The following is a 60,948-nucleotide window of genomic DNA, read 5'->3' as shown; positions in this document are numbered from 1 at the left end:
ATAAAAAAAAAAATTGTAAGACAAACAAATTAAAACGGATGAAATATGAATATGATAAAATTGCCGCATGTTTTTGATTATGCATAGATTAACATGTTGTAGTGTTAGGTGAACACTCCATCAACCATTTCACGGGATACCTATTACCTCTCCATCAGCCAAATAAGAAGAAAACCCACAAATACAGTGGGGAACAGCATGCAGCTTAACACTAGCAGTTGACTGCACCTTCACTTTAGTCTACTCTATATAACTCATTTAGTAATATTCTCTACCTAAAGGGTTGCATGCAAATTTTAATGCCAACTAATTCAGGACTATTAACCACAAAACAACCAAAACTATGAAGAAATGAGCTTAAATAAATCACTGATTTATGACATTTCCTCCCACAAAGAAATTAGGGAACTGGGAGCATATGACAGCGCAAGAGAGAACAAAAATCTGGGAATAACATCCGCGGGATTTTCAATCATTTGACCAAATAAAGTGTCCACAAAATTTAACCCACAAGTATCTTTTATTAATCACTTCTTAAGAATGTGCATAGTACAAAATTTTCCATGCGGCAACTAAGTTGATTGGAGGGATTGCAAGTCTGTAGCACAGGCTTCAACAACGAAAAAGCAAGATAAAATCGCAATGGATCAACAGCTTATATCCTTGCTACTTGAGTTTTTCAAATAGCTTTGGGGCAACCTGTGTAACAATTCCACAAAAAGATCAGAAAACAAGAAACAGACAAAGGTTACACCCCCACCCAAAAAAATGAAGAAAATGCTTAACAGAGCAACAAGGGAGAGAAGAGAAATAGAGCTTACACATTTGTCAATGCATTGCCAATAATCAAAATACTGTCCAGTGCAATGCTTGCTCCCTGATTCATCACCTTCTATCCTTCTAGTACATGCCTGTAGGATGCAAAATTCCCAAATAAGAGCCACAAAGTGAGAAAACCACTACAAATTTTGAATACATTTGCAAAAATTCAGAACAAATGAACAAGACATAAATGTTCAGGAAGTGCACAGAACAGTTAAATGCAATTGTTCTGAAGATCAAACGAATGCTACTGTACAGTTATCTAAGGTGGCAGTTGTCACAAATCAATTAGATATCATCCTTCAAGCATAACACACAAGAAACCCAGATTCCCCATGTCCGAAGCACATCCTTTACACAAACAATTAAGTTGATTACAAAGATTTAGGCAGAGGAAGTAGATGAACAACAAGAAGTTGAAAGCAAAAAACTAACTCGGAAAAGGTTTAACGGGATCGAAATTAGAACTCAGAGTCTTTGATAATGAAAATCTTACAGCACAGTGTTCTTCATTAAAAATTGTTACAGCAAATTGTTGGCAATACAAAGAACAATAGACCCGATAGACAGCTATGATACAGAAAAATGAGCAGAGGAAACAAAAAGGAGCATACAAATACTAGCATTCTACTGACCAGTTGAATCTGGAGAGCCAATATGAGAGGAGGTCGGGGGGTGTACTTGGAGGCCCATAAACACGCCTTTTTGGCTACTTAGAAAGACCAAACAGTTACAGATTAAGTCCCTTAGTCACATGTTGGTTCATCCCATTAGAGTAACATACCAAGAAAATTCTCCTGACTTACTAATTATTGATTTGGTAATTAGAGTAGCTGAAAGTTTAAGTGATACATACTATGTTAGGCCATATGTCGGCCATACTATTTGATGTTTTCCGAATTTACAATTTTCAGGTCTAACATGACATCGCCCAAGACATTTTTGTGTCACTCTGAGTTCTTGTGGAGACAGTACATGATAATGCTAACAATAATAAAAACTAACCTTCCACCACAGTAAACAATCAAGTCCAGGTTACAGCTCACCCAATAATAATTACTCCCTCCATCCCATTTTATGTGGCACTTTTCGGAGTTCGAGATTCAAATACGTCTAACTTTGACCGTAAATTTTTCGTACATCTTTTAAATATTCTGAATTATCAATTGTTGTGACTTATAGTACTTTTTACGTAGTTTACGAATATATAAATTTCATTTCAAAAAAATTGAAGATTTCATGCGCAAATTCCCGGTCAAACTTAAACTGTTTGACTCTCGAAAAACGAAAAGTGCCACATAAATTGGGACAGAGGGAGTATATAAGAAAAAGAAAATCCCTTTGATATAACTGAAAGGCTGTTTTATTATGGTGGGAATCACCTGATAGTCCTTTAGTTGCCTTACACACTTAGGCTTGCAAGATACTTCCATTGTCGCCTTTGGGTCAACAACTTCCTCGTCCGACCTGAACAACAGAAACCATCAGCAATTTATCTTCAAAGATATGGCAATATTAGCATAAGCTCACACTTTATTTTGGGGGAGGTCACTGAGTGTCACTTGTCATTAATTACAACAGTCTAACTCTGTCTTTGTAACATGAGCTCAATATTTGTAAGTCATTGAGATGATTATCGTCTAAGAATATTATCATATGCTTCTGACATAATAGTTACTAGGGAAAATAGCATGAAAATGTCTCTCCGTCTATTCGTCTGCAAGGAATACAAGCTTACGAAGAGGGCCAACACTATTCACAAACATCTCATTGCAGTGCTCCTTCATTAAACTTAATGCTAAGCAAAATTGGACAAGAGTGTTTTTCACCAACTAGTTACATCCACAAACACACTGAGAAGAATAGGGTATATAAAAAGCAAATACTTGTGCATAAGACGAATTTTAAAAAAAAAGAAGCAATCAAAGAAGTTGGGCCCTTTGACAAAGCACTTATGGAAGGTTTCAACACGGAATGTACACTCGAAAACTTTGCTTCACACTAAAGACACTATAATACTATCCACTACGGACTAATAAATGCATAGAATTGTAAACCAATCAAATAGGGTAGAATATGTAGTTGCGTACAAGTTACTATTAGAATTGACACATGAAAGTATTCTTTAATATATGAAGTTGCACCAATGAACGAATAAGGTTAAATAATTAGTTGTTGCATCAGAGGAAGGATAAGGATTGTGTCAAAGGCTCAACGCACTTCTGATTTACACATGAAATCAGGTAGAATTTGTTGAAGTTCGGTAAGTGTGCATTTTCTCAGCATAGCGCCATATACATGCTAATCACTTGATATCCGCATACATACACATATAGATGTGTTGGAATCTGCAGCACACTTGAAGTCTGTGCATATTATTAAGGAACTTCTAAGTATTTTTCATTTTTAAAGATAAATGTCGAAGATCTAGAGAATTGAAATTTTAAAATGTTTTATGCAACAAAAGAAATAGAAGATAACAAGCTAACATGATTGAAGACTTCAGTATGTTGAAAGTTTAGTAACCAAATCCAAATATAACAGGATAGATTTGGTTCTAGGATAATCACACCCACTCTTCAATCAAACCCCACGAAGGTATTTCAATAAATGACGTAGTGCTTCTCGGAGAGATACATAATCCATCCATCTACTTGGGAATATTAGCTCGTCAATGTGTTTTAAACAGACATACTAAAAATGGTAATTCTTTGCACATTAGAAAGCAAACAACATTTTGAGTATAATCAAACTATTTCTTCCTCTCTTTTTTGTAGCTGCAAGCATAATTGAACTACTATTTGTCTACATTATATAAACAATGGGAAAAATCACAACAATAACAAAAAAAATTACGATAGGATTACCAGGCACCAGCAACTTCATTTCTCTCAACATAGAGGTCCAATCAACAACCAACCTCAAGGTGGTTTAGTCTAACACTTTGCTCTTTGACAAAATAAAGATGAAGATTTTTTTTAAAATTTTTTTTTTTACTGTTCCAGATCAAAATTCTATATAAATTTTTTCTTTTTTTTGATAAATTATTTAGGGAATCTCAATTTCTACAGTGTATAACTGAAAAACTATTTAAAAATCACACTCACATATATGGTAAGGAGAACACCATCACCCATAGTAAAATTCAATAAGTTACTCATAAACAGTGAAATCCTATTAGAGTAAATAGATTGTACAAACGAAATGAGACACATAAATCACATCAAAATTAAATTACTTTGATAAAGAGAGAATAGTTTCATTATAATAGATCAACAGTACTCACATGGCAAAAAGATATTGGAGACGAAGACTTTGATTCTACAAATTCACCTGCAAATGCAATTTTTACACTTATCAATACAAAATTAACCAGAGAAAAACATCCATAATTCTCCATGACAAAATAAGCAGATCGGAAGAAATCAGAAGCAGATCAAATGCGTAGAAGAGGAGCAACCTGACTTTTCTTAGAATGAGGTGCGAATGGTGAAGAGGAGACAGAAGAGAAAAGACTTAAATTAAAAAGGCTTTTTCTATTGGGCTTTTTGAATTGGTCTTCTAGCTTTACCCATGAAATGAGGCATAGTGTATCAAAAAGTGTCCAATTTTGTGTTTTTGTTAAATTCTTAAAAATATAACTTTAAGTTCAAAAAAAATTGCAAGGAAGAATTTTTGTTGCCTATAAAGTCAAATTTATGGTCAATTGAGCATGTTCACTATTTTGAAATAAAAGGAAAGGTTATGGTCAATTGAGCACGTTCACTATCTTGAATTAAAAGGAAAAGTTAGAACTTTTGATGGACAACAAAAGTTTTATCTAGGTTGTCTATCAGACATAAGTTTTAACTTATACCTGTAAGACACAACTTGTGATCAATTTAAGTTTATTGTCCTGAAATATAATAAATTTACTAATTTATGTCCGATGAGCAACCGAAACATTGCCTAACAAATTTTCTAAAGCAAGAAGCTAGTTCTTGAACTTCTTATTATATGGGGTTAAAAAATCAAGAATACGTTACGAAGATCATTTGTGAACTTAATCCTTTACTGGGTATTAGAGGACTAGACTGGTGACTATTGTTGTTGTTGTCTGCAAGGTATGTGATAACCCACAAATTGATTAGTATTGAGCGGTTCAAGTAGAAGCGAATAGATAAGAAGTAGAAAGCCCGTCGGTTCAAGTAGAAGCAAATAGATAAGAAGTAGAAAGCCCGTCCATCTCCATGGGAGACAATAGTGCATTCAAATCATGGCACAATTAGGATTGTTAAAATGTACGCTTACTTGTTCTTTTTAGGTATCTAAACGGAGATCATTTGCGTTGTACTAACGATGTTAAATTACATCAATAGTCTTGTCTAAAGATTTAAATTATTTTATCAATTAGAGACGAGACAATTTTATTTATTGATTTGCCACAATTGCATTTCAAAACCTATCATGTGAGGTAAAGTGGTGATGTCCACTGCAATATGGTACTTCTTAGGCGTTTATATGTATTTCCTATCAATTTGCACTTTTCAACCATTACTTCAACATTTTCCTTTCCAACATCAGTGAAGTTAGTACGTAGGCAAAAAAAATTCTTTTTACCTGGCCATATTTTTAGCCATTTTTGAGACAAGACTGAACTGATTCATTTTGGATAAGATGTCTCCTCTCTCTTCATAAACTCTAATGGCTATACCCCTCCCCAGCATAGTGAGTGAACATAATCACATAATCATTTCGCTCGATATTTGTTACCTCTCCATCGACCAAATAAGAAGGAACATACAGTACGAGTAAAGTCCAAACGAAAACCCACAAATACAGTGGATAGAACAAGCAGCTGACTGCATTTGCACTTCTGTCTACTCAAAATAACTCATTCATCAATATATGCGCAGGATTCAGTGAGCACCAGACAAGACGTTTTCCCCCATGAAGCCATCAGGGAATAACATCCGAGAGATCCTCAATAATTCGAACAAATAAAGGGTTCAAAAAATTTAACCCACGAGTATAATTTATTAATCATTTTTTTTAAGATGTGCATAGTTCAAAATTTTCCATGCAGCAACCAAGTTGATTGAAAGGGTTGCAAGTCAGCAGCACAGTGAGGAATAATATGGTAATGACTTGTTCAACAACAAAAAAAACAGATAAATTGCAAGGGATCAACAACTTATATCCTTGTCACTTGAGGTGGTCAAATAACTTCGCAGCAACCTGTACAATCCCACGAAAGATTAGAAAACAAAACATAAAAAATAGAAAGAAACAAGAGGCAGCACACCCTAGCCCCACCCCAAAAAAACCCCAACACAAAAATGTTAAACAGATGGATAAGGGAGCTTACACATTTGTCAATGCAGTGCCAATAATCAAAATACTGTCCAGTGCAATGTTTGTGCCCTGATTCATCACCTTCTATCCTTTTAGTACATGCCTGTAGGAGGCAGAATGAGAGCCATAAAGTAAGAAAACCACTATAAATTTTGAAGCAACAAAAGCTTGCCTTCTTCAGCATTCATTAACCCCCCCCTCCCCCCCAAAAAACAAAAGACAAAGAAAAAAGGGGAAGAAAGGGGGTTGTAACAAACAGAAAGATGAAAATAATCAAATATTGCAAGTCAAAAATTTATTGTGACTGCAACTAATGACAAACTGCAAATAATCTTGTCCCATTTAATAAACATTAATGTGACATTCGCCCAAAAAAAGAATTGTCAGATCAGATAAATAAAGCAGATCAACAGTTAACCATCATAGAGCAGTGGGAACGATGTGCACCCGGGAAATAACAAACTCTAACTAGACAGTCTCCAACACTTAATGTGTTTCTCAAGATAGAAAATGATACACCAAGTGGACTAAATATGCATCGTTCTTAATCCACAAATAAAGTCCCCTCTGCCTGACAAACAAAAATGCAAAATATACATGTATGTCTTGATGAAAGAACTATATACATCCCAGGGAGGTTAGTGAAGTAATATCACCTTCATTCTAAGGTGCAATACTTCCACATCCATTAGTTAAAATCTAAAAAACAGATCAAACGCAATTGTTCTGAAGATCAAATGTGTTACTGTATTGTTATCTTAGGTTGCACAGTTGGCACAACTGAATGAGACATCATTATTCTGGAATCCTTCCAAAAAGAGAACTTTTTCACTTTTTACAGAAAGAGAGACCAAAATCCTTCCAAAAGTTAGAAACTCAGACTCCCCATCCGAAGCACATTCTTTGCACAAATAATTAAGTTGGTTACAAAGGTTGGCAGAGGTAGTAGATGAAGAACAGTAAGTAGAAAACTAAAATGGGCCTGGAAAATGTTTAATGGCATCAAAATTAGAAATCAGAGTCTTGGAGAAAGAAAATCTTGAAGCAACACTCTTCTTCATCAAAAACTCTTACAGCAAACTGTTGGCAATACAAACAACAAAAGGACCCCATAGAAAGCAATCAAACAGAAAAATAGGCAAGGTTGAAGTAAAAATCTGATTGAAGTTTCGCAGTTCCTCTTGGATCTAAGAACATGCTACACACAAAACAAAGAAACAAAAAAACATACAAATACTAGCAACCTGCTGACCAGCTGAAATCTAGACTGCCAAGGTGAAGTAGAGAGGGAGAAGTATTTGGAGGNATAAGCAAGAAGCTGTCGGGCATGTTAGAATGGCTATCCTTCTTTTGCTCACCTCGTGCTATAGAGCGGTGTCTTAAGGGTTGAGGTTTCTGGCTTATAATTGATACTTGTATGCAGATAGAGATGACTTGCACTAGACAGACTACAACTAGCCAGGGGTTAGAAACAAATGCAAGTGAGGGTACCGACAAAGTACCACAGGTGGAGGTGGCCCATTGTGAGACCCAGGGGGAGACATCTTCTCAGCCCCCTATAGTTTCTCCACAGCTTCAGGAGCCTCCGAGGGCTACAGGACTTCCGGCTCTACCAACAATACCACATCTAGTTCCTCCTATTCCATCTGATCAGGATTTCAAGAGTGCAGTATATATGTTAGCACAGTTAGTAGTTGCACAGTGCCAACCAGTTGCACCAGATATTGCCGGACCTTCTGAAGGGCCCGAAAGTTTGAGAGTTCGTGAATTTCTTGCCTTGAATCCTCCACAGTTTACAGGGACAGATCGCGAGAAGACCCTCAGCACTTTGTTGATCAGCTTCATAGGATCTTCAAAGTCATGCATGCATCAATGACTGAGTTAGTTGAGTTAGCAGCATTTCGATTGCGTGATGTTGCAGTATTGTGGTATGAAAGTTGGGAGAGATCAAAGGGAAAAGATACATCTCTACCCATTTGGGATAGCTTTACAGAAGCTTCCATAGATCATTATTTGCCTCGAGAGATTAGGGATGGCCGGGTGGACCAGTTTCTGAACCTCCGACAAAATGGCATGAGTGTCCGAGAGTACGGGCTGAGATTTGATTCATTGGCTAGATATGCACCAGTATTTGTTGATATGATGCATGACAGGGTACGTATATTTGTGGGAGGGACTATATCGAGGCTTGTTCTACCGCTGCGCTAAATGATAATATGGATATCTCGCGGATTCAGCCTTTGCACAGGGCATAGAGGATCGCCGACATCTACAGTATACGAGTGAGAGGGTCTCGAGAGAGACAGAAGAGGGCTAGGCCCGTTGGTTCGCAGGGAGATTTTCAGGGTGGTCCCAGACCCCGATATTTTATTAGGACACCTAGACCTCCACCACAGCAGTTCCAGGGTAGTAGATTTGATCATCAGGAACAGTCAGGCTCAGGTGAGGGTTCACGAGCATCAGGCTTGCAGCAGCAGAGGGGTTTAGGCCAGGCTAGGACATCCCCGCCGCGTTGCATTACTTGCGGCAGGATGTATTTTGGGAGGTGCAGACATGGTTCCACAAGTTGTTCATTCTTGTGGACATGAGGGGCATAGGTGGAGAAACTTCCCTACCATAGGTCAGGGTGGTACAGGTCAGTCGACCAGGTCAGCAGTAGGTTCCTCCTCATCAGCACAGTCCACAGGGCGTGGACCCCATACTTCAGCACGTAGGGGTAGAGGCAGAGACAGAGAGGGAGCATCTAGTTCTGGTAGTGGACAGAATCGTACATATTCATTAACCGGCCGACAAGACTCAGAGTCATCACCAGATGTTGTGACAGGTACATTGATTGTTTGCTCTCATTGTGTTTATGTTTTGATAGATCCTGGATCTACTTTGTCTTATGTTACTCCACTTATTGCGGGGAGGTTATGTATAGTAGCAGAGTCATTAGATAAACCCTTTATTATATCTACACCAGTTGTTGAGTCTACTATTGCCAGGAGAGTCTATCGAGGTTGCACGGTAGAAATTATCGACCGTCAGACCTCTGTAGACCTGGTAGAATTAGAGATGGTTGATTTTGACGTCATTATGGGTATGGATTGGTTAGCATCTTATTATGCTAATGTTGAGTGCCAGACAAAGATTGTTAGATTCCACTTTCCAGGAGAGGCAGTTCGGGAATGAAAAGGCGATACAGCAACACCAAAAAGTAGGTTTATTTCCTATCTTAAGGCAAGAAGGATGATTACCAAGGGTTGTATTTATCATCTTGTTCACGTTCATGATATAGATGCAAACCACCGACTTTTTAGTCTGTTCTGGTAGTTAATGAGTTTCTAGATGTATTTCCAGACGAACTCCCCGGTATCCCTCCAGAACGGGAAATTGATTTTGCTATCGATATGCTACCAAGTACACAACCCATATCTATCCCTCCTTATAGAATGGCTCCTGCTAAGCTAAAGAAGTTGAAGAATAAGCTGAAAGACTTGCTGGATAAAGGTTTTATTAGGCCTAGTGCTTCACCATGGGGTGCACCAATGTTGTTCGTAAGGAAGAATGATGGCTCACTAAGAATATGTATCGATTACCGATAACTGATTAAGGCAGCTATAAAGAATAAATATCCCCTTCGAGGATAGATGACTTGTTTGATCAGTTACAAGCTGCTAAGTGTTTCTCAAAGATTGATTTAAGATCAGGGTACCACCAGATACGAGTTCGGGAGAAAGACGTTCCAAAGACAGCTTTTAGAACTAGATATGGACACTTTGAGTCTTGGTAATGTCTTTTGGATTAACTAATGCCCCAGCAGTGTTCATAGACCTGATGAATAGTATATTTAGGCCATATCTAGACTTGTTTGTGATTGTATTTATTGATGATATTTTGGTGTATTCACGTTCAAAAGATGAGCATGCAAATCATCTGCGAGCAGTACTTCAGGTTCTTCGAAACCGAGAACTTTATGCAAAGTTTTCTAAGTGTGAGTTCTGGTTAGACTCTGTAGCTTTCTTAGGCCACATTGTATCAGATGCAGGCATTACGGTTAATACACAAAAGATTGAGGTTGTAAAGACTTGGCCCAGACCCATGACTTCGACTAAGGTTCGTAGTTTCTTAGGGTTAGCTGGGTACTACAGAAGGTTTGTAGAGGGATTTTCTTCAATTTCAAGCCCATTAACGAAGCTGACTCAAAAAGCAGCTAAGTTCCAGTGGACTGAGGCTTGCGAGCACAATTTCCAGGAGCTGAAGGACAGGTTGACATCAGCACCAGTTCTTGCATTACCAAATGGTTCAGAAGGCTATGTGGTGTATTGTGATGCTTCTGGTGTTGGGTTGGGATGTGTTCTAATGCAACATGGTAAGGTTATCGCATATGCTTCAAGGCAGTTGAGGAAGCATGAGAAGAACTATCTGACCCACATTTAGAGTTGGCTGCAGTTGTGCATGCGTTAAAGATCTGGAGACAATATTTGTATGGCGTTCATGTTGACATCTTCACAGATCATAAGAGCCTTCAATATATATTAAGACAGAATGAGTTAAATTTGCGACAACGTCGATGGCTTGAGTTACTGAAAAACTACGACGTGGATATTTTATATCATCCAGGAAAGGTAAATGTGGTAGCCGATGCCCTCAGTCGAAAATCTATGGGTAGTTTATCCCACTTAGGTGTTGAGAAGCGGGAGCTAGCGCGAGAGTTTCATCAGTTAGATAGCTTAGGAGTCAGATTGTTAGAGGCAGACGATAGTGGGGTCACAGTTCAGGATACAGCCGTATCATCTCTAGTTGTAGAAGTAAAATCACGGCAACAAGAGGATCCTAGCTTAGAGAAGCTTTGATCCAAGGCTCAGGATCCACAATCTTTAGCATTTGATATAGCAGAAGATGAAGTCCTCAGATATAGCGGTCGATTGTGTGTTCCAAATGTTGCAAGGCTTCGACATCGAATTATGGAAGAGGCACATCATTCCCGTTATTCTATTCACCCTGGTTCGACGAAGATGTACCATGATATTAAAGAGATCTATTGGTGGCACGGGATGAAGAAGGACGAATGTTTCTAAGGGGGGAAGGATGTAACACCCCGACTTTTAAAAACGTCTAAATTAACTCATATCTTCGTGGAAAGACAAAGAGGGTGAGTAATAAATTAAAAATGATGTGTTATGTGATATTTTAAGTGTTCAAGTATGGTCTCTCAAGTTTTGAAGTTAGGTAAGTAACAAAATAAAAGTTGGCAAAAGTTACCGTAAATTCATTTTTAAAGATTTGTCTGAAATTTGAGTCAAATATCTCGGACATTTTCTCCCAATCTATTAAGATTTATGGTCCCCACAAGCTATGAAATCTAAGGTCTACGAGTCTAGTTTCCAATGCATCAAACTGTTCGTTCATACAACTTCAAAATAGAGAGATATTGACATTTTTGGGGGACTGCGCAAGCAGGCACGTAAGGTGGGGCCCTAAATCGGTGGAGTGTTACATATATCTTCTCATTTGACCTTTTTCACCATTTTAAGCTAAAAAAACAGAGAAATTAGAGAAACCCATTTCTAGGATTAAGTGAAACATAGATTTTCTTGACTTAAGTCCTTGACGAAAGTTGTTCTACGCATTGGGCTCATCATCATGGTATAATTTGTTTTATCGATTGCGTAGCATATCACACTTTAGTGTTGGGACAGCAAGGGTTTGGATATATTTGAAGGTTTTGAAGCGTACTACGACCTTAAGATCGAGGTAAGACCCTTATTTCATCGACTCTAGCTTTTATAAGCAGCAAATAGCAATTTGCGACAGAAATACATAGATTTTATCGTATTGTCATGGTATCTTTTATTTTTGTGTGTTGATTATGGTCCTATCTTGTTGTAGTATCGAGGGAGTATTGAGTAAAAGTCATTAGGCCACGTGAATTTAGCGAAAAAGGTATGTTAAGGCTATTCCCTACTTACGACATGTTTCCTTAAAGCTAAGAAACAATGTATTTGGGTTGTTATCCTTGATATACTTATAGCCGTGATTGTTGATTGTTGGCTGCTCGAGTTGATATAATCCTCCCTTGTCGGGATTCTTATTCAATTAGTAGCGTCTCTATGTTGGACACGACTTAGAGGCTATTTGTATATGTTGCTTATAACTAAATTGCTCGCTTTTAGCGGTTGGATTGTTATTATTGTCGTTGGGGCTATTGTGGTTAGCTGCATGAATGTGATCTATGCCTAGAAGGGCTATGTTCTGCCTACAGGGCTATATGGATGCCTAACAGGGCAATGAGTTGCCTACATGACTATATTGACGCCTAAGATGGCTATGTGCTTCCTACAGGGCCATGTTGTTGCCTAAGAGGGCTATAAGTTGTCTATAAGCTACGTTGATGCCTAAGAGAGCTATGTGCTACCTACGGGGCTATATTAATGCCTAAGAGGGCTATGTGACTGCCTACGGGGCTAGGGGACTACTGATAGGGGTATATAGGATAATTGGCATCTTCCGGGCTTATGGGGGCCTGAGTATGTGGTCTTGTGTGCTGTTTGTACCTGCCGAGCTTATGGGGGCTTGGTTAAGTTGTTGTTTTATTATTTTTGATAAGTTTAGATTTAGGAGCAGGCCAGTACACTTATCTTAGCCTTGATTTATTTATTGGATTATTCCAGTATATTAGGATACCTCATCATAGTCTATTGCCTTTCATACTTTGTACATTATTTTGTACTGACGCCCAATGGCCTTGGGGGCGCTGCATTCATACATGCAGGTCCTGACAGACGACTGAGTAGACCTCCTCAACAACAGAATTGACTTTTATCCGGTTGGTTAGCCCCTTTCCTCCGGAGCTGCCAGAGTTGGGAGGTTTGTTACCTTTTGTTGTATATATCTTTATGGGTAGGTTGGGGCTCTGTCCCGCCAATCTTTACTACTCTTAGAGGCTTGCAAACTAGTGTGTGGGGTTTATAGCTACGTTATGGTCATGCTGGCCTATGTTGTTGGTTTGCGGAAGCTTATGAGCTGTTTGATGTATTGTATTGATATATACCTGCTTTTAGTTTTTGTATAGATATCATGGTGGCATCGACGGCCCAATCAAGACTTCTGCGCTAGTTGACTATTTATTTATATGATCTCCTGGGAGTAGTTGTTTCTTTTATAGATCAGTTGACAGGGGCCTTGCCGGCCGATGGCATAGTTTTAAGCCGAGATATACTTGTTTGATTTCTTGATTGCGTGTGGCTGCCATGCGCTAGTAGCAAATGGTTCAGCAAGGTCGGCTCGAGCTTGAGTTTTGGCATTAGGAGCCAGTTGCGCCCCTCGAGTTTGCGGCTTGACAATTTTATCAATTAGAGCCGAGACTATTTTATTTATTGATTTGCCACAATTGCATTTCAAAACCTATCATGTGAGGTAAAGTGGTGATGTCCGTTGAAACTTGGTACTTCTTAGGCGTTTATATGTATTTCCTATCAATTTGCACTTTTCAACCATTACTTCAACATTTTCCTTTCCAACATCAGTGAAGTTAGTACGTAGGCAAAAAAAATTCTTTTTACCTGGCCATATTTTTAGCCATTTTTGAGACAAGACTGAACTGATTCATTTTGGATAAGATGTCTCCTCTCTCTTCATAAACTCTAATGGCTATACCCCTCCCCAGCATAGTGAGTGAACATAATCACATAATCATTTCGCTCGATATTTGTTACCTCTCCATCGACCAAATAAGAAGGAACATACAGTACGAGTAAAGTCCAAACGAAAACCCACAAATACAGTGGATAGAACAAGCAGCTGACTGCATTTGCACTTCTGTCTACTCAAAATAACTCATTCATCAATATATGCGCAGGATTCAGTGAGCACCAGACAAGACGTTTTCCCCCATGAAGCCATCAGGGAATAACATCCGAGAGATCCTCAATAATTCGAACAAATAAAGGGTTCAAAAAATTTAACCCACGAGTATAATTTATTAATCATTTTTTTTAAGATGTGCATAGTTCAAAATTTTCCATGCAGCAACCAAGTTGATTGAAAGGGTTGCAAGTCAGCAGCACAGTGAGGAATAATATGGTAATGACTTGTTCAACAACAAAAAAAACAGATAAATTGCAAGGGATCAACAACTTATATCCTTGTCACTTGAGGTGGTCAAATAACTTCGCAGCAACCTGTACAATCCCACGAAAGATTAGAAAACAAAACATAAAAAATAGAAAGAAACAAGAGGCAGCACACCCTAGCCCCACCCCAAAAAAACCCCAACACAAAAATGTTAAACAGATGGATAAGGGAGCTTACACATTTGTCAATGCAGTGCCAATAATCAAAATACTGTCCAGTGCAATGTTTGTGCCCTGATTCATCACCTTCTATCCTTTTAGTACATGCCTGTAGGAGGCAGAATGAGAGCCATAAAGTAAGAAAACCACTATAAATTTTGAAGCAACAAAAGCTTGCCTTCTTCAGCATTCATTAACCCCCCCCTCCCCCCCAAAAAACAAAAGACAAAGAAAAAAGGGGAAGAAAGGGGGTTGTAACAAACAGAAAGATGAAAATAATCAAATATTGCAAGTCAAAAATTTATTGTGACTGCAACTAATGACAAACTGCAAATAATCTTGTCCCATTTAATAAACATTAATGTGACATTCGCCCAAAAAAAGAATTGTCAGATCAGATAAATAAAGCAGATCAACAGTTAACCATCATAGAGCAGTGGGAACGATGTGCACCCGGGAAATAACAAACTCTAACTAGACAGTCTCCAACACTTAATGTGTTTCTCAAGATAGAAAATGATACACCAAGTGGACTAAATATGCATCGTTCTTAATCCACAAATAAAGTCCCCTCTGCCTGACAAACAAAAATGCAAAATATACATGTATGTCTTGATGAAAGAACTATATACATCCCAGGGAGGTTAGTGAAGTAATATCACCTTCATTCTAAGGTGCAATACTTCCACATCCATTAGTTAAAATCTAAAAAACAGATCAAACGCAATTGTTCTGAAGATCAAATGTGTTACTGTATTGTTATCTTAGGTTGCACAGTTGGCACAACTGAATGAGACATCATTATTCTGGAATCCTTCCAAAAAGAGAACTTTTTCACTTTTTACAGAAAGAGAGACCAAAATCCTTCCAAAAGTTAGAAACTCAGACTCCCCATCCGAAGCACATTCTTTGCACAAATAATTAAGTTGGTTACAAAGGTTGGCAGAGGTAGTAGATGAAGAACAGTAAGTAGAAAACTAAAATGGGCCTGGAAAATGTTTAATGGCATCAAAATTAGAAATCAGAGTCTTGGAGAAAGAAAATCTTGAAGCAACACTCTTCTTCATCAAAAACTCTTACAGCAAACTGTTGGCAATACAAACAACAAAAGGACCCCATAGAAAGCAATCAAACAGAAAAATAGGCAAGGTTGAAGTAAAAATCTGATTGAAGTTTCGCAGTTCCTCTTGGATCTAAGAACATGCTACACACAAAACAAAGAAACAAAAAAACATACAAATACTAGCAACCTGCTGACCAGCTGAAATCTAGACTGCCAAGGTGAAGTAGAGAGGGAGAAGTATTTGGAGGCAAGAAACATGTTTTTTTTTTTGGCTTCTTAGAGAGACCAAATCACAGATTAAGGCCCTATGTTGGTTCATTCCATCAGAGTAACATGCAAAGAAAATTCTCTTGACATGCTATTTTAATTGATTTGGTATTTGGAGTAGTCGATCCTGGAATCAGTACATATTATGTTAGGTTAGGTCGGTGAAAATAAATGATATTTTCCAAATATAAAATTTTCAGGTCTAACATAACATAATCCAAGACATTTTTTGTGCCACTCCGAGTTCTTGTGGAGATCATAGACCTTACAGTATAGAAGAAATAAAAAATGGAACTACACTAGATTCATGAAAAATAGAAATGGTATTAGCTTTCTTAATTACAGATTGGTGTTTTTGTTAGAAAACACTTTGTTTTCTTTGTTTTGGAGAGGATTGTTTTAGGTCTGATTTTTGGAAATAATGGGTTTGGGATTCTTATTTAAAAAAAAATTATGTGTGTTTGGATTAGTTCAGAAGAAATGGTTTTAAGGGAAAAGTGAACAAAAGAACTAATTTACAAAAATTGAGGCAGAAAAGAAATTTAATAAGTTTGTTGTCTTCCATTTAAAAAAACTAGAGGGTAGTTGACATAAACAGGCCCACTTACGACAGCGAGCCCAGAGCTCAAGGACTGCAAATCCTTTTCTCCCTGTTCAAATCTGAGTGTCGCATGATCAACGAAAATTTGTCCACAAGCAGTCCATGTGATATCCATAACTGCTCAGCTATGTTGCTCGGACTCTTCAAAAATGCCAACGGGTGCGTGTCGGATTCACCAAAAGTAGTGTATTTTTGAAGAATCCGAGACGGGTGCGGCATCAAAAGTGAAGAGTCCGCGCAACTAAGCTGCTCAGTAACAGTCGGACAAATGGGGAATGTTGGAATGATCGGAATGGAAACAAAGGATTGGGTCGAACTCTTCTTTGATGTCAAGGTAATAGATATGAATAATCAGACTTCTGGGGAAGAGCAGAACAATGAGACCTATTATGGGACATACAATGCACTACAGACATATGATCATTACGCTTCAACAGAGTTGTTCTATTAGGATCTTTTAAAGATATGAGTCAATTTATAGATCTAAGATGTGAACAAAATTTTGGGAAAAGAAAGGAATTTATACCATAACATCTATGTCAGCTTTTGGCCTGAATAAACTTTAAACGAATAGCTTTGTAGATGATCCTTCTAGAAGAAGGGGATTCTTACAACCTTTCTAGTTATTTTGTTCTATGTTTCTATTTAATAGGATCCTGAGGAAAAAGATTTCATTTCCACCAAGCTAAACATTATGTTGATGTCTCTAATAAACAATGGTTTAAGGCTAGACCAACTATACCAAGAGCACTCATCCATAACCAAGATTACCGATACATTAATTCTTTTTTTTTTTTTATAATGATGACATTGGTTCATTCTTAAGTTCTTGAATTGAGTGTAGTGGAATGATGATACAAATATGTAAAGAACTGTAACCAATGTTTATTGAAAAAAGCAACCCCAGAAAAGGCGACAGAGATAAATTCATCATTCCGCTATACTCAATTCAAGCACTTAAGAATGAACTAATGTCTTCATCATCAAAAATAAGAATGAACTAACTTGTTCAGGTATCTTGATTGAAATCCTCGTAAATAGAATTTTTCGTTGAAATAGTATTCTTGCTTATTTCAATGATCCTTGATACATAAGAAAGAGTTTAGGCATTACTAAATCGTGAAAAAGCTCGTCCTTGTCAATATAGGATTGTCTTTCATTCTACTTTTTACTAATTTTTCAGAAAATCTCTCATTTTCAGATTTTTTTCATTGAACGTTTGTTATGGAACCTTTGAATTGTAGTAAAAGGTCATATGCATTGTTAAGAAACATACCATTGTGTTCCATTTGAAGGCACTTATCACTAGAATGCCCCGAATTCTCAAACAAAAAGAAGATTCAACTGCTATACCCATCTACGAAACAGTGCATGATGATGCTAAAAATTACAAAAAATAGACTTTCACTAACATAAATGATGTTATAGCTCATCCTGATAATTAGCTTAATCAGTGGAAGTGTTGAACACCCAAAATAAAGGAGATAAGTAATAGTTCCAATAATTAAATTAGAACCAAAAGCTTTTGAAATAACTGAAAGGCAATTTCATTGCATAGGGAATCACCTGATACTCCTTTAGTTGCCTTACACACTTAGGTTTGCAACTTACTTCCAGTGTAGCCTTTGGGTCGACAACTTCCTCGTCCGACCTGAACAAAAAAAACCATCAGCAATGCATCTTCTAAGAGATGACAATATTAGCAAAAGCTCAAATGGAAGAAACTATCCTACAAGTAACTATTCTTTCATGCAGGATTATTTTTTTTGGTGCATATTAAAATATCCTGCATGTAAATCACAATATAAACCAAGACTTGAAGAGTGAAGCATCCTTCAAATATTTCTTACCCATATAAAATTACAGATACAACTAGAGAAGTGGTATTAGAGGATTGTAGACTAATCAAATTTGCATTAAAGCTTTTTTCACATATCTTACCAAAAAAAATATAAAAAAATCAGCAGTGATTGAGTTGTCACTTGTAATTAATTACCAAAACAACAGTCTTAATTCCCATTTTGTAACAACGGCTTAATATTTGTAAATCATTTAAATGATTATAGTCTAAGAGCCTGTTTAGATGGGCTTAGGCTTATAAGCCAAAAATCATAAGTTAGGAGTTTTAACTTATGGCTTTTTATTTTACTGAAACACAACAAAAGTGCTTAAAAGCACATCAAATAAGCAATTCAAACAGGCTCTAAGAATAATATCGGATTCTTCTGACATAAGTTAGTTATCAGGAAAGCAGCAAGAAGAAGAAGACTCTGACAAAGCATCACTAATAGATTTATCGGAAGTTTCAACATGGAGTGTACACTAGAAAACGTTGCCTCTCACTAAAAACCAATAAATATAATAATATCTACTAGATAGGGGAATCGTAAACCAAGCCAGACCCAATCTAATAGGGTAGAATAATATGCAGCTGTGTCCAAAATATTAGAGTTGAGACATGAAAGTATTCTTTAATACATGAAGTTGCACCAAATAAAGGATAAGTTTAAAAATAAGCAGTTGCATCAGAGGAAGGATAAGGATTATGTCAAAGCACTTCTGTTTAATACATGGAATTAAGTAGAACTTCTTGTGTTTTCAGTAAGTGTTGCATTGGCACAGCAGTGCACCATATTTCCTGATATGTGTATACATACATACAGATGCACGCACTGGGGTTTGTGGCACTCTTCTGTACATATTGTTAAAAAACCTTTTTAAGTATTTTTCATTTTAAAAGATAAATAGCTAAGCATTTAGGCCAAATTGAAATTTTAAGATGTTTTATGTGACAAAAGAAATAGGAGCAGGCTACCATGGTTGAAAGATTTTACCCCAACGACATTGATATTGAAAGTTGAAATTTGAAAAAGATTTAACTTCTAACATTTACAGATAACACCAAGTTAGTTAATACAGTCACGACGTACAAGCTGATAATTATAAATTAAAGGTAAAGTAAGTTAAGCTTCTAATTGTTGAATGCTATGGTGAAGTCCTAAAACTAGTAGCAATCCAAATACAACAAGCTAGGTTCGGGTCTAGGACACTCACACTCACTCTCCACTCAAACAATTTCCATCCATGACACAGAACATAATTCATCCATCTACTTAGGACTTGGCACTCCTCTGCTTACAAAGGACATGACTCTAGATAGGAAGATATGAGGTTAAGGGTAGAAGGTAAGTAGGTGGTCTAACGTTTGTCAAATTCCCTTATCCGTATTATTATTATTACTTTCCTATTATTTTATTTTTCGATTGTGGTATTATTGTTATTTCCTTTGCTTCAGTTATCATATTAATTGTTGTCGTCTCTTGTTCTCTTCTTAATTGTTTTTCTGCATGACCTTTCACTATTGTATTTGCCTTATATACTTGCTTTGATAAGGTTGTGTAAACATCACCCTCCCAGACCACACCTATGGGATTACACTACTTGGGGGATTATACTGGTTATGTTGTTTTTGTTATTAGGAATATAAGGTCACTAGTAAAGCTTAAATAAATGTGTTAACCTGGTAAGTATTTGCACATTGGAAAACTAACAACAAATCAGTATAGTCAAACTGTTGGTTTTGCTATTATATAAACAGTGGGAAAAAATCACAAAATATTATAATATTATTCGATTTCCAATAACTTCACTTTCTCTCAACTTATAGTTCCAATCAACAACAAACCTCAAGTTGATTAAGTCAAGCACTTCACTCTTTGGAAAAATAAAGATGAACTAATGATGATGAGCTTGTTATCTTTTTAATTGCTCCAGATCAAAATTTTCTGTATTATTTTTATTGGAATCTCAATTTCTAACAACCTAAAAGCCGCAGCCCACAGTTCAAAATTGAAAAAACTAATTAAGACATATGGTATGGAGAACACAAGTGTGATACTATTTGTAACATACTGTTAGAGTGAATCGATTGTACAAACTAAATGAGACACATAAATCACATCAAAAGTAAAACTAAAATCAAATTACTAATGAAGAGGGAATAGATTCATTATCAATAGATCAACAGTTACTCACATGGCAAAGAGATATTGGAGACGAAGACTTTGATTCTGCAAAATCACCTGCAAATGCAACTTTTATACTAATCAATACAAAACTAACCAGTTGAAACACCAAAAATCCTCCATATGCACGAAATAAACAAAAATATTGAATAATAAAACCTAAATACGAAGATCGGAAGAAAAAGGTAAAGAGTAAACAGATCAAATGCAGAGAAGAGGAGCAACGGGTAAACCTGACTGTTCTAGAATGAGCTGCGGATGGCGAAGAGGAGACGGTAGAGAACAGAGTTTTAAAAAGGCCTTTTTCTATTGGGCTTTATGATAGTTCGTTTTCGTTTTCGTTTTCTAACTTGGGGCAGGTAACGCCGGGTTTATGCCTTTATGGCCCAAATTGTTGTGGGATATATAAACAAAAAAAAAAATTGTATAAAATAGCAAATTATTAATTCAAATTAAATGATATAATCATAGTTTGATTTAATTGTAATTCGTAGCAAACAGTTGTCATTCGCCTCTCTCCCTAGGTTTCTCGCTCGCCAGTCTCGTCAGTCTCTCCCTCGCCTCTCTCGCTTTTATACAAATACAAATGTATAAAATGTGTTTGTGTTTGTATAAAGCGAGAGAAAACTGTATATACAAATATGAATACATATATTTTCGTCATATACACTTATAATTATACAAATACATAATTTCCTATGCCCAGTTCTCTTTTGTCTTTCTCTCTTTCTCGCTTTATACAATATAAATTATACATTTTACAATGTATAATTTGTGTTGTATAAAGCGAGAGAGAGATTTGATATACAAATGTTTTATTTTGATTCATTTGTATACAAATTCAAAATTTATGCAGATATACAAACACATAAATTGAATTGAGAGGCTGCTAGCAATTTATACAAATGGTCTGCCAGCAAAATTATACAAATTTGAAGCTCCTGCCAACGAATTATACATTTTGATGCTCCATAGATAACATAAAGTTTGTTATGGAGCGCAATTATACAAACTATAATTATAACATACAAATATGATTTTTATGTTTGCTATATGTGAAAGATAAAAATTAGACGTGGCCTAGTCGTAGAATTATCCAAAGTTATAAAAAATATTTGGTTCGATTCCAAATAGCTACATCTTTTGCATGAGTGGAGCTTCTTTTGCAAATAGCTTCTCTACCTCGAGAATAATAACAGTTGTGTACGTTATATCCTTCTCAAACCTCACTTTTAGGATTATATTGGGTTGTTGTCGTCGCCCTCGGATATCTAACAAGAAAATTGAGAATTTTCTTTTAAACATGTGTGTATTACTATTTCCATTCACTTTTATTTGTTCACTATTTTAAAAAGGGAAATTATACCACAAGGCAAACATGTGATATATATTTATGACAAATCACTATAATTTAAATAATTACAATTTGTAGCTATAAGTATGGTTTTATTACAAATTTCTCTCTCCTTCCACTGCCCCCTCTCTCTCTCACTCTATTGCGCTCTCTCCGTCTCGCCCCTCTCCATCCCAACCAATTGCAACCCAAAAAATATTTCACACAATATGACAATTGTATTTTGTATTATGTATCAAATATATATATATATATATATATATATATATATATTATCAACTGTATATGTATTTTGTATCAATTGTATTATGACAATTTGTATTCTTCCAATTGTATTCATCGATTCAAATTATGTGTGTTCATACATTTGATACAATTATATTCGATATATGATACAAATCAATTGTATTTGTGATTAAAAAATTTCGATATAACGAATGCAATATGCATTCATCTTCTTTGTCAAATGTATAATGTATCAATTGTATTCAACCAAATATATGTGCGGAATTTGTATTTTATATCAATTCTATTCATACAATTATATTTGTATTTTGTATCATTTGTATTCGTGATACAACAAATACAACATGTATTCATCCTCTTACCTCTCTTTCTCGATCTCGCTTCCTTCTCCTCATAATATGTAGCTAAATACAATAGGTTTTTACATACTTGTATTCATTTTGATACAAGTCAGTTGTATCAATTGTGTTCGTGATACAACATAATAAAACAAATACATGAGGTATTTCAAACTCTCGCCTCTCGCCTCTCTCACCATATCTCGCTCACCTCTCTCCCCTTCTCCTAGTAGGGTTGCTTATTGGATGGACGGATGAATAATTATGCTTAACGGTTTAATTTATCGGATATTGAATTTTAAATAAATTAATCCGCTAGTCAACCAATAAGCTATCGGTTGGTACATTATTGGATTAGGAATTAATGCACGGTTATCAGATAGTGTATTGGCTCCACCATTCCATGCACCCTTCTTTCACTTTCACTCACCAATATATTGCTCCCATCAAACAAAATATTTTTTCTAGCCCTACTTAACATGGTAATTTAGTAATTGTAAATCATAGACATATATGAAAGTTTAAATTCCGGGTATGCACATACGTATTTACTTAACAAATACGATAAAAATGTAACTACGATAATTTTTAACGGGTTAACGATTTACCCAATAAAGAAATTGAGTAATTTTCCCTCGCACTAATAAATTGTTAACTATATAATTTTAATCCGTTCACCAACCATTAATCCGATAATCCAATACCAAAAAGCCAATAAGCCAATTTTGTGGTTGGCTTATCAGTTACAGTTTGGTTATGAACAACCAATATCCTAGTCTCGCTCGTCTCTCTCCTCTCCCAAACATGTAGCTATAATTCATAATTAAGCAAACCATAGCTATAGATCTCAAATTAAGCCCAAACTATAGTCATTTAAAAAATAGATTTTCATTTTTTCTTGACACTTTTAACATATTGAGAAAAAAAATCATGTTTTATCCTTAATATTGATTATTTATTCCTCAAATCATATTTCAAGATTTAATACTAAACATCAATTAATATGTGTATTATGGTAAAATACTCATATCAATTCTCATTTTTTTTTTAAAAGTGTGCAAAGTCTAAAGTGACCAAATAAAATTGAACAAAGAAAGTATTATGTATAAAATAAACACCTATAAAATAAATATTTAATAAGGAAATAATCAAACATTTTTTTAATTAATATTTTAAAAAATGACATGTAATGATTAAACACTACAAATATTTCGAGAGTGAGGAAGTAATAATCCCTTAATAAACCAAACTTGAAAAAAGTCCATATTTTAAAGCCTTTTATGAAAACCACAGGAAGTGTAACGCGTAGTGTGAATGGATAAATCTTGACATGGCCATAGCAACTCTTCCGTCCTCCCATCACCTCCATTTCTGCTTCTTCTCTTCAGCATCTTCCAAATTCTCAATTACTACAAAATTATGCCTAAATTCCCCCCCAAAGAATCGTGTTTCACTTGTCATTTGTTCTTCTTCTACTTCGCCCCCTCCGTCATCATCGTCGTCGCCCCAAGTCAGTGAACCCACTCCCACTGCTGAGTCCTGCGTCAATGCCGGCCTCGACCTCTTCTCTAAAGGACGGGTATTTTCCTAATTCTCTTTCAATTTCATGGCAGCAGAACCTCCTTAATTATTTTATGATTGCATTGTTTTTCAGGTCTATTAGAAACTATGATATGGTCTGTATACACATTATGCTTTATGAGACTACACTAAGTATGTTGTTGTTGTATTGTTATTCTTGTTGATTTAGACAGAGAGAAGGTGGATTGAGGTTCGTGACCATAATTCTTTTGGTTTATTTATAGATATTTTTTTAACACAGATATACTTCATGTTGTAGCTCCGCCACTCGTTGTAGACATCAAATAAATTAAGCTAGTAAATAAAAGGGATTTCTCTTAGTTCATGCAATTTAATTTGATAAATGACAATAGAGGTTTTGATTTCGAGTTTTAATATCCCCATCATTTGATCATTTGCAGTCATATTATTCCCTTGTATTTGTTACCTAAGTTTCCTCAAGTGTTCTCCAAGAGTCTGCTGTTGGATATTTGACTGAGTTTCTTATCATAAATAGGTTTATAAAGTGTCTCCATATTTGGCTAGTCCTTTTCTTGTAGAAAAATGTTTAAGATTCTATAAATTGAGGCTCGTTCCTTCTAACTTAATCAACATTTGCAATATAGTCATAGGGGCTTTGAGAGTTTTGGTTAGGGCAAGTTTAAGAGTTTTGGTTAGGGCAAGTGTTCTCCAAGAGTCTGCAACTTGAGCAAGTTTACTTGTTTGACATGTATATTAAAAAAATTTCATGTTTTGAGTAAATCTTATGGTAACAATTGCACTCAGAGGTGGAGCTAGGATTTTTAGTTTATTAGTTTTGAATATATTATTTATACATAGCAAATGAACTTTTTAAACATAACTATGAGGTTTGAGCCAAAGCTACTGGGTTTTGTCGAACCAATAGCTGAAGGGGTGGCTCTGTGCCTCTGCCCCTACACTTAACACCCGCCCTAATCATGCTTTGTTGGAAACTGGCCGAGAGTGGATTTTTGACAGTGACTTGAAAAATTGAAAGGTACATTCAGATTTTATCTGCAACAACAACTAGATTTCAAAATGCTTATGACTGGAACTTTATAATAATGCTAAGATTGTAAAAATGACATCAAACGAGAAAATGTGTCACATAAATTGAGATAGATGGACTAGGACGAACTACAATCGGAAAGAAAATTACAGTAAGCTTTGATGTCTCTTCCTCAAATAATATTGTTGGTGTTTTGTCACAGTTTAATGTGGCATCCACATTAAGCATGCTTGTTTTTGCTGCAAACCATACCACTATCTGTTTCATATAATGGAATCAAGAACACATGTGCACCATGAGATTATGAACTGTCATTTCTGTTATTTTACCTAGTAAACAGTCCAGCATTTTCTCTAACCTTTATGGATTTGCTGCAAATAGTTCTCTGCATTCATCTTTATTTTATTTTTCACTACATCAAGCACACTCTGTCTAAAACTAAAAATTTACCAAAAGATTGATGATTCGAAGATTTTCCTACTCAACGAGTTTTTCTATTTATAATCTTGTACACGTCAGAAGCTTGAATGTCTGAGTTTAGTTTCTTGTGTATCTCTATTTGATCCTGCATAGCAAGCTTAAGGATAGCCGATAGCATCTAGTAGGTTAAATCACAATTATTACCGGAAAAAGCTATCGATTTGTTAATGTCTGGTCAATTATCTGATCAAATTTTTTTTCTTTCTAATCAACAATATTTCTTTTCTGAAATTACCAATTTAAAATCTGTTCAGTTGGCTTTTCTTGTTACTTCTCACTTACTTATGTTTCCAATAATCTGCATTTTGGTTTGTGTACAAACCTCCTACAAGTTGGTTACAATTTCAATCTGCAATATGGGCAAAATGCACTGTATTGTTCATTAAATTTGATATTTTCCAGGTGAAAGATGCTCTTGTGCTGTTCGACACAGCACTTACTTTAAATCCCAACCCTGTGGAGGCTCAAGCTGCATTTTATAACAAAGCATGCTGCCATGCCTACAGGTATATTTCTCCTTTGCCTCTTTCATGGTTGAATTGATTTAGCTGGATAAAGACAAGTAGTTATTTGCTTGAAACCATGTTGAGATATTGAGGAAAAAAACATATTTGTGACTTTTTTCTCGTGTAAAATGCAATGTTGAAACTTTAATGAGCGTCACAAAGGAGCTATATGTACTTATTTATTCTTCTTCACTCGCTTATTACTTCTCTATTTGTTTATTTATTTTCTTTATTTACTTAAGGGGGGAAGGAAAGAAAGCTGCTGAGTGTTTACGCACTGCTTTGAAAGAGTATAACCTCAAGTTTGGCACAATCCTTAATGATCCGGATTTGGCTTCCTTCAGAGCATTGCCTGAATTTAAGGAACTACAGGAAGAGGTTTGTTTCCAACTGTGGATATAGTTCTTTAGTTTTCATCATGCTTGGATGTCTGAATTTAATTCAGCTCCTTACCACATTGACTATGTTACAGTATCTACAGAACTTCGCAAGGCTCTAGCTTTGCTTCATTATTTCTGAATCTCATAGTCTTCTATTTACCTCACAGGCTAGGTTAGGAGGGGAAGACATAGGGTACAGTTTCCGTAGAGACCTTAAGCTCATCAGTGAGGTACAAGCACCATTTAGGGGGGTCAGAAGATTTTTCTATGTGGCATTCATTGCTGCTGCTGGAATTTCTACATTTTTCACTATACCCCGGTTAATCCGTGCAATTCAAGGTGGAGATGGTGCTCCTGATTTTGGGGCCACTGCAGGAAATGCTGCTATAAATGTCGCTGGTAAATAACGACTACCTTTGCTACAAATCATTTAGTTCACTTCTAAAGTTTGGTAAATTATATTTGCTGGCTATATTAACTTACGCTTTTAAATGAAAAGAACTGTTTCTCAAAAATGATTAACCTCTTGAACCAGCACTCTGCAGGTATTGTTGTTTTTGTGGCGTTGTTGTTTTGGGACAACAAAAAAGAGGAGGAACAGCTTGCACAAATATTGCGTGATGAAACACTATCAAGGCTGCCTTTGCGCCTTTCAACTGATAGGATTGTTGAACTCGTCCAGCTAAGAGACACCGTGAGGCCTGTTAGTGAGACAACTTCCCCTTTACTCTTCCTGTTTTCAATTTCCAGAAGTTGAGTGGAAAACGTCAGGAGTCCTTCAATTTTACCTTGAAGAATGAGATGTCCTGTATAACTTTTACTGGTGTCACTTGTCTAGTTCTCGTTGCCATGTATTCTGCTTAATAGATCAAAAGATATGGTTTACCTCCCTCATTAGAAGAATCCATTTCCATCACATTTACATTGTCGGAGGGATGATTGAAGACAGAAAGTTAGTAGCATTTTTTGCTAGGTTTGCAACAAATGCCTATATTTCATGAGCAAAAAGATATCCCTTTATTTGTTCTCTCTGTATCTCTATTTCTTTTTCTAAAATGCCTGACTCGAACATATTGTCTCCTCGTATTTGGAGTTTGACCAGTTGCTTGTTGTTAGGTTATTTTGGCTGGAAAAAAGGAGACAGTCTCTCTGGCTATGAGAAATGCTGAGAAATTCCGTACTGAGCTTCTTAAACGCGGAGTCCTTCTAGTTCCTGTTATTTGGGGTGAAGGCAGGGAAACAAAAATAGAGAAGAAAGGTTTTGGTCTTTCGCAAAAGGCAGTTGCTTCCCTCCCATCCATAGGGGTAAGATTGAAAGTAGCACTTAATGATCATTTTTAAACAACATGATGCTATAGCATGCACGTCAAGTTCATGATTCTGCTTTCTATTTGCTCAAAGTCCAAAATATATTTTTTACATGCTACAGGATTACTGAAAGTCGTTTCTTGTTGCTCAACAAGCATAAGACAATAATCTTAATGGTGCAGGTATCTCGTTCAGGTTTTCTTATTTTTGTCCAATCTGTAGGAAGATTTTGACCAAAGAACTCAGTCAATAATTGCAAAATCAAAATTGAAGTCAGAGATCCGGTTCAAGGCGGAGGTCGTTTCACCTGCAGAGTGGGAAAGGTATATCTACCTGTTCCGCTTACACTTGAAAACTACTCATCACATCATAGTCATGTGTATTTATGTTTGTGCCACTTTAATTTTTGGACATCCCATCACACAGTTTGATCGACTGAATTTTTTTCCCTTGTACAAGATGTATTGTTTGACTTCAAATCTATTTCAGGTGGATAAGGGATCAACAGAAGTCTGAAGGTGTGACTCCTGGCGAAGATGTCTACATTATACTTCGTCTAGATGGTCGTGTTCGACGATCAGGAAAGGTCAGTACTTGTTTAAAAAGAATTGCTGCAATTCTCTTCTTTGCTCCATTAATCATGACTCAATGATGTGCTTATATGCACACATAATCAGCACATAAATTGCTCATGACATGACATAGATGACTGTATCCAGAAAAGTATAATTTACTATTCTTATGGGTTAATTCTTCGATTTTAATATTGACCAACTCTGCAGGGAATGCCTGACTGGGCTCAAATTTTAAAGGAACTGCCTCCAATGGAAGCAATATTAAGCAAGCTAGAAAGATAATACAAGTTTCTCTTGCTGAGTGCTAAAATCTTTTCACTACCTGGTGTATTTTCGGTCAGTCTCCTTACTTGAAATATTAAAGGCACTAATTGATGCCTGTCGAGCTTGTCTGTTTTACGTTCCAATTTTTCACGAACATATACTGTACTATAATTCTATAAATTGATATTGATATTTGCCAGATGAATATCCAAAGGAAATGAAATTTCATAGGAAATAGAAATCCAAACAATGGAACTAATAGTTATTCATCTATTGTTGAAGCTAGAGGTGGAATTACCACTATTCGTCACTTTTTTATGACACGATCAGATATGTAACTTTGGTTAGCACTTTTCTCATACAAGCATAGGCCTATGTATGCAGAAGGATGGTCAGTTGAACCCCTTCACCGGAAAATTATACTGCATATGTAGGTCAAAGATAATCAATCTCACACACACAAAAACACGCATTAAATCTTGAACATCCTTACTGGAATTTCTAGCTTCACTACTGCATACAACTTTGAAGTCTTGGTTTTTGTATCTTTATTGAATGTTGGGACAATCAACTGGACAAAGAAGGAAAAACAAGAGAAAATATCTCTAATGAGCTGGGAAGTAATTTCTGCTATGTAGTTGACTTCTTTGAGAAATATTATTATTATTTATTTTCTTGCAGACGTTCAAACTGAGTTTTAGTTCATAATTTGTTAATGGATCCATCTGTTTTTAATATTAACCTAAGTCTTTTTTAATAAAAACGAGAAAAGAAAAAACTATTTAAACTGGAATGGTTCCAACAAGAAAGATATTCTAAACCTACTCCAATAAAAAAATACTGTAATAACTTTGCCAGGAAGACTTTTGCATATTAAAGTACAGTATAAGGTGAAGGCAGACCATGAATTTCAATATACCGAATTTTAGTCTTTTTGAGTTACTGAATTCTAAATTAAAAATCTAGACGTATTAATAAATTGTTTAAAATAAATATAACTTTAAACCAAAATCACTAATTCCGTCGAACTGTCTTGATTGAAGAGACCAAGATGATTGCGCATTATTCTATTCCTTAGAAAATTTGAGTCCCTCCTTTGCCTGCACGGTCACTCTGCTTGATGCATTTTTTTTTAAAAAAAACTTGTGTACTCAAATATTTGTGTAATTTTTATTAGATTATGAAAATTTTAAAATCTCGAGAATAGATGTGATGATTTACTATTCTACAAGGCACCTAGACATATTTTCTTTCAAGGATTTCTCCTGGGACTTTATTCTAAAGAGTAACCATGGTATCAATTTCTTATTTTTGCTTTAAGTAACATTTGACATATTTTAGCCTATATAAAAAGTACTACTATTAATCATAACATTATTTAAAACATGTTTGAAGTCGGTCAATTTCGGGAAAAAATTGTTTGACTCGGTAAATAATATAGTGTTTTTTTTTTCGGACAAACTTTCTCGTACCTTGATTAATTTTACGGGATATCTATCACATTCCACAATAAACAAATATCAGGTAACTTTGTCCACCAAAACTAAGACAAATGGGAAGAATTTATTTCTGAAAAAACCAATTTGCCCTTGAACTATCCAAAATTAAGCAGTTTTGCCTTCTCTTTGATTTTTGGCCTAATATTCCTCACTATTTGAAAAAGTTTTTACCTCAGACCCTTTATAGGACTCTTAAGGATAATTTTAAATCATAATTAAAGTTAGGGAGAAATTAAGATTTCTTGACCATTTAAAATGAATGGAAGAAAATGATTTTTTAAAAATGTTTATGTAAAAATGAAAATTTCTAGAAGAAAAAATATGCAAGTGAATTACAAAATCAACTCTCCTTGAGTTGAATTTTTTCGTTCTTTTTTAATTTTGAAAAATTTAGACACATGGAGTATCTATTTTGCATTGGAGCTACGTATATAACAAAGGATAAATACGAAATAATTTGCTAACGACTAAAGTATGAAAAGACCAGACAACTCTTTAGAAGAAAAATATTAGATAACAAAGAAAATATAATAAATTAATCTATAATAATAATAATAATATAGAAAGATTGGCATCATTTTCTTTGGTAGGTTTTGAAAGGTTCATCTATTTTGATGATGACTTGAACTTTCCAACAGCAATGAGTAACGCGTTTGAACTGGTAAATAAACGAAACCCATTACCAAAGAAGCTTCATTTTTCATTTGAATTAATATCATATTATTATTATTATTAGTAGTAGTAGTATTATTATATCCATTGAAATTAATATTATTTCTTCTCCGACCACCATAATCCTTGATTTTCCTTACGTCCACTATCATTATATATTATGATTAGGTCTAAGATTAGGACAACTAAACTCTTATACTAAATCAATATGACCATATACTTCTAATAATAAACTCTACTTTCCCCTAAATTTCATTATATTTTATTTTTCAAATTATAATGAAAATAAATTTTAATATAAAAAAAGAAATTGTTCACATTCAATGTGTATGCTACATGCATGAGAATACACATTATTCAATATTTGATATCTGTGTTGATGGGAGAAATCAATTAATTGAGATGTACATAAAATGATCTGAACAATATTAATATAATAAAATTACGTAGAAGACATGATTTGTGTTTTTTATAATCATGAGCAGCTCATAATTAAGTTGGTGCAAACACCAAATGTAGATAAATGATTTTCTTTCATATACCCTTAATCTTGGATTTTGTTATTTTATTTTTGTAATTAGTAACACGTTAATTATTGATACAAGTGGTACATGTGCATTCATATGGTGAAATTGTTTTCGAGAATGTTGGGATTATAACTATGACGGTGAATCCTTTGGATCACAACTATTAACTATTTTCCCACTATAAAAACTCAACTTTACACTTAAAAATCCTTCCCACATAATTATATACTTAGGAAAATTAGTTTTATAAATTGAGAAAAATGATTTATTTTTTCTAATGAACGTAGAGAAAATAAGTTTTACGCAAGTAGCATTTTACATAATGTCCTCCCCATCCTCCAACACAACTCATCTTCACTTCACCCCATAGCCCCTATCCACATCATCCCCACCTTCATTGGCGTAGCTACATGTAGTGATGGATGGTCAATCGAACACTCTTTATCAAAAATTATACCGTGTATATAAAAAATGATACAAAATATATAGGTAAAAATTATGTGTTTTATGTGCACACCTTCAATGAAATTTTAGCTTCACCACTATCCACCTCTCATAATATTTATCTAAATTATAGTATGCAAATGTTTATTACCCTAAAAAATATTTTCCTTCCTACCAAACACATCTTAGCATATGGGTGTGCATCAGTCTGTTCAGTTCGGTTTATCGGTTTTCGATTTTAAACTATGCTAAACCAATAACAAATCAATAAGATATTTTTGTCGATTTTCGATTTATCGTTTTTGGTCATTAACGGTTCGGCTTTTGATTTACCTAATAAGTAAATAGTCATAAAATAAATATACGACTTCTCCCTTCTCTAATAATTTGGCGCGATACAGTGAAACAAGCAAATCAATTGTAAATGCTTTGATATAGTGAAACAAGCAAATCAGTTGTAAATGTTTTGATATAGTGAAACAAGAAAGATAATATTTAATTATGTAGATTGTAGAGAGAGTGAATACTGATATACTCCCTCCGTCCACAATTGTTTGTCAGGGTAAGGTCATGCACACCCCTCAAGGAAAATTTAATAGAATGTGTAATTTGACTAATATAACCCTATTATACCAAGAATACCAAAAGTCTACATAACTTTTCAATTGAACTACACTATCATTAAGGGCAAAATTGGAAAAAGGTGATTAATTGTTTCTTGATTGTTTAAATTGACAATTAATCTTGGACATCTATTTTTAGTATACCTGCCAAATAATTGTGGACGGAGGGAGTAGTGTCTAGTTATGTTAATAATTACTCATATTTTATATTTATGAAGGATAGAGTAAGAAATTACTATCATCTTAATAGGTTTACCCAATAACACAATACTAAAAATCGAAACCGAACCAATAACACAATAATTTTTTTATATATAAAATCATTAAAAATTCGTTAACTCAATACCCCAATAATATTTTTTTCCGTTCGATTTTTGCACACCCCTACTTTAAGCACTTAAAATATAGAGTCAAATATATTTTTGACATGCATTAATTTTGAGACTGGCACTTTGGTAAATACAGACAACATGGACACCATTTCACAAAAAAGGCAAAAAATACTTTAAAATCCATATAGTATCCCAATCCCGCCCTATTGTCGTTGAGCTAAAAACAGTGAGAATATGGTAGCAGTAGCAGTAGTAGTTAGAACTTACAGAAAAAAATAAAATAATCCAGTTGTTGTTTTTTTTCTCTATATATATTGAGTAAGAGAGAAGGAAGATAACGCACCGATCAGCATTGAAAAATTTATCAACAATGGCGGTGAATTCCTTTTCCTCCATTTTCATCATCTCTTCATTGTTGATCGCAGCTTTGATTATCTCCGGCGATGCTACCGGCGGCGATTTCGACGTGAGCGGTTGGGTTCCGATGAAANTTTTGATATAGTGAAAGTGGAAAGATAATATTTAATTATGTAGATTGTAGAGAGAGTGAATACTGATATAGTGTCTAGTTATGTTAATAATTACTCATATTTAATATTTACGAAGGGTAGAGTAAGAAATTACTATCGCCTTAATAGGTTTACCCAATAACACAATATTAAAAATCAAAACCGAATTAATAACACAATTTTTTTTTTTTATATACAAAATCATTAAAAATCCGTTAACTCAATACTCCAATAAAAAAAATTTCCGTTCGACTTTTGCACACCCTTACTTTAGCACTTAAAATATATAGAGTCAAATATATTTTGGGCATGCATTAATTTTGAGAGTGGCACTTTGGTAAATACAGACAACATGGACACCGTTTCACAAAAAAGGCAAAAAATACTTTAAAATCCAAATAGTATCCCAATCCCGCCCTATTGTCGTTGAGCTAAAAACAGTGAGAATATGGTAGCAGTAGCAGTAGTAGTTAGAACTCACAGACAAAAAATAAAATAATCCAGTTGTTGTTTTTTTTCTCTATATATATTGAGTAAAAGAGAAGGAAGATAACGCACCGATCAGCATTGAAAAATTTATCAACAATGGCGGTGAATTCCTTTTCCTTCATTTTCATCATCTCTTCATTGTTGATCGCAGCTTTGATTATCTCCGGCGATGCTACCGGCGGCGATTTCGACGTGAGCGGTTGGGTTCCGATGAAATCCACCGACAGCTGTGAAGGTTCGATAGCGGAGTGTATGGCTGCCGGAGAATTCGAAATGGATTCGGAGAGCAATAGGCGTATATTAGCAACTACTGATTATATAAGCTATGGTGCGCTGCAGAGTAACAGTGTTCCGTGTTCTAGAAGAGGTGCGTCGTATTATAACTGCAAGACGGGTGCTGAAGCTAATCCGTATACACGTGACTGCAGTGCTATTACTCGTTGCCGGAGTTAAATTAATTAACTATCGAATTAATCGATGTTAATTAATTATTAGCAAGTGTGATTGCTTTGATTAATTTGCTGTTTTGAATAATTTCGTAGTGTTTATATATACTTAAGTAGGAGTATTTTCTTTTCAGTTGCAATTCCAATAAAGTGATAGTGGTGCTTTGGCAGCGCTTTATGGTTAATACAATGTTCATTTGGTGTTTGTTATTTGTTAATTGGTATGATACTTTGCTTCATCTTTTGGGTTAGAAACACAGAGAGATGCATGAATTATTCTCTACTTGTTTCTGTTTTATACTAGTACTATATACATACAAATATTGTCGCAAAACTAGTACTATATTCGTACAAAAATCATTGCAAACTAAAGGGAAGCACTGACGCAATTGGTAAATTTGTTGTTATGTGACTGAGGGGTCATAGGTTCGAGTTGTGGAAACAACCTCTCATAGAAATGATGTTGGGGCTCCTTTCATGATACCCAGCATAGCGAGAGCTTAGTGCATCGAATTGTCCTTTGAAGATGAAATGATGTCGGGGCTCCTTTCATGAATCCCCCACATAGCTAGAGCTTAGTGCATCGAACGGTCCATTGTGATCAAACTAGCAGTCCATCCCTATCGAAAAATATTAATGGCAATATCTTCTTTTGACAACGATTTTCCGGTAACTTGAACTATAAAGATTGCCATAGTACTATAAAAATTGTATAAAATAGCAAATTATTAATTCAAATTAAATGTTATAACCACAATTTGATTTAATTGTAACCCGTATCAAATAGTTGTCATTCGCCTCTCCCTGAATTTCTTGCTTGCCACTCTCGATTTCTCATTGAGCAGTCTCTCCCTCGCCTCTCTCACTTTATACAAATACAAATGTATAAAACACGTTTGTGTTTATATAAAGTGAGAGAAATATGTATATATACATATCTTTTCGTTCGTCTCTCTCCCCAGAGAATCTCGTTCGCCACTCTCACTCGCTTCTCTCACTTTATACAAACACAAATGTAAAATTTGCGTTTGTGTTTGTATAAAGCGAGAGAAAATTGTATATACAAATACATATATTTTCGTCCTATACACTTATAATTATACAAATACAGATCTTCCCCTACCCAGTTTTCTTTTGTCTTTCTTTCTTTCTTTCTCGCTTTATACAAACACAAATTATACAATTGATTCTTTTGTATATGTATACCAAAACAGATTATACAATTGATTCTTTTGTATATATGTATACCGAAATATACATATTAATAGTCATAGCAAACATAAAATTTGCTATGAAACGCAATTATACAAACTATAGTTATAACATATAAATATGATTTTTGTGTTTGCTAAACCTAAAATTTACTCGTATGTAGTTATAAATATGTAAAATTCTTTTCAAGAAAAAATTAGATATGGTAGTTTGCTAATTGAGACAGATTGACACGGGGTTTTCTAGTTCAGCACTAGTTAACTTGTAAGATTTCAATTTTCAAATACCCTACAGACACGGTCAAATTCTAATCTGATGAATCATGAAAAGGACGTTAATTATATGGTAATTATACGTTGAATGTTCCCATGAGAAGTAAGCAGCGTTCTTGCCTAACTACTTAGTTGGTGCATGCACAAACGACCAGCTAACCTCGACGAAAATGACTAAATCTCCTTAAATCAACTAAACCTCAATATCAACGGCGTACAACACCATGCTATAAGTAGTCCAAATCTGAGCTGGACAATAAATAGTACACCATACAGATTTAGATAAGTAAAAAAGGTTGACCTCCTAAAATATTCAGTCTAATTCAGATTTATGCTAATGAAATCCTCAAATGTTAAAAACCCCATAAAATATTAATCGTTGATGCCATGGGGATGATCTCTGTGTGGTTGTGACCAGCTTTCTGGTTTTGTATACCATCTAACAAAAGTAAGCATTATCACTACAAATAGAAACAGAAACAAAAACTACTCTCAGTATAATCAGATGACGCCTCTTGGTCAGAGCAACAGAGTTTAACACAATGGTGGGTAGGAGATGAGGGGAGGTAATTTTTCCATTCGCATGCATCACGAGTTATCGGGCAAGAAAAAACAAGCAGTGATTTATCTGGCCTTCTTCTTAGCTGTAGATTTATCAGTTGTTTTTTCTACGTATGGATATTCTGGTGAACTTATCCATAGACCACCCAATATGATCAAATGGACACAGAGGAGGACAAGTGATGAGTAAGTGTTGGAGGGGAAGACATTCCAGCAAAACTCTACAGCTGCGAACAAAAATAAGCTGCAGTACAACACAAAAACTTGTCAACAGAAAATACCATACAACTGAAGCAAACAAAGAAGTTTGAGTATCAAATTGAATACCGTAGGAGGGTAGGAAATGGTGTTTTCCACAATAAATACGGTAAGCAATAGAAGTACCTGCAAACAAGATCTAGGACATTAATGGTTTTATCTTAATTCAATTGAAACTTTGACACAGAACCCAGGAACACAGTGAAAGCGCAAATAATCTTCCAAATTTTCATTTGATTGGCTAGTGCTAGTCGAGGCCTTTATGTCTTGCTTTGGTGCCATGATAGCAGGGGAGAGGAGCTGATTTTTGTGATCTTCACTGACTCACCGGGAAAAAAGTTCACACAAAGAGGTGGTTAACTACTCAATGAGCATTTTATATTTAAATACACTTCTCCCTTTAAGTACATGCTGCAGTCCGGTGAACTACTAACAAAATGCATCCCAAAATTCTCTGTTCATCAATGAGATGCTGAAGCATCTCAAGTTATTACAAGGTCCGTCTGGAATGCATTATTTATTTTAGTGTGTCACAATGATTAAATTGGAATAAGACAGTTTATCATTTTTATAAAGTTCTGATTAAACATTTCAATTATGTCCTCTTGAAATATTTGTGGTACTTTTATGTGCAGTTACCACCAGAACTGAGCTCAATACAAACATAAGATCATAAAAGCATGCATCTATCTCAAGCTGAATATTATGTTAACTATTCCAAGAATCAAAGTAAAATTATCATTTACTAAAGCTTTTCAAATGTCTAAAAATATGGAAAGTTGCATATTTAAGTACTTAATGTGGACAATTTGATCTTTTTTTAATTCACTTTGAGAATTAGTTTAGCCAACCCTTAATAATCACATCAAGACATTTTTGTTGAGAGATGAGGAGTATGAGATAGAATCCATGACCTAAAGAAAGAAATAAGCTGCAAAACTTACCAAGAATAAAATTGGTAATGGAGGGATCGGGCACAAATAATGCCAATGAAATTCCCAACAAACATAGTCGTCACAATATCTGAGAATGAAATAGACACAGACCAATTCAGCAACCATAGATCATGCCAAATCAAGACAAAACTAGTGACAGTATAATGCTTGACAGCCTTTTTTAAGTATAGAAAATCACAAAATAGATTGTGCATGTTGCTTACGGTCAGCTTGAAGGACTTTCTTGGTTGAGGAAGGATTTCTCTGAGAAACTCTGGGCTTCAGTTGAATGATTTTTGAACGCACAACAGCAAACAGTCCCCCTTCATGCCTGCAAAAGATGAAAAAGGAAAAATGCAGCCCAGTGGCCGCTAACTCATTACCTTCGTATGTAGAGAGGAAAATGATATAATTATCATGATATGACTTTTCTTTTCCTACTTCAATACTGGAATATCAACGCCACTACCTAGATGTAATGATAATATGAGAAATACTCACCTGCACCATCTGTAATGAGCAAAGACCAATAGCAGACTAAGATGAGCAACTAGCAAAGAGAGAGCAAAAGCTTTAGAAACAAAGATGTCTTCAGGAACAAATTTGAAGTTGACAGACCTGCAACAAATCAGTGTGTTACGATAAACTGTTCTTTGTAAAGGATAGCACAACATCATGACATGAGCATAATGTTGCACTAACACAGTTGATAGAAATACAGTTTTCAGCGAATCAGATTATTCTAGAAGGCATACCAAATACAACTTAAAATTCAACAGACACCACCAAATACAAATGTATTGTTTGATGACATTTGAGGTAAAAAGTGCATGATAAATACAATAATGTTGTTTCATGTGATGATAATGCACGTTTATACAACATTGTGTCAAGTGAATAGATACACAATCTCTTATCACCATATTAATGCGGATTTCATAAATATCAGGGGTATAATGTTTATTTATTTTGCACATTAAAACAATTTTACCACAACATAAATAAATCAAGAAAGAGGGATGACAGCAATGTTAAAGACTTAAAAGTTGCTTGATATTTTTGACATGGTGCCTCAGAGTACCAATTATGCACACATTGTGTTTAAGAAAGTACCAGAAGTGGATGAAAACCCGACCAAGATTGAAAGCGTTCGATAAATATGAAGCTGGATGCAACAGGATAAAAGGAAGCCCTATAAGAATCTGCACCAATCACCAATCATCATGATCATTGGTAAACAATTTGATCAGAAGAAGCTCCATTCAACAGAAGTATACTTGTCACCCAACTCACCTACAGGGGCGGCTCTGCCTTATAAAAATTAAGGCATATGCCTTAGGCCCCCAATTTTGGAAGGCCTCAAATTTTTACCAAGAATAAATTATGTGTTATTTTTTTATTTAAAATAATAATTATTTATAATAAAAAGTATATAGTATATATTTTTTATTACATTTCTTTGCTAACATTCACATTATTTATTTTTTAAAACTCATTTTTGCTTAAAGTTTATCAACTTATTACTTATAGAATTGTGTTAACAATTCATATAATGATTGCTTTAATAAAATAATATTTTTCAACGTTAAATTGATAAAATCTTACCTAAAACTAATAATTATAAATAAAAAGAAGTAATCGAAAAAATCATCTATAAAAAAAATGAAGTAATAATTTGCATCTAAATAGTTAGAAAAATAAATTTTAAAATAATTATGTATGAAATTTGTTAAGCGTCAATTGAAATTTCGCTTTAGGCCCCCAATTACGTTGAGCCGCCCCTGCTCACCTATGCATATAAACCACAAATTCATCAGTCGATCTCTGAGGAAAGAATAGAAAAAATATTGTAACAGTTAAAAGAATGCCCAAGAGCATCAAGGATTGAACATATAGATCACCCAAAAGTTAAAACATCATGTGTTATTGAGTACGCAGAAGAAAGTGACGCCTTGATCTTGGAGCAACCATAAACTTTCCCTCCCCAACTAACAAAACATGCTTAAACTATTTTCCAAAATAACATTAATAAAGAACACAATTGCAGTCATGAAGACAATAACAAAAGTAAAGATAAGAAAATCATGCCGCCCGCTGAACATCATTGCATTAGAAATTAGAAAGGGAACTTGGAGATTACCCACCTGCACTAATGCAGCCCCTGCTAAAGCAGATATCACTCCAACAATATCCATTGCCTGTATTTCAAGTTTCCACCATATATCACAAAAGGTAATCGGAAATGTAATTCAACTTCCTACAGAGATTATTAATAACCTAAACTGTCCCAATAGTATACCTTCACCATCAGGAGCAACAGAGGTGGTGCATACAGGAGCACATTCATCTTTATGGAAACAGCTCCGCTGTACTAAAGAGAAGACCATTGATCAATCTTAACTGATGGTTTTTAATCAATGATATAGAGCAAAATTAATCCAACAATAAAAATGTCTAAGCAAGCAAGAATATACCTGAAAATTACCAACCCTAGATGCCATTTTTGGCAAATAATTGAGACCAATGCAGCATGGAGGAGAGAAGTGGCAAAACAATCATTAAATAATCGAAGAACAAAGATAGAGTGAACTCTTTTCGACAGAGAAAGAAAGGAGAGAGCCCACCAAGGTACCTGGAAAAATTATGTTTCCAATTACTCATAGCATATCTTAACTCCAAGGAAAAATGGTTTGTCCATTTAAAAGATTTTCTACTTAGTACAAAGTGGTCGAATTCTGAATATTTACTGACAGAACATAAATTAGAAGTTTCAACGGTAAAGCTAAGAGAAATGGTTATCAGAAGAAAGTAAGACATTGCAGACATTCTTCTCTTGCTACAGTTGAAAGCCAACCTTGATTCAGTGTGAAAAGATATACAAATTCCCAAAATTTTGGTCGAGACTCCGTCTTTTTAGAGATGTTCAGACAATTTTTTACAGATGTCCTCAATTACACATTAGAACTTCCTCTGAACCACACGTAATTATTTGTGGAAATTATTTGAGCAAAATTCTTGATCTCCTAGGCATAAAATTTGAATGATATCGATAAATGGTCTAACTACAGTCCCAAGATTCACTGTTTTCTTTTATTTCTTTATTTAGAAACACCTCCCAGAAACATAATAACTTCTCAGCTCCATCATATTTTTCCTCCATAAATCCCGTTGAAGTTCAATTTTGATTTATCGTTTACCAAGATACCTCCTTTAAATAAAGCTCATCTGTGTAAGCTTAAAGAAGGTGCATTCTGTCACCAGGTCTAAATTGATGTCTACCCTTCGGGGTGGCCCAGTGGTTTGAGCTTGGGACTTTCATGTTGGAGGTCTCAAGTTCAAAACTCCTTGCCAACGAAGGCAAGGGGTTAGCCTTCTGGGTCGAGCTCGTCGTACCAGGCTTGCCTGGTGCGGGTTACCTCTCCTATGTGATTTACGAGCTATTGCATAGGAGCGGGGGTTTTACTGTAACACCCCAGAGAATTTTTCGAACTAAGACTCAAGCCGTCCTTCATGTGGAGTGAGATTTTACTGAGGAATAAAAAAAAATTTCTTGAGTGTTGAGTTAAGGTTTCTAGATGTAGCACATTGAGTTCCAAGAAGAGTTGAATTGGAAATAGTCATTTTTGGAAAGAATTCAAAAATCTGGAAAGTATGGAAAAAAGGTGAGTTTTTGGTCAACTTTGAGCAGTCGTAACTCCTAGCTCAGAATGATTTAGGCGAATTTCCAGTTATGTCTGGAAAACCCTTGGAATGATCTTTCCAACGCCGCCGAGTTTGCTCGATTCCGAATTTGTATGAGTGAGTTATGCCCTTTGGAAATTGGGCTGTTGGCACAGTCGCACAAGGCAGTTTAGTCCGAAAATTTTAAGGGTATTTTGGTTTTTTCCCTAGCCAATTCAGTTGGTTATATTGAGGTGTTAGACTGATTTTAAATCAGTTTTCCCTTTTTAAAAGTGAGAGTTAGGGTTTTGGAGAGAAGAGAGAAAGAGAAGAAGAAGCAAGAATTTCGTCAAGATCGTCATGGTTTTCGTCGGGGGTGATCCCTATTAAGGTATGTGAGTTCATAGTGTTGGGTCGGTTCTTTCCCCCACACGCCAAACTCGTTTTATTTTCGAGAAAAGTTTGGTTGTGTTGTGATTGTTGAATTCTTGTGGTTATGTTGTTGAAGTTTCTTGCTGGTTTAGTACATGTTTCCAGTTGTGATTTTGAGTTGAAATCCACTTTATGTTGAGGGGTTCATGATTCCAAGTGTTTGATGATGGAACCTTTGAAGTTAAGAGGGTTTAGAGTTAGCAACATGAAGGAGAAAAGTCGGGCAACTTGCATGAAACAAGTCTGCATCGCAGACTTGGTTCCCTCTGTGAACAAAATCTGCTCCGCGTCGCTGACAGGACGCAGACTCCACTGTTTTTAGAATTTAATTTCGTAATTCTTCTTAAGTTTAGCTGTCCTAAATTATTCCTAAACATCATGGGGTCCTTCCAAACCCAAATCATTACTCTTGAATCCATAATTCAATTCAAGAAAGTTCAGATCCAAGTCAAGTGAAGTTAGAGTCTAGTTTAAAAGTTAAGAAGCAAGTCTTTAAAGTTTTTATTTTCAAGAGTCTTTATTGAACATTTTAGCTTTGTTCAAGGCTCAAGTTTCAATTTAAGTAAAGAGTATAGAGTTTCAATTTAAGTAAAGGGTATTGAGTTTCAAGTTAAGTAAAGAGTATAGAGTTCTAAGTTAAGTCAAGAGCATAAAGTTGAGTCTATTTCTCAAAAGTTATTAGAGAACTAAGTATTCCCAAAGAAGTTTATAAATGTTTTTACATTTGAAGTAAGGAAGGAATTATGATTTCCAAAAGAGCCTTTGGACTAAGCTTTGAGTAATTATCTCAAACTAAAGAAATAAGTTATTTTAAAAGTATGAGCCAAAGTATTTTTGGGAGTAGTATTGAGCACCGAATTGGGGACACGAGTTCATATTAATTCAACTCTCCATAAGAACCATGTAGCCAAACATAGGATTTCTCGGGTCATACTTTTTAGATGATCATGAAAGTTAAGCTAGTGGATCCGCTAAGCAAAAGTAAGGTCCTATATCGATGGCAAGGTATAGGATGGTCCTTGGGCAACGTGAGATAAAACGTTGTATCATCACTAAGGCTCATAGTGGTGGTTGTCGGTTAAAGAACCTCCCACAAAAGTTATATTACTTTTATATAAGTAAAGTTGAGTTTATTATTGTTTTATCTTTAACGAACTAAGTTGTTTATACTGTTTTACCATTTATAAACATCAAATGTAAAAACATTTATGAACTTCTTTGGGAATACTTAGTTCCCTAATAACTTTTGAGAAATAGACTCAACTTTATGCTCTTGACTTAACTTAAAACTCTATACTCTTTACTTAATTTGAAACTCAATACTCTTTACTTAAATTGAAACTCTATACTCTTTACTTAAATTGAAACTTGAGCCTTGAACAAAGCTAAAATGTTCAATAAAGACTCTTGAAAAAAAAACTTCAAAGACTTGCTTCTTAACTTTTAAACTAGACTCTAACTTCACTTGACTTGGATCTGAACTTTCTTGAATTGAATTATGGATTCAAGAGTAATGATTTGGGTTTGGAAGGACCCCATGATGTTTAGGAATAATTTAGGACAGCTAAACTTAAGAAGAATTACGAAATTAAATTCTGAAAACAGTGGAGTCCGCGTCCTGTCAGCGACGCGGAGCAGATTTTGTTCACAGAGGGAACCAAGTCTGCGACGCAGACTTGTTTCATGCAAGTTGCCCGACTTTTCTCCTTCATGTTGCTAACTCTAAACCTTCTTAACTTCAAAGGTTCTATCATCAAACACTTGGGATCATGAACCCCTCAACATAAAGTGGATTTCAACTCAAAATCACAACTGGAAACATGTACTAAACCAGCAAGAAACTTCAACAACACAACCACAAGAATTCAACAATCACAACACAACCAATCTTTTCTCGGAAATAAAACGAGTTTGGCGTGTGGGGGAAAGAACCGACCCAACACTATGAACTCACATACCATAATAGGGATCACCCCCGACGAAAACCACGACGATTTTGACGAAATTTTTGCTTCTTCTTCTCTTTCTCTCTTCTCTCCAAAACCCTAACTCTCACTTTTAAAAAGGGAAAACTGATTTAAAATCAGTCTAGCACCTCAATATAACCAACTGAATTGGCTAGGGAAAAGACCAAAATATCCTTAAAATTTTCGGACTAAACTGCCATGTGCGACTGTGCCAACAGCCCAACTTCCAAAGGGCATAACTCACTCATACAAACTCGGAATCGAGAAAACTCGACGGCATTGGAAAGATCATTCCAAGGGCTTTCCAGACATAACTGGACATTCGCCTAAATCATTCTGAGCTAGGAGTTACGACTGCTCAAAGTTAACCAAAAACTCACCTTTTTCTATACTTAGCCAAACTTTCCAGATTTTTGAATTCTTTCCAAAAATGACTATTTCCAATTCAACTCTTCTTGGAACTCAATGTACTACATCTAGGGACCTTAACTTAACACTCAAGAATTTTTTATTCATCGGTAAAATCTCACTCCACATGAAGGACGGCTCGAGTCTTAGTTCGAAAAATTCTCTGGGGTGTTACATTTACCCTGTGAGCACCCAAAGGATAACGACTGCGGGTTTCCCTTGTCAGCAACAAAAAAAAAAAAAAGGTCTCAAATTGATGTCTAGAATCTTCCTTCTTTTTAAAATGATAAGGTTTCATTCATAAGAGCACTAAGATTACGCTAGAGATCAGTCTATCATGGCAAAAGTGAGAAGATAAAGTATATCCCTGTCTAAAACTATATAGAGGGACCTAGAAACTCAATCTTTTGAAAGTGTACGCAGACCTTCGCTCTAAACACTCTACCCTCCCCCCCAAACCCCACTTTGTGGTAATACACTAGGTATGTTGTTGTAGTCAACACTAACAAATTTCACCACTGGATCCAGTCTTACAGCAGTCACAATACAACTCTTTTTAACAATATATTAGCCTACAACATAATCCATAAAATTCAAATGAATAGGACGCCTACCACATCAGTCTTCAAGTAGATGAACACGACAATTGCTAGATCCAGTATGTAGAGGAAGCCAAAGAGAATCTGCACTGACATGAGAAATAGAAATCAACAACTGGCATGCAAGTAACATGACCTTATACCGAAGGACATAATAGAGTGTATGGATTATCCAATGAACCAGCTGAATATGCCCACATTATTCAAAAGTCACAACTAGTTAACTAAACAAGTGCCTACACCTTATTCTGTATCGTGTGAACCTTCCAGAACATGCAAAACCCAGCAAAAGGATACTAATTTTCTTCTCATGCTGGAATCTACTTTAAGCTTACACCACCCGCACAAGCATAGAAAGTCTTACCATTGCAATTTTTTCTAGTTAGTATAAAGTTAGAGGAAAAGAAAATATTTGCTTCAGATTGTCATTATTGGGAAAGAAACACTCCAGAAGATGGTATACTTCCCAGAGTCAAAGAAAAATGCATCACGGGCATGAAGATCTAGCTGGAGTTCCAAAAATTATGAAACAGGGTCGAAGGAAAGCAAGAGTTAAGATTGTTAACGTAACTGCTTAGAAATCAAGCCCAGCATAGGAAAACACCTATCATCAATACAGATGCTATGCTTCCATTTTATTATTTGTCAACACATAAAACAGAAAACATGTATGTCTTATTGTTGTTTCTAGTGTATAGTCTCACTTAAAATTCAGTAGCAAAATCTATCAAATTTGGAAGGGGACAACCAATTAACTGCATTTACGTGCTCTTTCAAATCTAATCAAATTTGAAAGTAGACAATCACAATCAATCTAGCAACTCCTTATGCAAGTTCACTGGCGATCACCGCAAAAAAGTGTACCTCCCGGAAATGGAAAAAGTAGGAAAATTACCTGAGCAGGATAGACTTGACCTCCAGTAACATATTGTATAGCAGAGTAAATATAAAGAAAGCCTGCTGGGTAAACTAGAGGCCCCGTGTCACCTTTCAAGTTACTGTAATCCCTCTCTCCTTCGAGAAAACCAGTAACCTATTAGACCAAAAATAACCAATCAATCAAAACTATATAAGCTGGATATCAATCAACCACACTATAATGTCAAATACTGGTAAATATTTTGCCTTAACTTGTCATTTACGCCAAATTACTGATCAAACTGAATTCAACTCAAATCTTTGTTACATTACTGAATAAGACAAACATACAGATCAAAATGTTGAACTCTCACCTGAGACATATAAGCATCCCAATCAATTTTCGTATCTAAAAAAAGAGAAATTAAGGAATTTCACAATTAATGAATTTTATGATTATAAGAAAACAAAAACTGGAAATGAAGTGTGGAAAAACTGAAACTTACATGGAACGTAAGCGATAATTAACGCGACGAGGATCGAATCAGCGATGAGTAATGCAATAGCAAAAGGTATTTTAGGATTTTTAACGAGTTTTTGAATGAAGTTTTCCGATCTATGTGAAGTCTTGCGTATAGCAGCTGCTTTGGCTGCCATGGCTGCCGGAGCAGGAGAACAGACGATCTCCGCGAAAAGACGACGTCTTAGGAATTTGGGAATTGAGATTTCTTTTGCTGTTTAAAACGGCAGCGTTTCGTGGTTCTAAAAATATGGCGAAATAACCCTGATCTATTTGAAGTAGAACAAAGAGGTCCTATATTTGGTTTTGTGTTTAAAGAGGTCCCTGAACTATTAGAAATAGAATTATAATGCCATTGCTGTTAGCAAATAGCACAATTATGCACCTAATTCTAAAAATTAGACAAAAAGAACCCTGATCTATTAGAAGTAGCACAAATACGCCCTCTATTTGCTATTTTGTTTAGAAAGGCCCATGAACTACTAGAAATAGCATTAAGCTGTTATACTAGTTGTTTAGCGCATAGCCCATTTATGCACCTGTCATGTTAGAGACCTTTATGTCCAACGCATTCCCTTTAAATATTAGTAACTTTTTCCCTTGATATATAACTAATCTCTTAAACTTATCACGATATTTTATTTAGATAATTAAATTAACACTTGTTTCAATTAAATATATCTCAACTACTAATAAACTATTTTAGTTAGATACTTTCAAATTAAATTTTAGAAATCCTTTTTTCAAGTCAAAATTTGTACATCTTTTTTTTATGTTAGGACTGTATTTTTATTTGTATATTAGATAGTTAAATTAACTATATAAAATATATATCATTTACTTTTATTATATCATTTGCCTCAATAAGATGTAAAATTTTCACACATTTTATTTAAAGCTAATCTATATAATTAAAAGAAAAAATAAACCTTACCTGATTAATTTAACTATATAATAGACAAATAAGAATCCGCAACGATCTTTATTAGAAGTTAAGATATATAATTGAACATAAATTAATTTGAATATCTAAATAAAATATTCTAATAAATTGAGGAAACTAACTACGTTAAGTCTCAATTTTTCAATTTTTTTTATTTTATTCGACACATTTACAACCTACTCATATCCAATCCATTAATCGTATACGATAATTGATGATAGGAACAAGATTTTTTTTTTTTAATAACAGCAGCTATCAGTGTGGCAGTGACTTCTGCCCCACGTGTACTACTCCTTTCCACTCTTCATAACCTCTTTCTGCCATATGTCAATTTTCTTATAATTACTAATCTTTTGCTTACACATATTTCACGCCTACAAGGGATCGAACTTACATGTAACAAGTGCGTTCTTATCACATCATAATTATTACTCTCTATTTTAAAAAAAATGATCTAATTTAATTTAATACGAAGTTTAAGAAAATAAATAAGATTTTTAAATTTTATGATTCTAAATTAAAGTTATCTTAAATGTGTAAAATTGTCCTTTAATTTTGTGGTCTTACACATGTCACGTGAAAAACTCAAAATAAAATATTACCAAAAAAGAAAAAAGATCATTATTTTTTAAACAAAATAAAAAGGTAAGGAGATCCGTCTTTTTTAAACGGAGGGAGTAACATTGATGAATAGCTTGCCTATATTTTTTGACATTTCATATTTGAATTATTGAGTATGTTTGTCAATTATTGAAATTAGAATTTTTTTTTTTTTAAAAGTAAAAATATTCTCGTTAGACTTGTGAAAAAATATTTGTGATAATTACTTGAGATACGTAAGAAATGAAAAAAAAAAATACTAATTCATCTAGCACAACGAATTTAGGAGTATAATACTCGCAAGACATAATTAATTTAGTGGGATTTTAGTTATTCAGATAAATTTTAAATCTAATAATCCTATGTGATTAGTAGGTCATGTATGTCAAGCAATGAGTATGAAATAGTTTCCACTAAAGCAAAATAAATTTGTGTACCATAGAACCGTTTAGCGTTGAATATTTATATTGAAATCTAATCAGTTTGAATTTGTGTTGCATAAAATTCATTTAGGAGAATATGTATGTTTTTTTATTTTTTATTCAGTGTTCGATATTAATATTAGAGTTATATTATTTTAAATTTGCATCACATAGAACTCATTCGGAGCATTTTTTCATATCCAAAATTTAAATTCGAGACATCTGATTAAGAAACGAGCGGCCCATCTGTCGCACAACTTGCGTGGGTGATCAAACTTTATATTATAAAAAAAAATTAAACTACTACTCCCTCTACCCCTAATTATTTGTTCATATTTTCTTTTTAGTTGTCTCTAATTACTAGTCTATTTTGACAAATTAAGAGATAACACTTTTTTTTACCTATTATACTCTCAATGAATCACTTTGAAAAAGGTAGAACTTCTTGAAAATCTTAAGTTTTTAGTTCATCCACTTCATAATTAATATGGGTAAAATGATAAATTTACTATGTCAATTATTGTTTTCTTAATAGATATGGTAATTAGGTATAGAGGGATATATAAAATTGCATATACTTCCTCTATCCCTAATTACTTGTCCACTTTTAAATTCACATACTTATTAAGAAAACAATTATTGATATAGTGAGATTACCCTTTTACCCATATTAATTATGGAGTGGATGAATTGAAAACTTAAGATTTTCAAAGAAATTTTACATTTTTGAAAGTAATTAATAGAGGAAATAATAGGTAAAAATATTTTGTTCTTCCTTAATTTGTTAAAATGAATAAGTAATTAGGAACTAAAAAAAAAAGTAGACAAGTAATTAGGGAGGTAGGATATGTAAAATAAGAGGATGGATATAAATAGCGGATCCGTCTTGTTTCAAAATCATTCCATCACCTGAAATTCCTCCTGACCCTTCTTCTTCTCGAATCTACTTCCTTCTACCTTTTGCACTAAAAAATTCTTCACTTTTCTAAAAGAAGAAAAAAAAAGAGACAAAAGCTCTAATCGGAGATCATGGCTTCTCAACAAGATGAGCTAAAACACAGAATTACAACAAAATCACAACAAAACGAACCTCAACAAACAGAGCAACACACAAAATCTGCTCACGATAACGATTCAAAAACAAACAAAAACATCAACAAATCAACAAGAAAACAGATAGCCAAACGAGGACTCAAATCATTAACAATCGCTTTAACGATTCCACTTTTATTAACCCTTATAGACATTTCTCTTTTCGGATCAAGTTACCAGTACGTTTCAATGGAGAAGCCTTTTTGGTTCCCACGTTTATGGGCTTTACATTTAGCCTGTTTGGGTTCTTCTCTTCTTATGGGTCTTTCTGCTTGGCTTGTTTGGGCTGAAGGTGGGTTTCATCGTCAACCTATTGCTATGCTTTTGTATTTAAGCCAATTAGGGTTGAGTTTGGCTTGGGATCCAGTTGTGTTTAAAGCAGGTGCTACTAGGATTGGGTTGGTTTTGTGTATGGCTTTGTTTGGAGTGTTGATTGCTTGTTTTAGGGCTTTTAAAAATGTGAATCCTATTGCTGGGGATTTGGTTAAACCTTGTTTTGGATGGGCTGTGCTTTTGAGTCTAGCAAATCTTAAGCTTGTGTACCACTAGGAGGAAATAAATATATAGTTGACATATGCACTTGCTTTGTTTTGTTTTGGCTTGTGAGGCTTATGTACTGTAAATTTACATGTATTAGTGTTCTATATTTCATGTTCTAATGAAATCGCTTTTACCTCTTCTATTATATGGTTATACAACAAAGCAAATGAAGCAACAACTTATAGTGGATATGTTGAGTAAAATCTGTAAAAATGTGTTGACGCATGTGCTTCAATCCTTCAAGCAACACGAATAATATAAGCCTCGGCTCTTGCTTAAGCCCTAGAAAAGGATACTTTAGCAAGAAATTACTGATGAGCAAATGTGTTGCAGCTAGCAAAATTGCTAGTCAGTGCGACCGAGTTTCCTCAGTGTCACTGATATCCTCTTCTTCTGATCAATCTCTTGGCCTTCCCATATTTGGAACCCAGGTTTTCGATTTATTTCATGTTTCCAAAGGTAGCGTGCTTCTCCCCACATCAAAATAAGACATCCCGGTGTCAAAAGCACAGGCGTTTTGTGTGGTGGATCTTGGGCGCTGCATGTTTCATTTTCGACTCGAGAAAAATGCATCACGCAGGATGACTCTAGAGAAACGATAGCTATTCCATCCTCAAACCTCATTAGATCAACATGTGGACAGATACCCTGTTATAAAGCAATGCAATAATTCATCACCAGGATTCCACAAAACAGTTTTTAACGCTGAAAAAACAGTTCTGTGAAAGGATAAAGTCGCACCTCACCTGGTTGATACATGTTAGCTATAAGTTGATCAAATAGAGGTTCTCTCCATAACAGATCTTGTGGAAAGATACATGCTTCCTTGCCCTTTTCACAGTTTTCCAACTCTGCAGCATAACTACCGAAAAGAATCACCTCATGGATAGACCTGGAGAGCTCAACCGCCCATCCTGGTAGGTCACCAAATCTCATAGCCTGCAAGAGAAGAAAATACATGTGATCAAGTGCATTGATCAACGACTACAGGTTAAAAGAGTCAAACAGGATGATCTAATTATGATTTATGAGAAATTCAAAAATTTGTAGTTGGTTTACAAAAATGCTAAACTAGTCACTTAAACAAAGGAAAAGAAAATGTTAAACTGAACCTACAGCCCTGCTGTCTTTCTTAGAGAACTGCAGGATGAACCTTTCCATTGTTCAAGTACATGACAGAGAGAACCGCAGGATGAACCTTTCCATTGTTCAAGTACATGACAGATATACTTTGCAGTATGCTCATTCCAAGCCTATTTAACAACTATAGGGTAAGAATATTGTCTTTGATTAAAAGATAATGAGATTACTTTGAAGAACTACTACAAGGAGAATGGAGAGTCTAAAGTTTTTGAATTATGAAAGAAGGATATTTGGTTTGATGCACACGGTCGAAATAGCCTACGAATCACCATGGTGATGATTTGTACTTCCAGAATCTCTTTTTTTTAAAAATAAATTCTTGAGCATCCAGCACTTTTGGCTAATATATGTTTATTTATCAAAAATCTCTTAGGGATTGTTTGGTAGGGGATGGGATAGACAAAGTTATCCCATGAAATTAGTCATCCCACCATATAATGTGATAACTTATCCCATCATAGCAGTAAAAATAGTGGGATAAATAATTATGAGACTAACTAATACCCCTAATCAAACGCATGTTATCTCTCATACCAAACAAGTGAACAACCCCTTAGAATTCAAGTCCTTGTTTTGACAAGTCTCCCCAGAATGAATACTAATGTACAATTATAAACGGCAGACAAATAAATGAAAAACATCAAGATTATTCCATTCACGATATTCAGAGAGAAGTGTCACAAGTACATCTTCTGCCTCAAGTGGTAGTCATAGTATTCTCAAGATTTAGCGCCAGTAAATAGAAACGTTCACATTTTGACATAAAAATTACTCATACATGCTACAACAATCATCTTATTTCAAATGAAACATATATACATTTTCTACACAGCTCAAGGGCATAAGTATGAAAACTAAAGATTTAACATATAGTGATAGTTAGGCAATATATCCTTCAGCCAAATGACACACAAAAGATTATTGATCCCACTTAATGAATGTACAATTTTCAAGTTGATATGTAAGGGAATAAGAAATAACAAGTTAAAGGGAATAAGTGAATTATACAAGAATACTCTGAAGGTTTGAGGATCCAACAAAACCTGATTGCTTGAAGATTCAGCAAACCATCCTTCTGCAGCCACAACAATCAAGAAGCAAATATGAGAGCTCTGCCTGATCAAATACATTAAATTTACAGGGAAACCCGTGATAAGGAGCTCCCTGATGACTGCTTAAACTGTTTTCTCTCAAAAGAATTGAGCTATAATTGAAACAAAAGGCTATTCACTACATTATTATGCTGAAACTTTATATACATATAGTTGAAAAATTCTTTAACATGCATGGATATATTATATATAGTTCAAAGAATCGTTAAAATGTGTGTGTATATGTGTTTGCATACAAGTAAATTTAGAGGCAGGGCTAGAATTTTGAGTGTGTGGGTTCTCGATTCTAGAAAAGACGAGTTTGTTGGGTTTTGAATAAATTATTTATACATATTAAGTGGACTTTTGAACACTGTTTTCCGGAAAACCAGCATTCAATTTTTTTTTTTTTCTGATGACAGGGGAAATCCACACCGCTACCCTTTGAGTGCGCACAAGGTAAAACAATTGATCCTATGGGATAGCTTGCAAACCACACAGGAGAGATAACTCGCACTATGCAAGCCCGGTGTGAGCTCAACCCAGAAGGCAAACCCCTTTGCTTTCGCTGGCAAGGGGTTTCGAACTTCAGACCTCCAACATGGAAGTTGAACCGGCAGTCAATCTAATAATTGAATTTGTAAAAAAGGGTCAAAGGCAAGTGAGTCAAGGCCAATCAAGTTCATTTCCCTTATTACTAAAACGTCAAAGTCGTGATTTTTTACAAGTAAATAACTTCCAAAATGGGAAATGGAATGTGCAAGTGGGAGAGGTTCTAAGTCCTCTTTCATGGAGATGCTAAAATGGGGGAGAATTATCAAATAACTAAAGCTTCTTGGGGTTTTGTAAGAAACTATGCCTTCTATCCCCGCAAAACCTACTTTATAGGCCAAAAAACTGAATCGTCACCTCAATGTGAAACGATAGCACTCTTGGATACTGAAAAGACTATTTCATAGCACATGCGTATGTTCTAACTTCTCGCTTGAAGCTGATTGTGAGGCATCTTTTGGGTGTCCGGTCGGTCCCAACCAGGTTAATGTTCGAGGCTTCCTCCGACATACCGGGGAGAGCCTCACCAATCACCCATAGATGTTCCTTCGTATTTGATCTTACCACCTGTAGCGACGTGATTTCGCTCATTTATTAAGTCCAATTTTTCCCCATACAAACACAAATACAGGGTCTAGGCTAAAGCTACTTGGTTTCTCAGAACCCGTAACCGCCTTGTTGCTCCGCCCTGTGTATATGTAAGGCCCGCACACCTAGTCTAGAAGAGCAGTAAATGAATTATTAAAAATTCTAGGTCTTTGTATGCCAATGGGTGGAGAACCAGAGATAACTCATGAACTATAATAATGGATTCAGAACGACTGCTATCTAATTATACATACATTTTACTTAATTCCATATAGATTCATAGTTTGAGCCGAAAAAATGAACCACAAAATCCGCCGCTTAAAAACAGTATGAATATGAGCAACACAGGGAGGCTATTACCTTGTTGGATTGATGATAACAACTTTGATTGTTGATCAGGAGATAAAAAGTCTTTGCACAGCCAAAGGCCATCAATTTCACTGATTCTTTCCCAGTTATGAGTTTCTCCAAACACTGACCCGGTTAGGGCTTTTCCATTAACCTTATTCTCAGCAGAATGAACATGGAGAAATTGTTCTTCTTCTTCACCTTCGCTGTTTGATGAATCGCCAAATGCTTCTGTTAGAATCGTCTGCAGCTCATCCATATTGTTGTTAAAATCTGCGGCTCTTTACAGTTCAATTTTGCCTTGCAGTTTGCTGTTTGTTTATTTAATATCTATATTATAAAATTTAAATAATTAAGTATTTTATTTGAATAGATCTTAATACTTATGGGCCTGAACAATGTTTTAACATAATTAAGAGGTATTTTATGTGGAAGTTATGAATAAATATGAAAGTAACTGTTTCTATTTTGAAAACTAAGTTTAATAATTTCTTAATAACTTTCTGAAAATTCTTATGCTATGAATCCTAGAATTATGATTTATCAAATTGTCCAAATGTAAATCTTATGATGCTATCTTATGTTCTTTAATTATAATATTATGATATGATAAATGTCTTTTATGAAATGCAAAATTGTGATACATAAATATAATTTTATGATATGATATGATGATATGAACTGAAGTTACGAACTATGTTCCTTGAAAGTCATGAATATGAGTTTTTGGGCTAATCCATGAACACATGAGCTAAAGAGAGTTAAATAGTTAATCGAGAGGGCATGAATCTAAATGATGAACGTATAAAACTACATTTGCCAACGCTATGTTAAGGATTATACCATTGATTTGGGGGGGACTCTTTCTTTTATGTCCCTGGTAAGGGATAGTTATACTATGGATCCACATGATATGTACACATATGTCTCATACCCAACTAGGTATGAGATATCTTAGTTGATTGGGTCGAGATCAAACTCCATGCACTCACATAGTATTTTATGTCGATTATACTATTAGACTCTCATTATGATAAAAAATATGATAAAAAGTTGTACCATTAAGGCAGTGTTAACGACCTTATCTCTTAATCTCCATATGTTATGACTATGATATATGCTGTTATTGATTTGGTATGTACCGATATGTTTCATTCCACCATTTTACATACAATACTATTTAATATGTACTTACGTCCCTTTTATAGAGAATGTTGCACCTTTTTATTGATGCAAACTCAGATACACAGACACGTGATCCGGTCGCTCACTAGGTCCCATATTATCTGCTATTAGGGACCCCTCTCTATTTCATAAGACAGTCTACGTATTTCTAGTACTTTATATTTATGTGTTTAAGGTATACTATGGGCCTTGTCCTAATAAATACTTCTCAGTTATGTTTAGAGACTTCATAGAGAGATACATAGTTATGTTTCAAATTGAACCTCTGTGTCCTTTTTTAACGATTTCAATTCCACGACTTATGTGTTATACATGTGTTTTCTTTTACAAGACTTGTCTTTTTGAATGCTTTTAAACTGCACTTATGTTTTGATGCATGCTCATGTCTAATGCCATGTTATGGGTACGCTCGGAGCAGCAATGACATTGAGTCTCGGTCATGTCCAAGGTGTAGGCTCGGAGCGACATGTTGAAAAATAAATAGTCTTAATTATTCAGTATTCAAATCTATATACATTATCTTAATTATTCAGATAAGTACATTAATATTCCGACATTTTCATCTTAGTGAAAACAAATGAGGCCTTAGTCCATTGTCCTAAATGTAGATGTCCGCTTTTACTTGTTAAGTTTGAAAAATCAAGAGATAATTTACAATCTTCTTATGTTTAGTATGGAGGAAAATATTTTTTCAAAAAATGATTTCCAATTTTTTTATGTTTGGTTGGTCAAAATATTTGAAAATATGTTCTCTAGAAAAATAAGTTCTTTAAAAAATGAGGAAAGTGACTTCTCTAATGAAAGCAGAAAAAACTAGGTACACAAGTGTTATTCCAAATTTATCGTCTCCTCCCCGCCCATTCAATCCCCCAACTCCACCCCTTAATCATCCCCCACCCCCCAAACACCAACCCATTCAACCTCTATCGTATTTTGCTAAATAACATATAAATACTCTTTTGGATAATATTTTCTTGCTTAATTACCGACCACTAAAGTAATCAATTTTACTTGTTTTTCAAGATGACATTTGCTGGGAAAAACTTATTTTTCATACCAAACACATTTGACCTGTTTTTCTAAGCATTTTAGAAGCGTTTACATTACAATCAAAAGGTGGACTTATACAGAAAGAGGCCCTCCCAAACTTGAAAGTATTGGGTCCAACAAAGGCACAAAGCCCATATACTGGAATTTCATAAATGCAAGTGTGGTTGATAAAAGTACCACATCGTAATGTAAGTGAGTAAACGAACAGCTAGAAGCAGTATATAAGAGGCTCGTGCTGTATAAGGAAAATCACGCAGCCACGCAGTGAGCACATAGCGAACTATTCTTTCGCCTTTTACTAAAGAATACCGTGTGCGCGCTGCAATTAGTGGCATACGCCAATTTTTGGAGGGATTTTCTTAATTGAGAATCCCACAATACTAATAACAAAATTTTCTGGGTTGTTTCTAAAAGTAAGTCTAGCCCCCTCTAAATGTGGTTAAATTACTGATAGGTCATTTCAACTGTTTTCCTGCATATTATATTGAACTGCTCTTACCACTTTCTAGTGTAAGAAAGAGTATGGAGTAAATTTTAGAAACAACTAACATAATAATAGAAAGGTTCTATCACATTATAGTTTTGATAATTATAATTTTGTTTATTATAATTTTTCATAAATTGTATACAATTTAGCTAGGATAAGCATATAAATAAAAAATTCTGAGGCTCGAACCATTTCTTTTGACTCTTTTTCAAATTCGATAAATATTGCCTTTGGTGTTCTATGATTCACCTCCGAATAATGAAGTAGGTAGTTCGATCCTTTTTATATACAATCAGAAATCGAATTATATAATTTTAACATTTATACAAATCAAGCGAAATTATAAAAAAAATCAGGCGAATAGCAAGAATTGGGAAAACTATAGCTGCGAATTACAATTTTCTTAAACTATAGTTGTAGCACCTAATATAGGCTAAATGTTTGCTAAAGTGACAGGTAAATAATTCAACCTGATAACTAATTTTAAGTTAGTGTTATTAATAACCCAACGAATTGCGTTATTAGAAACTTAAATAAGACAATTTCAAAACTTATATACATGTAAATCTTTTTAATATTTGCCTTGATAGGTACACAAACCTTCATAGTTTAACTTATCAACAAAATTTAAGAATTGACCCCCTACACCCTTATACCTATCAACATGATTAAAAAATTGAAACCATGCATCGTTGTAATTTATAAAGTTATCGTTGTGATTAGAACATTAAGAGTTTGAATCGTGAAAACAACTTCTTGCAGAAATGTAAGATAAAATCGCATATAATAGACTCTTCCTCAAATTTCACTTATAACGAGAGTTTAGTACTCTAAACTATTTTATTTTACCCTTATGTATCTTGACCTGCCAGCGACAATTGAAGTAAAATAAGAGTTTTGCATGAAAAAATATTTCTTGAATCTTGCTAACTTAGGAGTTAGGTGCATGTGCATAATTCAACACAACTACCAAAATTAAATTAGTATGTCAATAACCCCAATTTTAAATTAGTGTTACTAATAAGTAATAATCAAACGAATGGCGTTATTAAAAATTCAAATAAGAGAACTAGAAACTTATATACATGTGAAAAATCTAATTATTTTTGCCCTATTATCAACGCAACTAAAGAATTGAACCCTAATTGTTTTTAACCAGTGGCGAACCCGTGGTCTCTTCATAAAACTAGATATGTTATGTATATATTTTCTAAAATTTGTATATTATTATATTCTGGCACTCGTACTATAAGAAGTCTAGTTCACATGATTAAATGTTGAGCTTTTAACCTTGAGAATTAAGAATCAATTCTCACTTAATACATTTTTCTTGGTGCTTTCATGTTCGGATCAATTCCCACTTAATACATTTTTCTGGAAAAATCCTAGATTCGTCTCTGTTTTTAACTATCAACAAAATTAAAGAATTGAACCCCTTGCATCCTTATACCTATCAACACATTAAAGAATTGACCCCTTGTGCCGTTATGATAACTAATAAAGTTGTTGTCATGTAATCAGATGTCACAGTTCAAATCGTGAAAATAACCTCTTGCAAAAATATAAAATAAGATTGCGTTTAATAGATACTTATAATTTGATGTTTCCTCAAATTTCACACGTAACGAGAACTTAATGTACCATTTTTTTTTTTACCCCTTTTCACCCTTATGCGTTTTGGCCCCACCAATGATGATGATATTTTAACCTAATCGACATAACTAAAAAAATGGAAAGTGTACAAGACAGACAAAGAAAGAGATAACCTTATCGCTATCCTACGAGCAAAGAAAAGTTGGAAATGATCAAAATGAGCCCATAACTCTCCAGTAGGACATAATTCAAATACTCCTTCCGTTCTATTTTAGGTGTCACTTTTTAAATTTTGAGATTCAAATAAATCTATTTTTGTCCATAAATTTTTCATATATTTTTTAAATATTTTGAATTGCCAATTATTATAACTTATAGTACTTTTTACGTAGTTTATAAATATATAAATTTTATTTCAAAAAATTTAAAGATTTCATACACAAATTTCCGATCAAACATAAATTATGTGACTATCGAAAAACGAAAAGTTTCGATTAACAAATTAAGGAGATGGTGAGACATACACCAACCTCGATCACCGTGCCACGGAATTATATTCTACCCATTGTTCAATTTTCTCATCAATCAGTAGAGTACAGAAGCAAGTGATATATAGTATTCCCTCTTCTTTAATTTATTATTATATAACTTTGATGATCACTCTTCTTTAATTTATTATTATATAACTTTGATGATGATCCATTTTAACCTGACATTCCTTTTAAAATAATATTTTTTTTCATAGGTATATTGTTAAATTAATTATATTTTGAAAACTTTAATTTAATTGTTAATACTTTATGCAGTCATTTAATAATAAGAATTGTATCTTTGATTTACTAAAATCGATAGGTAAAATAATATATTTTTAAAAACTTTAAGGATTAAATAATATAAAATAAGAGAGTATATATGTATACCATCTCATGTTCAAAATTATATTAGGGTCTAACTAATCTAAATTCACACGAAAAAGTCATGCATTAAAGAGTAAAACGCTTTAGAAGTATTAGAGTCTCATTAAATCCAAATTCACTTCGAATACTCTCTACCAAAGGTGACTTTGAATATCCTAAGAGATTCGAATCTGAAATCTTTGATTAAGAACGTAGAGCAAATGAAATCAATTAATCCCTCCGCTCTATATTAGTTGTCTTTTTTTCTTTATATGTACTCTCTTAAGAAATTATAAAAAAAAAATGTTTTTACTAATTTACTCCTTAAGATTATTTTTTTGGAATTTACAGCTATTTATATTTTCAAAAAGAATTAATTTTAAGAATAAAATGATTAAAAAAATAATTACTTTTTTAATAAATTAATAAATAATTTAGGACAACTATTTTTAATATTTCGAATGGGCTATAAATCTAGAGAAACTAAAATGAATACTAATATAAAAGGTTTTTTTTTTTTGGTTTCCCACTCGGTGTCTGGAGCCCACATTGGAGCTCCGACTAAATTCGGATCGCACTCTGCAGGGCCCATTCGGGGGTGACGCTCCCAACAAGATTTTCTCCATATCTAGGGCTCGAACGCGAGACCTATGGTTAAGAGTGAAACACTCCCACCAGTGCACCACAACCCATGTTAGTAGTATAAAAATTAAAACCCGGGATCCGATCCTATAAAATTTAAATATTTCAATTGATAAACAAAAAAATTAAAATAAACAGGTTATATACGTGATTCTGTCGAAATTTTGGAACAGCTAGCTAATCACGTGAGAATAACCTACTTACTGAAAAAGTGACATGCATTATGGCGTGACTGATAATAATTAAAAGGGTTAAAGAATAATACTCCTTTTGTTTTAAAAAAATGATTTAAAGAAAATAAAGAAGACTTTAAAATTGTATAGTTTTAATTAAAGTTATGTCAATTGCATCAAAATTTTCTTTGGTCTCGTGGTCTTAAACATGTCGCTGGAAAGTTGAATTTAAAGAATTGTCATAAAAAGGGCATTCTTATTTAAACAGACCAAAAAAGAAAGTAGGTCATTCTTTTTTAAACGAAGAGAGTAAGTAATATTTTAAAGGGAAAAGAACATTTGTACCCCAAAAAAGAAATTATTTACAAGTAGCTATCCTCCTTACTTTCATACCCTCTATTTTTAACTACTATTGCGCGTTTACCTTTTAATACCATCAAAGTACTTCCTATGACCAATAATAGTTTTTCATTATTGACTTGGCATATCCCTTAAGAAATAATAAATCGGGTAATATTACTATTTTATACTTTGACTTTATTAAATTTAATGCTTTGAGAAATGTGTTAAATGATTAATATTATTTAATAGCAAAGGTAAAATAGATACAAAAGGTAAATTATCTCTTGATTTTCTAAACTAGATAAGTATCGTTGGACAATTATTTTTAGTATAGTGGACAACTATTGTTAGACTGAGGGAGTATATATACACTCATGGTATCAAAGAGGAAGAAGTGCGTAGTGATTTAATGAAAACACTACTCAATTACTCCTTGATGCCATTAGAGTATATGAAGAAGAAGAAACAGTGTTTCAGTGAAAACACTACTCAAGTAGTCTTTGATATCATTAGAGTGTATATATATATTCTGGTGACATCAAAGAGGAAATTGCTCAATTACTGACTGTTACCATCAGAGTATACTCTAATGATATCGATGATGAAGAAGAGTAGTTCAGTGAATAGAACAAGAAGGGAGTCAGGTAAATAATTTGGACCATGAGTTCAATCAAAATAAATATATTGGGTTAAGTCTAATTTGAACATTTATATTTGTCTAATGAGTCTAATTTGGACTCTCTTCTAAACAAACCATGGTTATTCATGATACCTCTTTTGATGATTTAAAAGGAGAAATTGAACATTTGAAAGAAGAAATTAAATTTCTTAACAAAATCATATTATTTATGATCACCGTCTTACTCAGATTGAGTCTGTTAATAGCAAAGGAAAAAATAAGGCTGATGAATCTACTGCTGAAGAAAATACTATTGCCAACACTTTGAATATTGATCCGAAACAAAATATGTTTTTAAGAATAATGCAAATTGTTACCGCTCATAAATGGTATGTTAAATGTATTATATTAATTGATAATACTTTTTCTATAACTAACACTGCTATGATTGATAGTGGCGCTGATGTGAGTTGCATTCAAGAAGGTCTTGTACCTACTAAATATTTTGAAAAAACAACTCATATGGTTAAATATGCATCTGGTCATGCTTTAGATATAAAGTATAAATTATCTAATACTCGTATTTGCCAGAATAATGTTTGTATTCCTCACTTCTTTTTCTTAGTAAAAAATCAGTCATACCCTCCTATTATTCTAGGAACTCATTTTATAAATGCAATTTATCCTTTTACTAATATAAATGTTAAAGGATTTTTCTGCTACTTATAAAAATCAAGATATTAGTTATACTTTTATCACCGAGCCTATTTGTAAAGATATTAATGCTCTAATTGAAATGAAACAAAAGCATGTTGATTATTTACAGTTTGAGATATTTAGTATGAATATATTTGATACTTTAAAATCTGCTAAAGTACAGGAAAAGATTAAACTCATTTCTGAAAAAATGACCATTGATATTTGTGCTGATCATCCTAGTGCCTTTTGGAATCGGAAAAAGCATATTGTAACTCTTTCATATGAAGATAA

At 34.3% G+C, this 60,948-nt stretch overlaps 6 protein-coding genes and 1 non-coding gene across 11 annotated transcripts; 4 read left to right on the top strand and 3 right to left on the bottom strand.

Moving 5' to 3' along the window:
• Window positions 1-501: 501 nt before the first annotated feature.
• Window positions 502-20,722, bottom strand: LOC125870646 (cytochrome b-c1 complex subunit 6). 4 transcript variants are annotated; one of them, XM_049551126.1, is made up of 5 exons: window positions 20,622-20,722; window positions 20,399-20,445; window positions 2,205-2,289; window positions 822-911; window positions 502-699 (listed from the first exon to the last, which is right to left on the bottom strand). In XM_049551126.1, coding segments are annotated over exons 2-5 (210 nt in total). In that variant the 5' UTR covers window positions 20,401-20,445; window positions 20,622-20,722; the 3' UTR covers window positions 502-666. The 4 variants fall into 4 exon arrangements, 3 of the variants coding, with proteins under 3 accessions (XP_049407083.1, XP_049407085.1, XP_049407084.1); XM_049551128.1 differs by having other exon boundaries at window positions 20,548-20,626; XM_049551127.1 differs by lacking the exons at window positions 20,399-20,445; window positions 20,622-20,722 and adding exons at window positions 4,109-4,155; window positions 4,283-4,389.
• Window positions 20,723-23,611: 2,889 nt separating this feature from the next.
• On the top strand, window positions 23,612-30,575 carry LOC125870550 (protein LOW PSII ACCUMULATION 1, chloroplastic). 2 transcript variants are annotated; one of them, XR_007446910.1, is made up of 10 exons: window positions 23,612-23,905; window positions 25,799-25,902; window positions 26,145-26,280; window positions 26,450-26,681; window positions 26,828-26,985; window positions 27,399-27,587; window positions 27,813-27,913; window positions 28,080-28,176; window positions 28,373-28,501; window positions 30,519-30,575. XR_007446910.1 is itself a non-coding variant. In XM_049551005.1 (9 exons), exons 1-9 carry the CDS (start codon window positions 23,657-23,659, stop codon window positions 28,445-28,447), a joined length of 1,341 nt encoding a protein of 446 aa, XP_049406962.1. In that variant the 5' UTR covers window positions 23,612-23,656; the 3' UTR covers window positions 28,448-28,722. The 2 variants fall into 2 exon arrangements, 1 of the variants encoding a protein (XP_049406962.1); XM_049551005.1 differs by lacking the exon at window positions 30,519-30,575 and having other exon boundaries at window positions 28,373-28,722.
• Window positions 30,576-33,571: 2,996 nt separating this feature from the next.
• LOC125870551 (rapid alkalinization factor-like) lies at window positions 33,572-34,180 on the top strand. The gene has a single exon (XM_049551007.1). The coding sequence runs from the start codon at window positions 33,621-33,623 to the stop codon at window positions 33,975-33,977; it is 357 nt and encodes a 118-aa protein (XP_049406964.1). The 5' UTR covers window positions 33,572-33,620; the 3' UTR covers window positions 33,978-34,180.
• A 1,596-nt stretch (window positions 34,181-35,776) lies between these two features.
• LOC125871518 (dol-P-Man:Man(5)GlcNAc(2)-PP-Dol alpha-1,3-mannosyltransferase) lies at window positions 35,777-45,883 on the bottom strand. The gene is made up of 13 exons (XM_049552125.1): window positions 45,639-45,883; window positions 45,507-45,541; window positions 45,170-45,307; window positions 44,290-44,358; window positions 39,683-39,840; window positions 39,508-39,574; window positions 39,353-39,406; window positions 38,322-38,410; window positions 37,710-37,826; window positions 37,433-37,539; window positions 37,218-37,296; window positions 36,343-36,399; window positions 35,777-36,259 (listed from the first exon to the last, which is right to left on the bottom strand). Exons 1-13 carry the CDS (start codon window positions 45,787-45,789, stop codon window positions 36,079-36,081), a joined length of 1,302 nt encoding a protein of 433 aa, XP_049408082.1. The 5' UTR covers window positions 45,790-45,883; the 3' UTR covers window positions 35,777-36,078.
• Window positions 45,884-48,508: 2,625 nt separating this feature from the next.
• LOC125871663 (translocator protein homolog) lies at window positions 48,509-49,394 on the top strand. Its single transcript, XM_049552300.1, has one exon. The coding sequence runs from the start codon at window positions 48,647-48,649 to the stop codon at window positions 49,256-49,258; it is 612 nt and encodes a 203-aa protein (XP_049408257.1). The 5' UTR covers window positions 48,509-48,646; the 3' UTR covers window positions 49,259-49,394.
• A 153-nt stretch (window positions 49,395-49,547) lies between these two features.
• LOC125871662 (uncharacterized) lies at window positions 49,548-53,275 on the bottom strand. The gene is made up of 4 exons (XM_049552299.1): window positions 52,984-53,275; window positions 51,436-51,467; window positions 49,991-50,188; window positions 49,548-49,897 (listed from the first exon to the last, which is right to left on the bottom strand). The coding sequence occupies exons 1-4, from the start codon at window positions 53,228-53,230 to the stop codon at window positions 49,595-49,597; spliced, it is 780 nt and encodes a 259-aa protein (XP_049408256.1). The 5' UTR covers window positions 53,231-53,275; the 3' UTR covers window positions 49,548-49,594.
• A 2,186-nt stretch (window positions 53,276-55,461) lies between these two features.
• LOC125871991 (U5 spliceosomal RNA) lies at window positions 55,462-55,578 on the top strand. The gene has a single exon (XR_007447104.1). It is a non-coding gene; the product is annotated as a U5 spliceosomal RNA (small nuclear RNA).
• The last annotated feature ends 5,370 nt before the right edge of the window (window positions 55,579-60,948 follow it).

The sequence above is a fragment of the Solanum stenotomum genome, chromosome 7 (genome assembly GCF_019186545.1).
Source record: "Solanum stenotomum isolate F172 chromosome 7, ASM1918654v1, whole genome shotgun sequence".
In the NCBI taxonomy this organism is placed as follows: Eukaryota; Viridiplantae; Streptophyta; class Magnoliopsida; order Solanales; family Solanaceae; genus Solanum; species Solanum stenotomum.
Note: the sequence above shows the minus strand (reverse complement) of the source record. Positions and strands in the feature narration are given on the sequence as shown.

Bases quoted from the DNA above. Each gene is read 5' to 3' on its own strand.
- LOC125871663 (XM_049552300.1), top strand. From the start codon at position 48,647: ATGGCTTCTCAACAAGATGAGCTAAAACACAGAATTACAACAAAATCA.
- LOC125870550 (XM_049551005.1), top strand. From the start codon at position 23,657: ATGGCCATAGCAACTCTTCCGTCCTCCCATCACCTCCATTTCTGCTTC. The intron at 25,903-26,144 runs GTATATTTCTCC...TATTTACTTAAG, and splicing joins GCATGCTGCCATGCCTACAG to GGGGGAAGGAAAGAAAGCTG. The intron at 27,914-28,079 runs GTATATCTACCT...AATCTATTTCAG, and splicing joins TCACCTGCAGAGTGGGAAAG to GTGGATAAGGGATCAACAGA.
- LOC125871662 (XM_049552299.1), bottom strand. From the start codon at position 53,230: ATGGATGAGCTGCAGACGATTCTAACAGAAGCATTTGGCGATTCATCA. The intron at 51,468-52,983 runs GTAATAGCCTCC...TTGTGGCTGCAG, and splicing joins GTTATCATCAATCCAACAAG to AAGGATGGTTTGCTGAATCT. The intron at 50,189-51,435 runs GTTTTGTTGGAT...CTTCTCTTGCAG, and splicing joins CTGAATCTTCAAGCAATCAG to GCTATGAGATTTGGTGACCT.
- LOC125871518 (XM_049552125.1), bottom strand. From the start codon at position 45,789: ATGGCAGCCAAAGCAGCTGCTATACGCAAGACTTCACATAGATCGGAA. The intron at 39,407-39,507 runs GTATACTATTGG...CTTGAAATACAG, and splicing joins TGTTGCTCCTGATGGTGAAG to GCAATGGATATTGTTGGAGT. The intron at 36,400-37,217 runs GTAAGTTTTGCA...TCTTGTTTGCAG, and splicing joins CATTACCAATTTTATTCTTG to GTACTTCTATTGCTTACCGT.
- LOC125870551 (XM_049551007.1), top strand. From the start codon at position 33,621: ATGGCGGTGAATTCCTTTTCCTTCATTTTCATCATCTCTTCATTGTTG.
- LOC125870646 (XM_049551126.1), bottom strand. The intron at 912-2,204 runs GTGATTCCCACC...TGCATCCTACAG, and splicing joins GGCAACTAAAGGACTATCAG to GCATGTACTAGAAGGATAGA. The intron at 700-821 runs GTAAGCTCTATT...ATTGTTACACAG, and splicing joins GGCAATGCATTGACAAATGT to GTTGCCCCAAAGCTATTTGA.